The sequence below is a fragment of the Zingiber officinale genome, chromosome 1B (genome assembly GCF_018446385.1).
Source record: "Zingiber officinale cultivar Zhangliang chromosome 1B, Zo_v1.1, whole genome shotgun sequence".
Lineage (NCBI taxonomy): Eukaryota > Viridiplantae > Streptophyta > Magnoliopsida > Zingiberales > Zingiberaceae > Zingiber > Zingiber officinale.
Genome location: NC_055986.1, coordinates 153579022 through 153651110, shown reverse-complemented (window position 1 = coordinate 153651110; position 72089 = coordinate 153579022). Strand labels below are relative to the sequence as shown.

The window sequence follows — 72089 nt, the reverse complement described above, 5'->3', positions numbered from 1 at the left end:
ATAGAGATGGTCGCTTTACTTCATACTTCTGGGAGTGTGTTCAGAGAGCTCTTAGCACTAAGCTGTGGTTTAACACAGCATTTCATCCTCAAACCGATGGGCAAACAGAACGAGTAAATCAAGTTCTGGAGGATATGCTACGTGCTTGTGCCTTGGATTTCAAAGGGAGTTGGTGCTGATACCTATGCTTAGCAGAGTTCACATACAATAATAGCTATCAAGCTACTATCGGAATGACACCCTATGAGACTCTATATGGGAGGAGATGTAGGTCTCCTATCTATTGGTATGAAGGTGGCGAAAGGAAGGAAATAGGACTTTAGATAGACCTTATCGAGGACACCACCAAAGTCATTCAGAACATTCGCCAGAGAATAGAAACTACTCAGAGTCGGCAGAAGAGCTATGCGGATGTGCGCCAAAGACCGCTAGAATTTGACGTGGGAGATTTAGTATTCCTCAAAGTAGCTCCTATGAAAGGAGTAATGAGGTTTGGGAAGAAGGGAAAGTTGAGCCCACGTTATGTGGGGCTATACCGGATCACCAAAAAGGTCGACAAGGTAGCGTATGAGCTGGAACTACCTCAAGAAATGTCAGTCATTCATAATGTATTCCATGTCTCAATGCTGAAGAAGCATGTTCCCGATGCGAATCAAGTGATTGAGTCACAGACAGTACAAGTTCAAGAGAACCTCAGTTATGAAAGTCGACCTATTCAGATAATAGATCGAGAAGTTAAGAAGCTGAGGAACAAAAAGATACCGTTAGTGAAAGTGTTGTGGCAAGGTCAACATTATGAAGAAGCAACTTGGGAACGCGAGGATGATATGAGACGGAAGTATCCACACTTGTTCTAAGTTCGAGGATGAACTTTTTATAAGGTATGGGGAATTGTAACACCCGTAAATTTCTTTTATTTTTACAAAGCGCAAAAAAAAAGAAATAAAAGAAGAGAAAAGAAATAAAAATATATGCATAAATGGCTCGGGCTAGGATTTGAACTCGAGATCTCTTGCTTGAGAGTTGTTTAAGTAGCCATCAGGTGGTGGTAAAGCATCACATGAGCAATATGAAACAATTCCTTATATGTGGATTATGTGCGAAGAGATGCTCTAACTTCCACTTAGTATAAAAGGAGTTGGATGAGATCAAAACCTAATCTTCCGCCTCCTTTTTCCTCTCTAGACAAATCCTCGTCTCCCTCCTTTCAAGTTTTGGCCAAGGAAACCTAGGGCTCCAAGTCTTGAAGCTTTCCCAAGGAGGGAATCTAAGGGGAGGGTTCTCCCAAGGAGGTAGTACACAAAAGGAGGGCGACTCAGAGATTAAGGCATACGAGGGAGGATTTTGGGGTCTTCTTTGCACCTTATAATCGTAAGATCTAGCGAAAGGATGTAAGTATCTCTCACCTGCAGTATGAGTAGCTTCGTTAATACATGTTACGATATGCTTTAAACGTGTTGCATGATAAATGAGATAGATGCTATGATATGTAAGATGCCCGTAAAGTTTTGGGATTAAGAGCATGCTTAGATCATCTTGGTTTGCTTCCCATTAAGTTTTGGGACTAAGAAGTATAATCAAGTGCCTAAAGTGCTTCCCTATAAGTACAGGGTAATTAAGCGCATATAAGGTGTTTGGTTAAATGTCAAGCAAGTGCAAGTACAATAAAGTATTAGTTAAAAGGAAGTATTTTACTTTAGAAAGACATGTACTGGACACAAGGTCCTTGGGTGGGCTCCTAGATCGCCCCTAGACTCCTAGACCGCCTAGTAATACCTTAATGTGTTTGGGATTAGCTACCTCGGATCTTATTAAGGATGCACGCAAAATGGTACAATGCCAGGCCTAAGCAAGTGATTACTATTTTCACTAATATGTAATATAAAGTTTTAAACTTCATGGTTCGTCTTAGTGGAAGTTTCCTAAGTTGAGAATTGAGTTATGTAGTGCAGTAGTGATAAACTCAATAATATGCCAAGATGACTGTTTTAGTTCGTTACTTGCATGGTTTTCGTGTTGATGGTTTGCATGATAAACTGGTTTGAAAATACATGTCATGTGCATATTTCCGCAGTACGATTCTAGTGTGAACTACTGGCAAAAGCATGTTTACAATGTTGCATTTCTTTTCAAGCAGTTTAAAAAGTATGTTTTCTTTTAATGTATCGTTTTGTGAGTAGATGATACTTACTGAGCATCCGCTTATATATTGCATTTCCTTATACTGCAGATAAAGGTAAAGGAAAGCTCGAGTAGGAGGAGGCAGCAGGAGCAGTGCTTGGGGGTGTGTGTGTGGTGGAACAATGGAAAGAGATCAGAGAATTTGTTATTTTGGGGACCATGTAGAACTTTGGTTTTGTTTCTTCTCTCTACTTTACCTAAGGCACTGGCACTACAGATGTAGAATGAATTTGACGGCTTGATAGAATTTTGAAAGGCAAGTGAAGGTGAAAAAGAGGAAAACCAACTTTTCCGACGGAAAAAGGGGATCCCTCGCACGACCCGTGGCACGGTCATGCAGATTCACACGGCCTTGCGCTATCTCCCCTCGGCCAAGGTGACACGGTCGTGTGGAAGCACACGGCCGTGCCCTTCCTCCTCTCGGCCAAAGGTAACATGGTCGTGTAAAATCACACGGTCGTGCTTTTCTTCCTCTCGGCCGAGGTGACACGGCCATCTGGAATCACACGGCCTGGCACCTCCTCCTCTCGGCCAATGCTACATGGCAGTGTGATTCCACATGGTCGTGCCTCTCCTTCTCTCGGCTGAAGTGACACGGTCGTGTGGGTTCGCACGACCGTGCCCCTTCCACCCTCCACCAAGGGTCGTGGTCGTGCGACCCTCACACGGTTGTGCCCTGTGTCAATTGGGAGTACAATACCTGTCAGGGCCACACGACCCAGACTCACTAGAAGCTTCAGACTCCCTTCGGCCCTACGTGGTTGCAAGTCATGTCGTAACAGGTTAGAATAGATCTATGGACTATGCAGCATGTAACAGGTAAGAAGGCCGAAAATTTAAGATGTACGAGGAAAGAGTAACGTTTGTCCTGTAACTTAAGGGTATGAGTAAGGGCGGGCATTACAGATCTCGAGATCAATCTTTGACTCGACACTGATCGGTCAACCAATCCAGGTGTTCGGTCGACCAAACATGCTGAACCTACCTGGCTTTATGTTCAGATGCTTCTGCTCGGATAAGAGTCTTTGTTCGGTTTACCAACTCCACTTTCCTCATTGGTTTATCTAGTCCGATCAACCCGGTCCAACTAAGTCAGAGCTTATCCATCGCTCGGTCAGCTAAACCCAAGGTTCGATCGACCGATAACTTGGTCAAACCCAATCAACTTGCTGGAAATCTGATGCTTGTGTTTGAGGGTTCGGTTGACCGATTCGGACGTTCGGTTGACCGAACAAGGCACCATCTGACCTTGTAAAAATATTAGTCTTCCTGCAAAACAGAGTTAGACAAATAGCAAGCAATAAAGCAGTATAAACAGATAACTTTTGACAACCTTCGAATTGTCCGATTTTTACTGTCGAATTTCTCAAAAATTCTGAGTCGAACTGATGCCTACTGTTATCTCTTTGGGGAATGCGCCCTCACCTACTCCTTTCAGGAGAGTTTACCTTTTTTCAGGTCGGTCCTCCAGACCGTCTGGACTTTTCCTCAACATTCGAGACTTCAGGTCTTCATGCTAAACGTCCGCTCCACGACTTGTCTAAACTTCCACCTAGTCCGCGGCTACCAAGATTTCCACCTAGAGTCCCTGACTCTAGGATTTTGTCTAAAGTGCTTGACCCGACAAGACTTCACCTTCCCTAACCGCAGTTAGGACTTTCCATAATCTAGGGTTACCATCCCTTAGGACCTAAGGTTACCTCTCCTATGATTTTTCCACCTGCATAGAATCCACTAGGACTTTTTCCTAAGTACACTTAAGACCTTCCTGCAAGATTATTCACACTTGTTAGACAACAAGTAACCTTAACTTTGAACCCTTTGTCATTATCAAAACATAGGTTCAATCGTCTGAGGTAATATTGTTTCGTGGGCTTCTTTGAAGCAATAGGTTATGTCACATTCTAGTACTAAATCAAAGTATCATGTTGTTACTAATGGAGCTGCTGAAATTTCCTAGTTGGAATATTTGCATCTTGAGCTTCTTGTTCCTTTGGATTCTGTACCATACATTCTGTGCAATAATATGAGCACTATCTATCTTTCTTCCAATCCGATCTTGTATGTTAGAACCAAGCATGTTGAAATTGATTACTATTTTGTTAGAGAACATGTTGCAACTCACACTCTATTTGTTTTGTACACTCGCTGATCTGATCATCTTATGGATACGTTAACTAAAAGCTTGCCAGCTTTTAGATATCTCTCTTTATGTTTCAAACTCAATGTTCCTCATAGATCCTTGAGTTTGAGGGGGATGATAATGGAGTTTAGAATAAGTTACATTAGTTGTCATTCTTTTATTTTATTCACTCAAGTTGCCATGCGTATTAATATATATCTTTAGTATATATGTTAAGGGATGTACATAAAACCTAATTCAAAATAACACTCCTGATTTTTTTTACTTCGTCTTCTTACTCCACCACTTCCTTTTTGTCCCTTCTCACAAAAGTTCATCAAATATGATTTTGGGGTTGATGAAGAGGTGGATCCAAATTCATTAGGAGATGTGCATGTATCCATTAGAGACTGAAATTGGACTTTTGTGATTAGACTTGAGGAGTAGGCTTTTGGATCCGAGCTTGAACACTTCTCTTCTTGGATCCAGATTGGAATGACCTTGCTTGGATTTGGATCCGCATTGGAGATAGATCTAGTTCTTGGATGAACCTTGGATGACTTAGATCTCAATCAATGGATGAGATCACTCTCTTTTGCTTGAATGCTCTCTCAACCCTTGGATGGATTGATCATGATCAATGGCCTAGATGCTCCAGATCTAGATGGATGATTTAGATGACTCAAGATGTCCGTCAAAGACCTAGATCGCTTTCCTACAAAAAGAAGATGCACATATAATTCTAACAAATATAGAAAAAATTGTATCAAAGCTCTAAATAGATTCACTCTCGTAAAACATAATATAAATCAATAATCAACCATACAAGAGGATAAAAATGTCAAATATGAGAGTCAAAATAATGTGTCAAAAATACTAGTTATCACTTATCAAAATATGATCATGACCCTTTTGGGTTATCAGAAGGATCAGTTGAAAATTGACATGTATAAATCACATTTCATGTACTTTCATATTACACATTTACATTTTGATCTATATCATTAATGACATTAGTATTATGATTACTATTAGGGCTTGTTACAATCATATTATTATAACTATGACATCTTTTTTTCTGTACCAATGAAGGTAATAAACTAAATTATTTTACAGGGGTATTCTTGTAAAGTTTGACATTGTTGTTGACATCAACTAAGGATTGCTCGTGTTGTATAGATATCTCATTTAGCCTAAGTAGGAGATTGTTGGATTTTATCTCTATTTAGGACTTACATACTACTTGTAGACACGCGGATGTATGCCATTACCAAACTCATTATGTGATATAATTAATTGTTATAGCGAGTTTGAGCAATTAGATGTGGGGTTACATGTGTAGAACCCATTAACCCTCATGTTATCATTGATGGGTTAATAACGAAATGGGGCATTATAAATAAGAATGTCTCCTTTGGATTAGGTATTCTGACATATCTCCATGCTATCCATTGGTGAGGAGACTACGGTGTCGTCATCCTAATTATATTCCTTCGGAAGACCAGCCAGCCTCCTTGTTCTTCTTCTTTGGCAGAATTTCCAGATTCGTGGATGATAGCTTACAAATGATGGCTACTCTACTACATTCCGGTCATATTTATTTTTGGCCATTGTCATTTCAGCATATTAAAATTGTTGCTGTATATTTTTGATGAAACTAGATCTGCAAGTTTTCTATTGTTGATGAATTCATAAAGATGTAGAATTCTTATCTAGAAAACTTCCTTCAACAAGGACCACAAAAGCCTAGGAAGGTTTATAGGGAGCTAAAGAGACCTGGATCTCAAGGCTCTACACATCACGATATGCTCTTCTTGAAAGACAACAAAATTAGGGCCTATGAGGAAGTGATTATCACATGAGAGCAGGGATCAAATCCTTGAGGAATGATTCCTTGGGAAATAAAATATCATCCACCTAAAAAGGTCTCTTAGTCATCATAATTTACTCTCTTCATCTTGTTGTGGGGCATATAGTGAGGGGCCTTTAGGGTGAATGAGTCGCCTTTTACCACATAAGATAGACTCTATGTATATCCAAAATATGTACACTTTGATTGACCTACTTGAAGGGCTAAAATCCGTTGGGTGCAAATGAATCTTGAAGAAGAGTATCAAGATCAACATGAATGGAAATGCACAAATCAAACACATAAATTAAGTTAGGGCTATGGTGAAAAAGCATCATCAAAGACAAGGTGTATTGACTATGGTTCCTTTATACCGATAGCTATGATAAATTCCTATCAAAGCTTGCTTTCCATAGCTATATCATGATTATAAGATACACATAGATTTTAAGGTTAGTTTACTTAACAAAAACTTGATAGAGGATCTGCATATGAATTAACTTGAAGGTTTTGAAAATCCACCATATGTGAATCTCATAGTTGAAATCTTTATTTTGATAAAACAATCAGAGTTTGATTTTTAATACAATAAAAATGAATTTATACATGTGTATAAGAAGTTTAGTGACAACACAATCACTTTTAAAATCCTCTATATCAACACCATACTATATTGTTTATTGGAATGATCCCACTAATCTGTCCCTAGATTAATACGGAGAAAGTAAATCATAAATAGCCATTAGTGGTCAAGGAATAGGGGAAGTCATACTCAGAATGATATCACAATGATATATCAAAACTTTACTCTCAATGAAATTCTCATTCGGTTAACTAAATTCCCTTTAGATTTGCAATAATCAAGAATCTTATCTTTCTTGCAAAATCTGAACGTATTGAGATTTGACATCATTTTATTGAGGAATTGGTGAGCAAAACAAAAATGCTTATGAAGTTCATAAGCACATACATAATACAAATAACTAGTATATATGTAAAGCTTAAGCAACCAAAAGTAACAATTTTTACTTACAGACAATATTTATCATCTTTAATTCTTCTTCGAAGATTAATTTAATTTCGTTGTAGAATTCAGACAAAGTAAGCCAATTAAAGAAGAAATTAAAATCGTTCCTGTTCTAGTATAGTTAATTACTTTTAAATGACACAAAAATAACTAAATAAACAGATCGAGGGACTAAATCTTCTTTAGCTCGTTAATCTTGGACGGCCTCTTCAGGAATGCTCTGTAACACCGGCCGCCACCCTCCGCACCGCGGCTGAACTACCTCGGTCCTCTTCGGGTGCTGCCGCCGCTGCAAAACATCCAGCAGCAGCTCCACTTTGGCGGGCATCGATCCCACCGCCGCCGGCTCCTGATTCAACGCCGCCACGAGCTGCCGCAGTTGCTTTTTAGTCAGCATGATCTTGACGGGGACAGCAGCAGCAGCAGCAGCGGCGGCGCTCCCCGAGTTATCATTAGCTCGCCCGAGGGCTTCGGTGGCAGCCTTGAGGGACCTCGGCGACCGGCCAATTCTTGGGCACCGCGACAGGACTCTTCTGGGTGGAGACCTGCAACGATCTAACTTGAAATGTAGCTGATGCGCCTCGGCCATGAGCAGGCAGTACAATTCTGAGCGTGTCGTAGGAGATGGAATTTGGAATGTGGAGATGAATTAACGAGAGTGTGGTCGCTGTTTGGTAGAGTGGTTTAATTTCCGTGATTCATTATATAAAGGATTGAAGCCAGCTCAGTTACAGATGTTAATTCCATTAATATTTTATCGTCCATATAATTATTAAGCCCATGTTGACTTATCATCGTTAGTTAATTTAAAATTCATGTTTCTTTTTTTATTATCTTACTTCATTAACTTACCTTGACGTATATAAATAAATAATATCACGTTCAAACTCCTAAATAATACTAAAAAATGCGATCAGAATCGGAATATTTGGAATGGAGGCTTGATGAAGTTGGGTGGTTGCTCAATAGCGTACTTCTTTAGCGTGGGGAACAGTAAATATGGGCCAATGACGTATCGTTGACATGTTAAAAAAAAAGAAAAGTAAAAATAAATAAATCTTGCACGTATAATTTTATTACAGAATGAAGTCTTTCTCTAACTTCTGTTTTTTAACGATTATTGGTCCTATCAACTTAGAAGTATCTTCATTTAGAGAAGAAATTTCTATAAATATATCTTAACATAGAATTAAATCATGAGTATCTGAATAACAATCTAAATATTCTATCATGACACTGTAACCGAGAAACATTGATATTCAAATGTTGTAAATTGTTATTGTTATTGCTAAATCAACCATGCTCTTCTGGATTTTAGCTTCCCATCGATTGGCTGACCTAGATATCCAATCAATTAACTTAACTTTAGTCTATTATCCCCCAAATAAAAATATTTTATCTTTATTCAGTTTTCAATTGATCTAAAGCATCAATTGATGAATCTAAACAGAACAATTGATTAAATTATCAATCGACAACTAATCAAGTGACATCTGAATAATATTTTATATGTTCATGTTGGGTAAGTCGTCTGAATAGTCAACTTATATATCAATTATTGAAAATATAATAAAAATCTCATATTAAAAATATATGTATATGAAGAAAATTCATGTGTTTAAAAGATAAAAAATATCTCTATTAGAATAAAATCTTTTAAGTAGAGCTCAAAAATAAATTCATAAAAATTGAGTCTGGACCTCAGGTGAGATGATCTTAAATGAAATTAAGAGGAGTCCCATAAAGATTAAAAATATATAAAAAAAAATCATGTATTAAAAAATGAAAGATATCTCTATGGTATGAATTCTTTTAGGTAGGGAGCTCAAAAATAAATCTATAAGATTTAGACCTAAAATAGATAATATATACTATTGTAAAGTCATGCGAATTCTTTTAATCCTAACACTAATCACTAAAAGACTTTTTCAATTGACTATTTTTCTGCTCCTATGTCTAATCTCACCCATACCTTAAGTATAAGTGCACCCAATTCTCTTCTCAAGAGCTTACCTTAGTGCCAAAAAGCATTACATGCCAGTCTCCCTTGGATATTTTTCTCTAAGAAAAATATATGTATATTGATCTTCGATGATGAGATCCAATAATTAGGCTCGATTAGTCATCTCGACGATGAGTCGATGACTCTAATCGATGGAGCTCGGTATGACGATTTGTACCTTATCCCATTTATACTCTCGACATCCCCTTTTAGTTATCGAAATAACCCTTCAAGTAAGAGACATACCCTTCTTGGTATCGTCGGTACCGACCTAATCTAGTCAGTTGTCGAGTTATCCCTTCGGATATCGACACAACCCCTTTGGGTAAACTTATCCCTAAGGATAAGAGTATTAAGGTCGAGGTGAAGGCTAAGTCTTCTTTCTTTAAGATAATATTGTCCCACCCAAGTGCTTACGATTTATTGGCAATCGTCACCTCCCAAGATACAACAACTTGCGTCCCAAAATATGAGCACTCTAAATTTTGAGTTCTGTTGAACTTAGAAGCCTTGAAACTCTTAAAAGATGAGAGAGAGAGAGAAGAGAACCTAAGAAGAGAATTTACAACTTCAGAATTAAATGTGTTGAGTGGAAGAAATGAGGTTTGTTTTATAGGGATGAATGATTACTTCTAATAGGTGAAAGAATATGAGATGTGTCTTTTCCTTAAGCCTTTTCACTTAAACTTTTTCATTATGATTAATTAATTTAATTAATTAATACGATTAATATCATACTGATTAATATTTTAATTAATTATAATTTCATACCCTTCGATGGTTCCATATACTCGAGTTAGCATTCATCCATAAATCCAACTCGTATGCAACTCAAATTTCCGTCCGATTATATCGAACAAACCCTTCATTAGACATTAATTTCTCATTCACTCGAGAAATTAGTTTACTCGTGAAATAGCCGTCTTATCCATATTGGTCACCAAACTAATTTTCTAACAATCCCCCAGATGAATGAAAACTATGGATAAGTTTCAAGTCTCAAACAAGAGTTTCATCGGAAGACTATTGCATCAGGAGAGGTAGCTTATAGCTTTGAACCTTCCGTAGTAGAATACGATAGGATTTACTTGGTTGCCCAATGAACTATGTCTTGAATTGTTCAACCGTTGATGTAAACCAAGACAATCATATCCACACAATAGCCCTCTATCGTGCCCGTTTTGACCATGGACAAAGCTTGGGATTCATAAGTGTTTCATTGAAGCGACCCGTCTTCACATTTATATAGGTGATCTCCTTTTAAGAGTATTCTGTAATACCCTATTATACCCTTTATGGTATAATATAGGAATCATTAAGAACTTTTGTTCATACTTGACTCATTTCATAGGTTGCACCTTTTATCATTTCACAAGTTACTCCTAGGTGGATCGAATCTTGTAGCTTAGTTGTCCCTTTTGAACCATGATTTTGGGATCTCCAGTCAACATGGTTGGTTACCACTACTCGATTTAAATGTTGAATTTTAGACTCATTCCCCTAGATATGCAGTATAATTGATCTCTTGGTAGGCCTAGCGGATCCGCACAATTCTCCATATTTAAAGGAGATTTTACCACTAGAGATCTACTGCTTTAATGATATTAAGTCATTTCAAAACTTACCATTTTACACTAGTGTCCTTCTCATAATTTTTTTAAATACCATAATGTATCATATATATTGCCACAGTGGTTAACCCCCACATTAGAAGGTTCGTGACCTTTCAATGCCTTATAGAGATTTTCCATTTCTATCTCACTAGGGCTTGTGATTTACCGAGAGAACAATTTCCCCTATAATTTTCAGGATAAACGCAAAACTTATAAACATAGCTTTTATCATCTCCTCAATGTTTAAGCCACCATTGTTGAATTGAGGTGAATGTAATATAGTCAATTATTAGAATGTTGCTCTTCCTTGAGAAACATTCCTTGAGCAATATCCCGCATTCTCTCCCTCAATCACCATGGATGATTTTGCTTAGTTATTTTTCTAACCACATTTCTAGTGTTTTATAAAACATTCCAAGGGCCTCAATTTTGCTTAAAAGCAAGTCTCTATAACTCTAATTTTTTAATTTCGCATAGTTAAAACTGCGGTTGTTTGATCAGGATGATGATCACGACTACACTTGTTGTCAAAAAAGCGCTCAATCTAGAAAGTATGCATCACTTGGTCCTCCAATTTCATTCAGCTAGAGCTATGATCGTCTAATTAGAGTGTTGACCAAGATTGTATTACTCTTCAAGGCATGGTTCTCACATAGGAAAATTATATTCTTTCTTGCGAGTAACTCTCACATTATTTGAGGTTCACTTTTAGATGTGCTAGGACATCGTTTGATAGTAACCTTAAAAGATACATTTTTTTCAAGTACTATAGTGTCTTTTATGGTTATACTTGAAGATGATTATGAAAAATTTCTCCAATTTCTCTCCAGTAGGAGCGGATCTCACAGTCGCCATAACCGCGAATATCATTTTAAAATTGTTGGATATTTTTCTCTAAGAAAAATATGAGTATATTGATCTTCGATGTTCAGATCCAATAGTTGGGCTCAATTAGTCATCTCGACGATAAGTCGATGACTCTAACTGGTGGAGCTCAATATGGCGATGTGGACCTTGTCCCATTTATACTCTCGACATCCCCTTTCAGTTATCGAAGTACCTCTTCGGGTAAGAGATATACCCTTCTTGGTATCGTCGATCATCGAGTTATCCCTTCAGATATCGACACAACCCCTTTGGGTAAACTTATCTCTAAGGATAAGAGTATTAAGGTCAATGTGATGGTTAAGTCTTCTTTCTTTAAGACAATATTACCCCACCCAAGTACTTACGGTTTATTGGCAATCGTCACCCCCAAGACACAACGACTTACGTCTCGAAATAGAAGCACTCTAAATTTCGAGTTCTGTCGAACTTCGAAGCCTTGAAACTCTTAAGAGAGGAGAGAGAGAAGAGAACCTAAGAAGAGAATTCACAACTTGAGAATTGAGTGTGTTGAATGAAAGAAATGAGGTTTGTTTTATAGGGATGAAAAATTACTCCCAAGAGAGGAAAGATTTCTTTCAAGAGATGAAAGGATATGAGATGTGTATTTTCCCTTAAACCTTTTCACTTAAACTTTTTCATTATGATTAATTAATTTAATTAATTAATATGATTAATATTATAATGATTAAACTTTTAATCAATCAATAAATTAATCAATGAAATTAATTATAATTTCATACCCCTCAATAACTCCATATAGTCAAGTTAGCGTTCATCCATGAATCCAACTTATATGCAAATCAAATTTTAGTCCGATTATATTAGACCAACCCTTCATTAGGCATTAATTTCTCATTTACTCGAAAAATTAGTTTATGACGGTCTACTCGTGAAATAATCATCTTATCCCTATTGGTCACCAAACTAATTTTTCAACACTCCCTACCTTGGTGTCAAAAGGCATTACATGTCAGTCTCCCTAACCTATTGGAATTTCATGCTACTAAGCATTTGGTCTCTAACCTTCTTGGATTTCCATATGTCAAGTATCTAGTCCTTATCGGCCAACTTGGCCCTCCACTTACCAAGTATTGATCCTCGTTGGGCTATTTGGACTTGATCAATATGTCAAGTATCTTATCCTCGCTAGCCATTTGGATTTTCATTTTCCTATGTATCTAATCTTCATTAGCCTACTTAGACTTCTATTCGCCAAGAAGTATCTTGTCTCATCAATTTACTTGGATTTTCATTTTGTATTTACAATACATGTAAAGTTTTTCTAGAGAGTTGTCCTATGATCTAAATGTTTGCATACATATTAACCTAGAGTAGGGTCAGATAGATATTACCTCCGAGCTATCATAGGATTGGTATCTAAAAGTATTTTTTTTAAAAAAAATAATCTTGGAATTGATTAGGAAAATATGATAGTAAAAGATGAAATCTATCACTTGAGCGACTTCACACGGTCCTCACGACTATTTGTTAGAAGATAAATCGAGAAATTATAATTGATCAGTATAAAGAAAAAAAAAATTTCCTCAATTTTATTAAGATTCAAATCCTTATCCTAGGATAAGGATTCTACTTGCACCAATCAAGTCAATCTTATCCCGGGATTAAACTGCATCTTGAATTGATTAACAATCTTTAATTTATCAAACAAATGCACTAGTTGTAACCAATCATTGACTTGAAGCAACAAACCTTGTCCATTCCAAGTTCCAACTCTGGATTGAACTGTCGTAGTCCTTTCCTATGCGGCCAGTACATGCAAGTGCCCAATATTGACATGTGCTCAATGTGTGCCAACTAGCAATTGACACGGAGGATCTACGCCTTCAATTACGTACCAATGCTCTCTCAAGAGACATCGATCAATAAATTGCAATCAGCAGTGGAATATTTGCAGACAAATATAACTACGACACTACTGTGGCTGCTGAACTGTCGCGGTTATTAAAATGATAAAGGCACGCACCGCACCGACTGCATGACGATCGCCCACATGGCCTCTGCCATCTGAACATGATTGGGTTGAACGTTGATCGTTGAAATCTATTAAGATGCTGATTTTAATTGTTTTATATATATATATATATACACCAAATAATCTGAAGCTTCATAGATGTTAGGATTGTAGCCGCGTTCCTGCTGGCATTAGGTTAGGTTTAATTCGTCGCCGTGGCGATTGGCAAAAGGGTTTGGTCAACCTTTCGACTTTCATTATTTTTGACGCACTCTTTAATTTGTACTCTCTGAGGAAAATAAAGTCAAAGAGAATTGGGACTCTCTGGCTAGCACCGGCTAATTCGCTGTGATAGGTCAAGTTTGGATCCGAGTCCATGGTGATATGCTAGAAGTTATATTGGATTTAAGTTTTGACCATGTCATTCTAACTCGTGTTCGATATGACCAAGTAGAAGTAGGGCACTATCATTTTTTTATAGTTCATACTTGATATTTTAATTCTAAGATGATCTATCCTGTCTTATGAAAATTTTCTATTGATTATTCGGATAAATAAGAAAGTACTCATATAACGATCCATCAATCCAATATTTTTAGATCAACCACTTATTAAAGAAAACTTATCCATATTTATTGAAATCATGATTTAATCCTTAGATATTTGAAAAATTGATAAAATATTCTGTCGCTCACCAACTAGTCTTGATTTTTTACAAAATATTTAGTTTTTAAATTATTAAATAAATAATAAAAATCTTTAAAATTAAATAAATTATCAAAATTAACATTTTTAAATATTACTAAAAACTTAATATTTATATTCAATGTTGTTATTTATATAAAAATGATGGATCAAACTTGCCAGTAGATAATGCTAGGCCGCCGAGCCACGACTCCATGCTTAGAGGCCATGGGCCACGATCCCCTGCACCTGGCATAGACTCCTACTATCACATTAGGTCAGGATGAACATCACCTAAAATACGTCATTCTATGTTAACATAGGTGGCTTGACCTAGATGAAAACTGTAATCAAAGCCTTTAACATTCCCATATATGTGACCAAGAATAAATGGAGTGCAAGTGACAAGAAAATCCTGTGTGAAGAAGCAACATTAAAGGAATATTTGATTGATGGGTTTAAAAATAAGGAAATTGAATGATAATAAAAGATAATATTTAAATTGTGAGTTTGGGAATGATAATTTAAAAATAATTTTTAGATTTATGGGAATCAATCAAACTCATATAACTAGGTAGATTTTATTTTCATTTATATTCCTATTCCACTTGAAGCCCGGCACCATGTGATAATTTGAGATAGAATGACAGATTTTTAGATTTTTAGATAATTTGAGATAGAATGACAGATTTTTAGATTTTTATACAATGAGAGTTCAAATCTTTCAAAACATATTATATGTCAACCACTCCTGATGTTGGATAGTCTACCAAGACTCATCTATACTTTTTAAATTTACTTTAATAATCGATAGAAACTTTTCATAAACTAAATCAATCACCTCTAAAATTAATCAATTTAAAAATCTCAATACTTGAATTATAAAAATTATATATATATATTCAATGTATCTTTTCCCAAAGGCGAGCATTCAATTCAAATTGAATCAACCAAATTAAATTTATAAAAAATCAAACTATTTAAATATTTTTTTACCAACTAAACTGATAAAAAAATTAACTAATTCAATGAATAATCAAATTAACTTTTTTTAAAAAAAATAATCAATTTAATAAAAAAATCTTAATATTTTTTTATTATTTAATAAACAAATTAATTTAATAGATTTCCAAAATTAAAACCAAACCAATTTAAACAAAATAATCTATATTTTTTTATTAAAAATAAAAAAAATAAACTTTTAAATAAACAAAAATGAAATAGTTCTATTTAGTCAATTGAATAGAAATTTTACTCACCCCTATCTTTCCCTATTGCCTATAAATAAGTTGCACAAGTGGTAAGAATTACTTATTCTGTGGCTTAATTTTGGGGTGCAACTAACATGTAGCATTCTTTGCTAGAATAGTTCTATTTGTGTTTACATTAAATAGGACAAGGAAAGTCGATCCCCTTTAAGCTAAGCATCTCAACTCCACAATAAGCAAACCCCAAGCATCTCACTAGGCCTCGTTCACCTTTAGCAATGCATGAGCACCTCAACAAGGTCTCATTCATACTGGGTCAATCCTATGCACCTTAACATAGGGTACCTACCTAGACTTTTCACATGACCCTCAAGGAAGGTTCTAAAATTCGCTAGGCGCTAGTCGGGCTACAGACCAATGCCTAACGCCTAGGCCGCCTAGACGGGGACTAGGTGCCGCTAGACGGATTTCTCGATATCCCTTGTTTTATGTGGACTGTGGAGAATGTCATATGCAAATCTAAATGTTGTCTTAAACAGTTTCATAGCAATGAAGATCTAACTATGTATGCTAAAATAAATGCATACTTTCCAATATCAAAAAATGAAAAACTATAAAAGAAAACTAACATTTTTGTGCAAAGGAAATATAATAGACTCAGTAATTACGAGCAAAAGAAATAGTTGAACAGTAGAACATGCAGTAAGTTATCATAATCATGTAATAAACAGTAGAACATATATCCAACTCGAATTTTAAAACCTTGTTATAAGATAAAACGACTTTAGTGGTGGAAAATATTAGGAAATAATAGCAAGTGTTCAATTCAAGATTATATCATTGTGAACCACTAAGTAAAATAATGAAATATAATTGTTGAATAACATAAGTCACGCCTTAACAAAATGAGTTCAAAATTACGCAACTAATAATATCTAATAGACTCATATTTATTCTACTTCTTCTTCGTAATTTTCAATAACTTGTTCTTCATCGGACACAAACTTAATATCATTATTGTGATCCTCCTCTTCTTCTTCAGATGCAAAATCATCTTCATGAAATTTTCTCACTCTAGAGCTTATTCTGGGTTGTAGATTTTCATCTGCTCCACTTGCTTCATCAACCATTTGCCAAGTGAGCCCAGAACCTAGTTCAACTTCATCATATTCACCACCATCCACAATCCAACCTTGTGCATTTGAAGTATCTTTTGCAAGAAGGACATCACCATTCCTTTCTTTTTCTCTTTTTTGTTTGTTCAACAATCTAGCATCAAATTGGACAAATACTAGATTGTTCAATCTGTTGGCATCCGACCTATTTCTTTTCTTTGTATGAATCTATAAAAAAAATAGAGAGAAAGTAAATATTATAGTTAGTACATGAATATAAACATTAACAATTATAACTACTTTAATTAAAGACTGAAAGATTAAAATTACTCCTTCAAATGTACTCCAATTTCTTTCACACTCAGATGAATTTGTAGTTAATGAAAGTATCCTCAATGTCACCCTTAGTAAGTTGGGTGTGTGTGCACCGTATGTACTCCACCATGCATATGGATCAAATGTATCATCATTTTTTCACATGTTTTTGCAGCCAATGTTTTTCCAAATAACCCAGTCTTATCTCTGTATTTTGTAAATTCTTTGTTAATAATTATATCTTGTAGATCTAACTCATTGCCATGCAAAATTTCCATGCATTCAAAAATCCTCATCGCGATCTCCTCATAAAGAACAATAGAACTATCTTTGTAAAATACCGAAAATAGGCGAATATTAATAAGGGAATTTTCCGAAATTTTTGGAAATTTTTCGGGAATTTTTCGGAGTATGTATGGACGAGTTCACGTGCATAAAAACGGGGCCCGGGAAAGCCTGTTTAGGCTACCCTGTTTAATGAGGAAAAGATTTATTTTCTTTTCCTTTTTCTTTTCTTCTTCTCTTATTCTTTCCCTGCGAGCCATGTGTGCCCTATTTCCCCGACCCCGAGCGATTTCCCTTTCTTCCTCTCTTCTCACTCGGTGCCGATCTCTTCTCATCTGTGCCCTAGTCAGCCCTGGCCTTCTTCTCCTCTGCCGTAGCCCTTGCCGTGGAGTTCCTAGCACCGGCCACAGCCGACGCCGCCTGGAGAAGCGCCGAGCTGATCCTCTTCCCCTGCTGCCGATCCTCTGCCGCCGTCGAACGAAGAGTGTCGGCCACCCTTCCTCTACCCTCAAGCCCGAGCCACATTGCCGAGTTCTCTTTTCCCTCCGTGCCGTCTGCTCTAGTCGCCTTGCACCGTCACCACAGCCTCTCTGGCCGACCCACCTTCACCGACCACCAGGATTTTGTGCTGTGGAGTACCTGATTTCCAGGCGCTAATCCTCTCCGGCAGTAAATTGCCTTGGCTGTGATTGAAGGTGAGGTGCACAGATTGATCTAGAATTATGTTATCATTAGTGTGATGATTTCTTAAGCTCTATTTTGGTATAGACAGTGAACCCAAGGTTATTGCTTGGGCTCCAGCAACTACCTCTGTTCCGGCAGCAACGTTACCGGTTGAGGCTTCAGAATTAGGTAAGTGGAGGAGGTAATTTTGAATACGAACTAGATTTAATTCTAGCTATGAAAAGGATAGGGTTATTGGGGCGATAAGAAATGATTAGGGTTAAGGAACTAACCCTAGTTGACCAATTGATTTTATTTAATTAAGGTTCGTTAATTGTGTTGGGTGGATTAGTTGGATCCAATTTATAACTTCTTAAATTGGATTAGAATTTAATTTGGCTAATTTTGGTATGATAGAATTAGCTAAACTAGACATTATGTTTGATGTCACAGGACTTTGACGCGAGACGAGCATCTCGACGTCGTATTTGGACCAGATTGGACTATTTGATTGGAGACGGGTACTTTTGACTTATTGTCTTTGATATGCATAGTAGTGAAATTAACAAGTTGCATTAATTATGTTCCACATTTGTTTCGGTTAATCACTACCTGATTACCTGTTACCTGCTTGATTGATTGTTTGTTTTGCATTTCGTGTTGTTATGTACCTGATTACACATGCTCATAGGGGTAGTGATATAACCATGTTTCACCATGTTCAGGACCTAGGTTTGGTATCGTATTTGATCAGTGTACTTTGATATGATTTGTTCATTATGGTGCACATCATTATATGTCCATAGATTGGTTTAGTATATTCTCATGCTTAGTGTCATGCACCATTCGCATGATTGCATGCTGTGTGATAGATTGCTCCATTATTGTCGAGCACATCGCCAGTTTCATCACTGTTCGGTGCTCTGTTGTTGACGCTCATGGGTAGCGTGACGCAGCGTGGTAGCACGTCAGTTTGCTCTTCCGGTGCTCCGTTGATCCGCTCAAGGGTAGTGTAACGCAGCGTGTAGCACGTTAGGGAGATGAGAGCATTGCGCTCCCCCATTTATGATTTGGGGTAGGAGTATGTGTGTACTCCGACAGCATCCCGTTCTCTCGGTCACTCATCAGGAGTAGTGATGCAGAGTGCACGGTCGTCACAGCCCTACCCACTCGGTCCCACTTTTGTTGTGAGTTGACTGACTGCGTCAGGGGTGACCATGGCATTGGCATCATATGCATGATGCATTTATTGCTTGTGTTTGTGTTTGTGTTTGCTGCATTTATATGCTGCATATTGTTTGGATACCTATGTTTGACATGCATACAAGTCTTCTATACCTTTCGGACTGTTTGTCCTTATACCCAGGTCCTGGTTAGTACAGTTTCTCTCCTATTTACTTCGATTTGCATTTACCTTTATTTTTATCAGGAGACTGTATGCATGATTAGTACCAGGTGTTATTTCCTTACTTTGCATATCAGTTGTACTTGCTGAGTGTTGAACTCACCCCGCCTCCATTGTTGTTATACTTTCAGGTTGAGGCTGTCCGGAGCAGTTCCAGTCGCTAGTCCCCATCTGCACGTAGTGCTAGTCCTCTGCTGGTCTTGAGCTGTTATTTTATCTTAGTTTCTCTATCAGACTTTGTTTTTAGTCTTGTATTATTTTACTTATGGATATTGTATGGATTCTTATCGTTTGATGGATTTTTGGTATGATTTGGATTTATTCTACTACATGCCTGCCTAGACGGCAGAAGAGGTGAGTTCATCGGATTTGAGCTTTACGAGTGTAGTTGAGTAGGGTTGATTTTGAGTCATGGTATTACTGCTTTGGTTTGCTTACATTTATATAAACTGCGTGGTGATGGTTTATTTACATGTTATTATTCCAGCCGCATGTGGCTGAGGTATATGAGGATGTAGAAAAGTTTCAGATTGTCCGTCGTACAGGGGAGATGCTGCCGAAATTTTCTCGGGCAGGGACTCCTCCGGGGCGTGACAATCTTTATAGTAAAAATAGGGATTCAACAAAAAGGCAGCGGTATGCAATAGTGCATCAAGTCTATCTTTCATTTTTGACTCAATAATGACTATGATAAGTTGATAATTTGATTCCACGTTGTTCAGAGCCACCTTGATATCTTCTTTAGCTTGAAGAAGCACCCCATATAAAAACTCCATCGATGACTCTCTATCTCCATCTACCAATCGAAGAACACTTACCAAAGGAGCAAATATTTTCAAACAAAGTGTCACACCATTCCAAAAACTCATGTTCATCACTATAGAGTAAGCCAATTTTTCTTTGTTTGTTTTTGACCATTTACATTTCTCTCACATATCACTTATAAACATAGCCCTTAAACTAGTTTTTTTTTCAATCAAACTTTGCAATGTGAGGAAATTTGATGTAAACCTGGTAACTCCTGATCGGACTATATCTCTCTTCTTCGTGAAACTTCTCATCAATGGCAAAGTCTTATGGTGAGTATAGATGAAAATGGTAAAAGACTTGGCTTGCTCAATAACCTTTTTATATCGTGAAAGTTTATCAATACTTTCAAGCAAGAGATTAACCATGTGAATTGCACATGAACTCCAAAAAATCCTAGGTCGCTTTTCTCTCATCAATTTAGCTGCAGTCATATTGTTAGTGACATTGTCTATTACAATTTGAACAATATTCTGAGCTCCTACTTGTTCAATACACTTGTCAACATACTCAAAAATAAATTCAGCTGTATACGCCTCGTCTGAAGACTCCTTAGACCCTAAAAATATAGTACCCTCCTTGCAATTAACACACAAATTTAAGATGCTTCTTCTTTTTCTATCACTCCATGTATCTATCATGATCGAGCGCTCATTCTTTGCCCATTCTTCTTCATGTTTCTTCAGTAATTGTTTTGTTCTTTCAACTTTGGCTTTCAACAGTGGCTCCCTAATTTGATATTCAGTTGGAAGCTTGAATCCTGGTCCAAATTGACCCACTACCTCCATTAGTTGCTTGAAGTTATCATTATCAACGACATTGAATGAAATTTCATTTTCATAAATCCATCTCCCAACATATTGTTGAACTTGTTGAGTTCTCTCTTTGAAAAGAGCTTCATTTATATTTTTTTGGCGAAGCACTTTATTCCCACTTGAAGTTACATTTTCTGGAACAATTACTGATGCATATCTATCCATGGGATCAAGTGGAAGAGGTTTTTTAATTCCATCCATCCTTTCAATTTCAAAACTTTCTTCTTCGTCTAGAGAAATAGCCACCTCTGCTCTACAACTTTGTTCTTTTATTATTTTGTTCTTCTTTCTGTTTTTTTCTTCTAAAATAGTCTGTTTGCACTTATTTGTCTTCTTGAGATGCTTTTCGACAACTAGATATATTTCCAAGTATATTTCCAACGTGCTCCTTGATCCTATACACTCTCCCGACATTGCTTTTCCACATAACTTGCATTTAATTTTGTCGAGGTTCTTACGATCAATCAATATCCCAAACTCTCATCCAATGTCATTTGACTTTCTTCTAAAAATCCCGGATTCGGGTTGAGTGACAGACGTTGTCGAAAATGGATTGTTTGTCATTATATTAACAAATAACCTGAAAAAATTATATATAACAACATAATATGATAATAAAATAAAATTACATCATACGATACAAAATATAACATTAACAAATCTGAGAATTTTTTTTATATATCTTAATCTAATTAATAAAATTTATTAGATATTTATTTTAAAAATCTATTTTAAATATACTTTTTATATTTTTAAATCTATTTTATATAAATTAATAATATTTATTGGAATTTTTAAATTTAAATTTAATTTTTATATTTTTAAAACTGATTTATGTAAATTAATGATATTTATTAGAATTTTTAAATTTTAATTTAATTTTTATATTTTTAAAACTGATTTATGTAAATTAAGGATATTTATTGTAAATTAATAATATTTATTAAAAAAATTTAAATTTTAATATAATTTTAATATTTATAAATCTGATTAATATAAATTAATAATATATAAAATTTAAAAATCTGATTTATATAAATTAATAATATTAATATGTATTAGAATTTTTTAAGTTTTAAATATAATTTTTATATTTTTAAATCTGATAAATGATTATATTTATTAGAAATTTTTAAATTTTAAATATAATTTTTAAATCTGTTATCTAAATTAATAATATTTATTAAAAAATTTAATTTTAAATATATTATTTATATATTCAAATCTGATTATATAAATTAATTATGTTTATTAGAATTTTGTATATAATTTTTATATATTTAAATTTGTTTTATATAAATTAATAATATTTATTATAAAAATTTAAAATTTTAAATATACATAATTGGGATAATTTAATTAGGCTTTATGAATCTATTATTAAAATTATCCCAGTTAGGAATTATTTTATTTTATTAAATCCTAAAAAAATTATGTATAGTAAAAACGGGAAAAGCGACGGTACGGACGCCACCAAACGTCTCACGGGAGGCACCTGACACCATCGGAAGTGTCTCTGGCGCGTCCGGCAAAGTCCGATGTTGCTTCCAGCAGCGTCGGTAGCATCGTGGAAAGCTTCCGGCGCCGCCGGAAGCATCACGACGCTCCCAGCACCCTGAAAGCAACGCCGGATTTCGCCGGATGCGTCCGGCAGTGGACACCTCGCGACACGTTTGGCGCCGCCGGAGAGTTGCCGCGTTGACGAATCATGAGGAGAAACCAAAAAAATAACAGAAACTTAAAAGAAACAAAAATAAAAACTTAACGAAAGCGATGAAGCCGAAGCCGAAGCCGCAATGAGAGAAGACGAAGAGCCTGTGATGAGAGAAGTCGAAGAGCCGGCGATGAGAGAAGTCAAAAAGCCTTGTGCAAATTAGGATTTAGTATTAAAAACCTAAAAATATACCAAAAATATCGAGGCCCGCCGAACTTGCCTAAACCTGCGAGGGCTGCCGAAGCCCAATGAGGGCCGCCGAGGACCGCCTAGGCGGCCCAGCCGCCTAAGTCACAAACCTGGCTAGTTTCCGACGCAGTTTGCCGCCGCACAACGCCTAGGCGGCCACCTAGGGCGATATTTCGAACACTGTCCCCTCAAGGAGATCGATCACACATTAGTGGTTCCTTTAGGTTGCTCTCGGGTGGTTCACATTACTTTGTCGGTAGTCATTGGGTGGTTCGCAATACAAATAACTATTTTTAACCTTAAGGCAAAAGATAATGAACTACTATTTGAGTTTATTGCAAGATTCTTCGATATCGGATAGCAAGTAGACAATTTTATCTCTAACTTCCTCATAACTGTTTTCAATTTTTCCATGAAGACCCCCAAGATTCCCACATTTCCTGTCTGAAAATTTCTTGAGGAACTATGCAGTGATTATTGGTAGGGCACATTGTTTTGCCATAGCCAATGACATTATGATAGCAACTAAGTTGGTTGTGATATAGCCCCCTTTAGTCAATGACTTCTCAAAATAAAGTGCATAAACTTAGGATGCAAGATATTAATCCTATTAGTCCAATCATATTCCAAGTGATTGAGTCCGACTATATCATTTTGATGGGCTTGAAAAAGGTTTAAAGTTAGATTTTTACTGTGTTACTCATGATGTGCATCAAATGTGTAGATGTAAGCTTATTGACATTGCAATGGAAGTTCAAATACATCAAGGATGATTAAACATTGATAGATAAGTTCAATAATCAAGGGCAGAAGTCCAAGTGGATTGAGACCGATTGGACATTTGATAAATGATATGTGGAAAGTTCAAAAATGAGTTGACAAAATGAAGCTCCCCAATAGGATCATTTGAAAGTGGAAGTTGTTGGTTCAGCGAAGGCCGACAAGAGGGGGGTGAATTGTCTGAAAAAAAAAATTATACTCTCCTCGTACTTTCAACTCAAAAATACAATAGCAATAATAAAATAATTGAAATAAAGAAACAGAAGTAAAACAGAGACTCAACGGTTAACCTGGTTACAACCAAGAAGGTTGTTAATTTAGGGCGAAGAAAAGCACTAGAAAAAGTCTCCTTTACTGAAGGCGGAGAAACCTTTTACACTCTAACAACTCAGAACTATTGCTAAGAATGAATACAGAGTTGATTGAACAATTAATGATTAATTTCTACCTCCAGGGGCCTTTATATAGCCTCTGGAAATTCTATCTCGGATGTTCAAGGCGCCTCCAATAGAGGTCCAAGGCGCCTCCATCGAGTGGGCGGATAAAACTTCATCCGAAAGCTCAACGACCACTTTGGCCAGGTCCGAAGCGCCTCCAACAAGCATTGAAGGCGCCTTCAAGATGAAGGCGTCTTCAAGCTGTGATGAAGGCGCCTTGAGCTTGAATTCCAGCTCACTTTTTCCTTCCCTTTGACTTCCGAAGCTCCGTTCTTTTGGGTGATTACGACCAACCGAAATAGGGCTCACCCGAACCCAATTTCCGGCCTTCTCCTCGAGCAGCCTTCCTCCCCGTCTTAACGTCCCTCGAACGTTGTGCACGTTCTTCTCGTCCACCGGTGTACTCTTCCGCAGCTCTCTCGTCCTTCAGACGCACCAAGTCCGTCGGCTCCCTTCCCGTGTCGTCCTTCTCGCTAGCTGCGTCTTCCACTCGACTTCCTACACTCCTAAGCTCCTGCACACTCAGACACAAGGATCAAACATAAAACAGGATCCAACCAACTTGGTTGATCATATCAAAATAATCACGGGGACCAACAGAAGTTAGGCATGTCAAAAATAACTGAATGTTTGACATTGAAAGTCCACCAAAGATAATCAAATTGAATGTTTAGTAGTGAGTGACTGAATGTTTAGTAGTAATGATATCTTAATAGGTTGAGGTTGGATACCTGACAGATTTGGAAGATCTACAACAAGGCTTCTTGACAGATGGGAAGTTTTGATAGATTGAGCACAACCAGATATCTAATAGACATAAAAGACCTAGAGGTAAAACTTCTTGGTACATGTGAAATCTCGATAGATTGAGATCGATTCAATAGTGACAAATGAAGAAGACCCGGAGGTGAGACCTTTTGGCAAACAAGAAGTCCTAAAGATAAATCTCTTGGTATGTGAGCTATGAGAGGGGGCGAACCGTGTTTTTGAAATGGGTAGATCTCTTTTTTAAGCAAAGATTTTATCAAAAACTGGTATTTCAAGGTTAAAATCTAGAATCCAAATAGTTGACTGAAGGCAAAATAAAAAAAAAATAAAAAAAACTTACAAATCTAGAGTGATTGATTCCTCTTTAGTCAACTAAGTAATCAACTAGAGTTTGAATTCTTGCGATTAGAAGGTTTTTATTCCAAAAATAATCAACTAGACCTTGGATCAGTAAATTGATAGTAGGTTAAGCAATTGGATAGTCGACTAAATTAATATATATTCGAAATATTTATACTATTGACAGGATCTTATCAACTAAAATCAGCTAGAATGACATCAATTGATGGTTGGACAATTAATAATGACTTACGGCCAAGGCAACAAGTGGCAAAAAAGTAATATCGCTCGCCCTCAGCGTCTCCACCGTACCCTGCCCAAGGTCTTCACGAGAGGTAAATCACGGTAGTTGAAGAAGCTAGTGCGCAGTGGGAAGAGGTACACAGGGACCAGAGAATTACGTCCTGACTACCCCGTAGTTCGAACCCACACTCTCAAGTGGCAAGCTTCTACACACTAACCACTCCAGATAATTCCGTGGGGCAACGGCCAAGGCAACAAGCTAAGTGACTTGATATCGAAGAAGTTCCATGAGGCAGCTGAGGGACAATGGGATGAGAAGCACTGAGGTAGTGTTAAAGCAACTCATGGAGCATGACATTGCGCACGACCAAGTTTGTAGCTCAATGGCTCAAAATACTCCATAGAGATTGAAGAAGGGATAGTATATAAAATCAAGTGGTAAGCATGACAAGGAGCATTGAGGCACACTATAGAGAAGGTGAACTATAGAGATGGAATGTTGAGGATAACAAACGGAGCAAGCCGAGAGTTCGAGTGCATCCAAAAGATGAGACATGGTAACAAAGTCAAGCTGCATTAAGTTATGATGGTGAGCTATGAGAGTTGGGAGATCAGTACCCTTGGGCAAAAATAGATCTCAATTTAAGAGACTCAATGATTAGATAATCGTAGTGAGGTTTTAGTGGTTGGGAATTGAGTCCCATTAGCATATTCGAATCCTAGAAACAGCCTCTTGCAAAAAGCAGGATAAGTCTGCATATAATGAATCCTTCCCCGGGACCCCATATAGCAGGAGCTTCGTGCACCGGTTGTCCTTTTTTTTGAAATGTTATGTATAGTTTTATTCCACTACTATTTTTTTTTTTTTTTTGTAACCTTACTAGACATTAGCCAGAGTAATTTAAGAATTCATTTGCAGGTGTAATACATCTGTTCCCTAACAATGTCGAAGGAAGAAATATAGCCTGAAGAAGCAACAACTACCCATGAGAATCTAGTGCAACCAACTTGACAGTCTAAAACTAGAGATAACATAGGAAAAAATAACAACCAAGAATTTAACTAAGTCTAGCCAAAGTGATATCTAATAGGATTAATATTCTAAAAAAAAATTAACGAACCAGAATACTCTGTCAAAGTCAATGATCTAGTGACTAGATGAGATCCTACAACACCTCAAAATTGCCTTGATAGTCGCCATCAGTTGGTACTACAACTACATTAATAACTTTACACTTGGTCCCCTTCATAGGCCTTAAGGAAAGTGTTCAGTTTACAGTCTCTTAAAAGAAACTCCAACAATTCACTTAGCACTTAGACGTGTTTGGGCTCTGATCTTACAATTCACTTTGCCACAAATTGAATAGCAAACTCCATATGACAAACTAGCAGAGGTTATTCTAACAGACCAATTAAGTTCTCATCACTTGTTTATTTCGTTCTTTCCCACTATGGTTCATAGATCAAATGATTGGTAAATTAAGGTATTATAACTACATAAGCACGTCCATGTGACAATCTAGTGTAGATCTCCAAACACACCAATTAAGCTACCTCAATTGCCTATTTTGTTCTTATTGCATGTCATGATCAAACAATTGATAAATTAATATGTAATTATACTCACAACGCAATTGATGCAACCGATACATGAAAACACCATGAATCAAAAATTGAAATTGCATTGGCACCTGAATGGTCTCCAACAGCCCCACTATGTTGAGCAGCTCAGTATGAACGACCCAAGATTGACGAATCTTGTAGAGTCGAATAGAGGAGTCCTTTCTAAAATGATATTGGTGATAATTAAACATGAGGAGTTCATAGGCGTTGCATATGTTCTACTCATCTTGTAATTTGTTCTTTTTCTTCTTCTTCTTTCCTTCTGTCCCATTCTTAGCTAGCTCGTCATGTCTTTTTTTTCTTTTTCTTAGTGTTTCCATTCTGTTCTATGTCCTGACCATTCAACTCATCCGGGACAGCATTCTCTAGTTGTGCCTCCAACTTCTGCTTTTTCTTCTTCTTATCAGTTTTTGCCTCTCCGCCCACAGCAACTTGGATTGGTTCGTCAACCGCCACGGGTTCTCCATCCTCGTTCTCACCTTTAGATTCCATCTTACTTTTCTTTACAGAAGCTTCATTCTGCTCTCCATCTGCATACATATGTATTATTAACAATTAAATCGACAACAAACCTTGTGCCACAAGCAAAAGTAAAATGGAACACCAAAAAGCAAACGACGTCTAAAGTATATACTAAAAATGGAATGGTTCTAAAACCTTCAAAGTCAAGATTGAAATTATCAGATGCATACAAAAATAAAAATAAAAACTATGCCTCATTTTTTTTCAATGTATAAAAACAATTATTTTACAGAGTAAATACTCCTTTTACAAAATTGAGCAAATGGTTGATAGGGTGCAGAAAATTGCAATGAATTAATGAAGGTTACTACTGACCAGCATCCTTCTCGGCGACATTCAGTACACTCTCTATGGCATCTTTCATCACATCAACATTCTTCCGAGGTGCAACACCTTCGTCATAGAAATCAAGTCTCTCCTCAACCTGCTCACGAAGCTTCTGTCCAAATACAGAAGTATTCACCTCTAGAAGGGAATGCTTACGATAAGCCTAATGTATACCCAAATCTAACTGAAGGAGGCAATAATTTGCACTCTGAAAAAAGACTTACCAGAGAAGCAGTCAATACGGGATGCGATAGAGCACCTGTTTGCAAGATAACGTGCTATACGACCTTTGTTCCGAGCAGATGCTCGGCCAATAAAGGAAGAATGAAAGATAAGTCCATATTTTGGAGTATTCCCTTGAGTTTTAAGGGCCCTGTGGTAAGAAAGGAGAAATAAATAAATAAATAAAGCATTCACATCGAGGGTAATAGAAGACAATGTGAACCTGAAAAGGGTTTTCTCTGCCCAAGTATTTGGAGTGTAGATGAAGGGCACTTGGCCAGATTGGAAAGACTCCCTGCATGAGATATCAAACGAGCCCCAACTACTTCACCGATAAGAGAAGCCAGATTAGGAGCAATATCATTCATTTTGTAACAAGATACTCATAGAGTTTCTTCCGATATTCAGAAAGATTAATAAGCCTCTGAGCAAATTGTTGAACATTAATCAAGTCAATTGGAGACAGATCTTGTCCTGAAAAAGTAAAATTAAAAAGATAAGCCATAAAAATATCATGTGAGTAAATAAAAAGACTATTACCCATGGATGCTTTAGCTGCTTCTACAATTTCTTTGGCTTTCTCCTCATCTCCAACTAATTCTGACAATTCAGGAATATGATTCTCAGACAGGTCAGATTTATTCTCTGCAAACTTTGCAATTTTGGCATACAGATAATTGTCATTGACGATCTTAGCTAGCTCTGGAAAATGCCACGAGTACCACTCTCTGCAACAATGTGGAATTAAAAGCAAATTAGTAAACTCACGTAGATAGGAACATAAGGCAGCCAACTGCTGAAAAGTTCCTTGAAGGTTTGTGCCTCTATGTTTAAACTCAAAGAATGACCAAGGAGAGAAATGGGATAAAGAAGTTTTGATAATTAAAGTAACAAAATAATACAGCTATACAGATGGAGAAAAGTACATCTATAATTTATAAACACATACCAAAAACATCAGCAAAATAACTAATCAATTAGAAAAAAAAACAATTTCGACTAAACAATATATATCAGCATTCCCTCTCAAAAAGAGCGGGGAAGATCACACTGGAGGTCTTGCCAAGAAGATACATACCAAATGAGTGTAGTGGGTTGGGAAGAGGCATCTTTATCAGCGAGAGAGTTCATGAGGTAGCATCCAGTTGATTATAAGAATAAAGGTTTTGAGACACGTGAAAAAATTATGGGAAAATTGTGAACTTAGGGTATAACAAGGTCACACTTGCAAGAGGTTCATTGTAGCAGTTAGGAAGTAGGAACTTTGTGAAGGCTACATGGAGATCACTTGAAGTGGATGTCACAACAACATGAAAGATCTGCAAGATAAGGTGTTGCTGCATGAAGTATATTGAAAATATATCTATATCAGTGTTATAAAAAGTGGGTCGGTTAGTTCACCATAGGAGTTTCGCAAATGAGAGATTGCCTTTTATATATATGATTCTCTAAATGTGATTTTGTAGCTTATGTAATGTGAAAACTCAAAATTGGATTGCATATTTTAAAATGTAGCTCAAATATATGATTTTAACTCCAAATCAAAGCAAGTCAACCACATGGATTAGTCTGAATAGATCATATTATAAGAATGTTTGTTTGTTATCAGCTTTTAGAAATCATGAATTAGCATGTGACATGTTAAGTGATTCATCCTTTGTCTTTGTTTATAATGTGGTCTGTTTAGTTTTAAATCAATCAGATATATAATATGTCTGTAAATTTTGTTATACTTATCATCAATATAAACAAATTTTTACTATATTTTAATACAGCTCACATATATAGATGCATATTGTATACAGCATGTTGGCGATGTAGAGTGTTGCCTAAACCATTTGCATACACTTTAGAATGTTATACCACATCAAATCCAATGCCTCCCCCTTAAATGGTAGATCCAAGAAAAGAAACCCAATTATTCAGTCACTTTGTTACCAAATTAGAAAGTAATAAAATAATTTAATTGAATAGAATGAAAAATAAAGATGATGAAAGTCCATCCATATATATGGGATTTTAAAATAATAAATAATACTAGGTCAAATCATGCCACGAGAGCAAATACCAAGTTTATATTTTTTATTACACAACCATTAGAATCATTAATAATGATAGAAACCAAGTAACCTCAATTTTGGAATCAAAAAAGCAATATTTGAAGTTTAGGATGAAATACATATACCCTTAAAGATCATATGTATGAAAAACCAGGCATGGAGAAACAACAAATACTTTTTGTTAAAAAACGAAAAAAAAAACAATCAGTAATACTGACAAAGATGCAGTTCACTGAAGAGAAAAATTGCAAAAGTGAGACAATATTCAACAATAATAAGGATGGAAACAAACACATTTTGTTCAAAAATAAGTTGTAAAGATTTATTTCTGAAGATAAAACAAAATCTGTATGGTTCAAACATGCTCAATTCCCACACTGATCACGCCTGGCTTTCATCTTCAGAAAGTTCACATGGTTAAGTTAAGTGATTAAACAAATGGCAATATATACTAAGGCCTGCCAGGAGTAGCATTTTGGGTTACCCTAGTCCCTAGACTAGGCAAATCAAAATTACACAAGCATTTGCCTTAAAATCTCAACATGAGATAATAAAACTGAAATTGCTGACTGTTCTTCCTAGTTGATTACCATTCTAGTAATCCAACTTTAATTGGAATCATGGCCTAACTTAGGGTTACTAGGAGTAAAAAAAAGAATATGTCCTTCATCACCAAAAGAAACAAGCACATTTATAATGTTTCATATTTAGATCCTAGCATACGCACCACCCCAACCTCATAAAAACATTGTTACTAAAATGTATTGATGTAAATCTACGACTACTAAAGATTCAATGTCACCAAGATCAAAAAGGATAAATAAACAAACCTGACTCTCATTGAGAATGAGTTAATATCCTTATCCAAGGTATCAAGGAGGAAAATGGCCTGGATGAACATGTTATCCACCCGATTAACATTGAATTTTACCTTGGCTCTGCTATAACTATGTCCCAGGCCAAGCTGAGCCTTTTCTAAGTCGGAAGGCTAGAACAAGTAAAAATAAATATCAGATCAGATTCAACCACTCATCCAACTGCAACAGGAACACATGTCAAAATCATAGTCAACTTTTGACCTTTAAGTCTTTGATAAACCTATCAAAGTGCAACCGTACACCGCGAAGGAGCTCGAGCACAAATTCGTTGCTCTGGCAAGGAATCTTAGTCACCTCGAATACTTGCGGCCCAACCTTGGGCTCCGCGACACCAAGGCTGAACTTTGCCTTCTAGCGGTCTTTCACTTTGGGAAGATTCATCTCCAAGAAATTCCTCAACTCCTCGGTCATAATCCCTATATTCACACGAAACCCACGAAAAATCACTAGCACACATCATAAGAATCAAAAGTCGAAGAGGACAGTGTTTGAATACGAGTCCAGGCCTTCAGATATGGCGTTGCACTGGTTGAGGGCGTCGAGCGCGGAGGAGAAAGGATGAAAAGAGGTGAGCTTGACGACCTTGCCGAAGCGAGTGAGATCGAGGATGGAGTTGCGAACGGCCTCGGTGTTCTGGCCGATCTCGTCGAGACCGTAAGCGTAGAATAGCGAGTGCCGGAGGCTGACTCGAAGAGGAGTTGGAGCGCGCCATGCAGGAACGAGCGGATAAGGGCTCAAGGAGCGGCGAGGAGAAGGCGTCAGCGAGTGGAAAGTGGAGACTTCAGCAGGGGTTCGGGTTTTTAGGAGACGACGGGATTAGGGTTTTTGAAGATGATGGGTCGAGTCAGTTGATTTGAACTTGTATTTGAGTGAAAAGGGTGGCAAAGGCTATTCGTTCGCCCCAACGTTTCAAGATCAATACGAAGTAGGTAAATCATGATAATTGAAGAAGCTAATGCGCAGTGGGAAAAAATACACAGGGACCAAAGAATTACGCTCTGACTATCCCAAAATTCAAACTCATGCTTTCAAGTAACAAGTTTCTACGCACTAATCACTCCAGCTAAATTTGTGGAGACATGAAAAGACATATTTAGGATCCATTAGAGAGTGAGTAAATTTTTTAAAGTACAACTTCACATAATTTATTATTGTTTTTTTAAATAACTTAGTATTTATTTGTTGGCTATATATTATTTAGTCTTTTAAAAAATTTCCATCGGTTATTAGAATAAGGTTATTAGAATAAATTTAAAAAGTGTCACAATCATTCCAATATTAAACCGAGTGTTCTACATGTGAAGATAAATTCGTGGACTTTCCTCACACGGATACTTCAACCCATGCATGTCTTAATAGAAAATTGAAGCACAATTTTAGAGTAATTCCTCTCATACTGCCTGATAAAAGTTAATTTATTTTGTGACCTTTGGATGGCTAGTTATCTAGTACTTTTAGGACTAATATCCTATTAATTTAAAATGATGAATAAATGAGAGATGAAAGAATCATTATATAAGAATGAGTCACTTGTTCCTATTATTTGACCTTATTTATAAAAAAAAATGGATTTTAAATTCATTTATGGGTTTTTTTTTAAAATCCATTCAAATGGAGAAGAATTTTTTTCCTTTTATCTTATCAATTTTGAAAGTCTTATGTTCCATCCCAATCTTCTTTTTCCATGTGCCCAAACCCAATAACTCATAGCCACCAACTAACTCGCCTTGAGTGAACCCACAATCCACTCACATTGTGTTCAAATAAGGTTGTCGACTCACAACAACCAAGCCAAGTTGCAAGCATGCAACGAGTCTAGTTGTGGCCACAACCCATAATCCACTCAGATTTATTTGACACACATTCGAAACCTCTAGCATTATCAAGCATTTTTGGCCAAAAGATTTAACAAAATAGCAAGAAATTGGATATGATTTAGCCAACTAGTTGTTATTTCGATTAATTGTCAAGTTTTTTTGGCCAAAAGTGTTTGATGACCTTCAGGATTAATTTCAAATAGATGTTAGTATAATCATGCCCTAAGTAGTCGTGTATAATCATATCATTTTGACGTTTGGTTTGTTTGTGTTTTTAGTGTGTTAAGTAATGCAATGTTGGTGCAATCACGTCCTAACATATGTGCATGTGATTTTGATGTTTGATCAATGTTAAAATTAAACATTGTTGTGTATCTCATATAGATGTCAAGTATTAGGTATAAGTAAATTGGACATGAGTTGTGGGTACAACAAAGAAAGTTCAAAAAGTTCTTAGCAAAGAAAAGTCTAAGTGGTTATAGGCATAAAAAGTCCTAATAGATTAAGGATTGGACGCTAGGTAAAGAAAGTTCTAACAAGTAAAGGATTAGAAGTTAGATAAAGGAAGTTCCAATAGGTCGAAGATCAGGCGTAAAAGAAATTCCAATAGGTCAACAAGAAAAGTGACTTGGACCTTGTATCAAAAAGAAGTCCCAGAAGTAATGAGCTTCTTAACACCTGCCACCAAGGGAAGTTGAGACTTGGACCTTCAAGAATGAAGAAAAAATGTCAACTCAAAGTGAAACAATTGGAATGATTATGTCAATTGACTAAATAAAAATAGTCAATTGGAGATAAATCAACTAAAGAAATCAACTGAAGACACTTCTATTCACTCAAAATTAGAGATAGTCAAGGAAGTTGACTATCGTACATCAATCGACTAGTATATCCAAAACAATTATATGATGATCTATAATTATCCAAATTACAACTAGCATGGAAAAAGCTACATGCAAACATCAAAGTGTCACCATTAGGTGACTTATTATTCAAGAAATCCAAAGGCTAGTAGCCACCTGTGATTTACCTCCTCTGTATTGATCTTGGGACGGATTGACGGGCGTAGTCACCTTTTCTGCCACCATTATACAAGAAGTCCAAGAAAATAAGTGTGAAAGTATTGATAAATCGAGGTCAATTAATATTAGACAAATGAAGAAGTACCAATGACATGCTTTATACGCATAGAAAATTCTAGAGACAAGGTCTCTTGGTAATGTGAGGACATTCAAGAGGCACATAGCCCTCTCGATTGGAAGATAAGAATTAATATTAGACAAATGAAGAAGTACCAATGACATGCTTTATACGCATAGAAAATTCTAGAGACAAGGTCTCTTGGTAATGTGAGGACATTCAAGAGGCACATAGCCCTCTCGATTGGAAGATAAGAGTTTATAAGTGATCTAAAGTTTGGATTGAAGTAAACTTGACTTAGGGGAGTGATCTAAAGTTCTGAGTAATCAACTCATTCTAGATTATTAATGAATAAAATATTTTTATTCCCAATAAATCAACTAGGCAAATGATTCTAAATAGTTGGGGAAGTAAACTTCAATAATCCTTAATTTTGTTCCTCATATCAAAGCCATAAAAATATTTCCAAATCTTAGATGACATTTTAATTAGTTGTGTAAATCAATTATACTACCCCTAAACAATGGTACACTGACAAAGCGTTTAACAGATTAACCAAGCATTCATGATTTGATTCTCAACTACAACGCACTATAAGATATTTTCCTTTGATGAGATGAAAAATCTGAGATCTTGATTGTTGGGCAAGGAGCTCCTCGCACTTCTAAATTTACTATCAATGGCCTATATATATATAGTCGTGCCTGAATTCTCTATTCTTTAACTGAGTATTCTAAATCGTCAGCATTGGATTATATGGTTTAGTTTCTGCAGCCAAATAAAAAATATCAACAGAGAAAATCTGGTATCAAGCATTTGCGTTAACATAATTTCATGTTCTATCGACGACAGGCATTTGAAGATAAGCAACCATCATGACATAATTGTGATGGAAATAACAATTTCCACGCAGTATGGTAATAATTATGGCGAAGTTAGTCCTAATTTGCTGGTTGCTGGTGTAGCCAGAACTTCACTTTCATCACAGTCATGCTCATCATCCAAGCAACCAAAATCTAGACACATTCCATTGATAGCTTGTTCATATGATGCTGATAGATCATATGTTAATTGGTGATACTCCACAAGCTCATGAAGGCACTGGTTCTCTCTCATTAGACAGGCATTTTCGTTTGCTAATCTGGACTTCTCAGCCAACAGAGCTTCCAGTTGAAGTCTCACCTACAGAATAATTTGCAATGCAGAATTAATCAGTTTTTTTTCCCCATTCTGGAATGGACAAAAAAAGATGAGTAAAACTACCACATCAAAGTTAGATCTTAAAGCAAATTATAGACAATTTTAAAAAAAGAGCAGTGTGATCAAGGAGGAAATCGTAATGGAAACTTATGGATCATGTATTATCAGAGAAAATATTTTCTTTTCACAAATGGAGTAGATTTTTACTTATGCTTTCTAGTAGCTAAATCCTATCCGTAAACATAGGAACAAGAGGTACAACAAATGGGCATGGTTATTGTTGCTAAATAATACAAACTCTAACTTGGTTTTGTCTTAGTGCAACAATGTCCAAGCCAATATGAAAGAATTTAAGGAAACTATATCCAAAAACATTACAATAGAGATCAATTAACCTTAACCTGAACTTAGGATCCTAAGCATTGGCACTATAAAAATTGCAACACGAGATGATCTAGTGTGGAAGTAAGCAAAGGATTTAGGCATCTAAAAAGGTTATACAGAAAAAGTACCAAGTCATCTTCTTCTGCTCTATCACCTTTATCAATAACATCATGAAGCCTCCTATTCTCTTCTTCAAGTAGATTGCATCTTTCCTGCATGAAACCGAACTCTGATTTTATGCCTTTGAGTTCCCTTGACAGGTATGATGCTTTGGTAGCCATCATAACGGCAAGCTGCAAATTTGCACAATCAAAAAGCATTTGAACCTTTGTGGAAAAAAAAACATGGCCACATGAAGACAAGCTAAACGAAAATAATTTTCCACTGACAGTTTTATTTTTTTTCAGCACTTCACTTGGTGATGCAGCAACAGCAATCTTTTCATCTCCCTTACTCGAATCTGCCACCTTGTCACTTTCTGTAGAAGTTTTAGTTACAGGTGAATCATGTTCATCACAGGAACCAACTTCATCCTTGTTTCGGGTCTCCTCAGAAACACAATGTCTCTTGGGTTTTGGCACTTCTTCATCTGCATTATTACTTTCTTCGTGTAGGACATCTGGTGCTGAATACTTAGTTAGATCAATCACTCTCTGTCAAGCAGAAAAATTAAGCAGTCAGCAATTGCAAGAGTTTATGTTTGAGTGGAAGTGTGTTGATAGATCTACAATTAAGTGCAAGTGATAAAATTGGGGGAAACCGGACAATAGCAATATAAGATTATGATGTTTAGTTATAAATGGTCGGAAAGGAAACTTCACTAAATCGTTGGGAATTTAAGGTGAAAGTTAGCAATATTTGAAATCTAATGTCTAACATCGATGTGTGCATCTGACAGAAAAATTTCACGAACCCTTATTACTGCTAAATGACTCATCGGCAAAAGCAATTAATTAAATAACTTACCTGCCGGGTGGAGTTCAGGGTGCTGGAAAGATGCGTCAAACTGGAAGACACCGAATCGAATCCTCTCATCAGAAGCTCGGATCCTTCCCTTAACCTCTTGCCGCACTCCGATTCCATCTTACACTGCCCAAGAAGGAAAAAAAAACACTTTAATCGCCTCTCAGCTCCAAAGATTCGATCGAAAGGAAATGAATCGAGCGTGAGAAAGATGAAATGGCATACGCAAGACGAAATCGAAAGCTGGATCTTGGGATCCCGATTCTGGAGGATGGAGTCGACGCGATCCCGGAGGCCTGCCCACAGGCGCTCGTCGGACGAAGGGCTGGTCGCCGGAGCTGCGGAGGCCTCCATCAGGAGCCAGACGACGATAGGAGAAGAGATGGAGATGGAGAGAGCGGCGTGATGCGAGTGCAACGGCTAGTGGAAGAGGTCCAGCGTCCAGGGAATTTAAGGAGGGCTTGGAATCGTTTGGAAGTTCCCGTTATAACGTTCAGATCTTTTGGAACTCGCTTTGAGATGTCGGCAACGACCGAACCGTGGCATCGAAGAGTTCGGTCGGTCGGGTTGGGCTTGTAGAAGGTTTTAAGGTTGGGCTTCAGTTTTCTTGGACCATCAAATGTTTAACCATCAAAATGGGGATCCGCCATCTCAGGCCGACCTCGTAGAAATGAGGTATATGATAGGATGAATTTTAGGTAATAAGTTCCTGTGAGATTTGATCCATAGTTGTTAAATCAAAAATATCATGTGTCTATTATTTGCCCTATATCCTATGGACAAATGTCTAACCATCAAATTTCAAATTTATTGACTAAGTAATCATGATGATTGAATTTTTTTATTTATACAAAAGGCATATGTTGATTTGACTGCTCATACGATTGATCCCACAATTATTTATAGAAAGATAAATTAAAAAATCTAATAGGTCATTATATGAGAGGATATTTTTGTCGACTTCATCGAAAATCGACTTTTGTCCATTTCTACAAATCTATCCTATGGTGACCGGCTCGATTATACCCTATAGGTATAAAAATGATTCAAGGGTGTAAAAATAAATATGATCCGCCAATATAATCTAAGTTGATATCAAAAATATTGGATTAAGATTGTGAATTTTAGGATTTGGGTCCGATCAAGTTAGATCTAAAATCTAATTCGAACTCTAACCGGATTTTTTTTTTTTAATTAGAATGAGTTTGAATTGACCTAAATTTAGGAACATCAAGTAATGCTTGAAAGTTATTTTGTGATGCATGACGACTTGAAAACTTTTAACTTTATGTTAATATTTGATACGATGAGGAAGAAGGGTTTCATTAAAGATAGGTCAAAGTAAAGAAGATTGATTGATATAGAGGTCAAAGTCAAGCGAGACCAAATGGGCAAGTTATGATCGAACGAGCTAGTTATTGCTGAACGAGTCAGTTATGGCCGAACGGGTCAATTATGGCCGAGCATATAGCATAAAGCTAATAGACAAACGGACCCTACATCCTCTCGCCATCGTCCCTGGCCGAGCGGGGTGACGTGCCCGTTCGAGAGAGATGCAACCCTCCGACTACGGAAAAGATGAGTGAAGGAGGATTATGCTGTTCAGCACAACCGAGCGGAGGTCTTCTAGCCGAACGGATGTCAGTCGGCCTATAGCGGGACTCACTCATGTATCTCATCGTACTCTCTTAGAAGTTTGTGTCACTGACAATAGAACATATTCTGCAGGCAAATCGTACTTTAAAAGATTTCAACTGTCACATCAGAGATATACATACTTACTAAAGAAATGTGTCATGGATATTTTTTGACTTGTCTTTTTATAAAACACTTGGAAAAATATGCGCACGCTTTGAGATGCATGCACAGACACTACAATGACACTATAAAGGGGAGTTCCTATCTACAGACGGACGTATGCGCAACATCGTTATTTTACATGATTTTGCTACAGTTTTCCATTATTATCCACATCGTCAGAAATTGACTTGAGCGTCGAAGGGTCAATGCCAGGAACTCCTTCCCGGTCCGACACTGACGCTTTTCTATTACAGGACTATACAAAGTCGTCGCCTTATCAAACTTCCAGCTATATTCCCATCTTGTCATCTTCTCTGCTTTTGACCATTAATAATATCATAAAAATATTTATTTTATGAAAAAATTAAAATTACTAAATATTTTTTTTAAAAAAAATTAATAGTACAATTAAATTCTTAAATTTAAATCTATAAAATATAATTATACCAGATTGGTTAGTATGTGTTTAAATTAAAATATTATTATTATTATTATTATTATTACTATTATTATTATTATGTGTTTTAAATTTTTATTTCGTTATTTTATTAAAAATAAAAAAATATAGTATAGTAGAAAATTAGATCAGGTTGGTCGAATTATTTGAGTTAGTCTGAATTCGAATTTATAGTTTTTAGATGGATTTGAATTCAAATCATGCTAGTGTTAGTAATTTTTTATAATACTCTTGATTTAACCTAATCTGAATTCATCTTACCATCGAAATTGACACTCGGGTAAATAATCAATTGACTTTTAAAGGTAAACACATGAAAATTTGAGCACAAAATATGTTGGCGAATTATTTATATTATCCATTTTAGATCTAAATTTTTATGATTTTATCCTAAAAATCTTATATTAATAAAGATATTTTTTTAAAAAAAATCATAGTCTTTTCATGTATTTTTAATATAGATATATGTTTACACCATGCAATCCTAACAAAAATGACTAGTAATAATTTCAACTAAAATTATTACATAAATTATTTTTTTGAATGATTTTACCATTTTAAAAAACAAGTAAACTCCGCGTACTACAATAAATACATCGATAGTTTCACGTTCAATATATTTTAAAAAGTAACCATGCAACAATTCTCGACTTAAATTATACGATTGTTTTTGATAATTTTTTTTATAAAAAATATAATAAAAATTTACCTTTTATAATAATTTTTAATATACAATTTATATAATTGTTTTTAAAAATTTTATGGGAAAGTTATTTCACTTACGTTACTATTATTTTTTAATAAAATTTATAACTCATATAACATTTTTATAAGAAAATTACTATACAATGAGATGATTCCGCTCATCCAGATATTTCTTATGATTTATCTCTAGATTATTTGGGAAAAAATGAATTATAGGATTAATTTATAGTGAATTGTTAAATACCTTCCAATTCCGTTCATCCAGATATTTCTTATGATATATCTCTAGAATATTTGGAAAAAAATAAATTATAAGATTAATTTATAGTTCGATCGTCAAATTTAAATTTAAGGATTGAGATAATTTTTTTTTGAATGTATTTATCCATCGAAAATTAATGTGTTATCTTATTATAATATGTCTACTGTCCTTAGTCAATTGAACACTTGCTATGATAAGAATACTTTATAAATGTTCTTAGGCATATACATTGATTGGACTGATTAAGCAACCAATTTACTTTTTAAATTGGCAAAATGAGAATCTTGTTGGATCAAGATAAAGAAAATTTCCATTTTTTTTTTTTTTTGAAGAAGGGCTGGAGAAATTGAAAGATAAAAATAAAAATGTTGTTTTTAGAAAACTTGAGCACTATGAATATTTGAATGAATGACACAAGTAATTAAAAAAAATTAAGTGCAACCCTCAATTTCTACTCCATGATTATGAGTGCAAATAAACTCAATCAAATTAAACACTATCAAATAATTGATATTCGAGTTCGAGTTTGATAAATACATGATATTTTAAAATTTTGATTTGATATTGAAAAATATAATAATTTTAGTTAAGTTTGGTTTGAAATGAAATTCGAGTTTGAGTTAAAGTTTGAATTGTTCCAAGCTCAATTTAAACATGATTAAATTATAGCTTGAAATGATTAAAACTTGAGTTAAATTGGAGTTATTTGAATCTTAATTTTAACACATCTGAACGAACATTATGACAATAAAACAAAAGGCGGAGAAAATATTTTGAATTTATAAAATTAAATTTAGATTTATCTATTAAATGACTTGAACTAATAATTGTTGGTGCAACCTTAGGTCAAGGTTGACCTGGTTGACCCGACTCGAGTTGACGTGACTCGAGTTGTATTTTGATGTTTGACTTGGGAAGATTGTCGGTGCAACCTTAGGTCAAGGTTGACCTAGTTGTGTTGCATGTTGATGTTTGACACTCGTGAGAGAGTTCTATTCTTGATGTGGGACAAGAATAGATGTTTGGGAGATTATTGATGCAACCGTAGGTCAAGGTTGACCTGGTTGACCTGATTCGGGAAAAGTCCAAGTATGAAGACTTGGCACGGAAAAGTCCAAGCAGGGAGCTTGGCACGCGAAAAGTCCAAGTATGGAGACTTGGCACTGGAAAAGTCCAAGTATGGAGACTTGGCACGGGGAAAGTCCAAACAGGGAGTTTGGCACGAGGGGAAAAATCCTAGTGAGTGAAGTTAGGTGAAGGTGGAAGTCCTGGTGAGTGAAGCCAGGCATTCGGGAAAATCCTGGTGAGTGAAGCCAGGTGAAAATCCTAGTGAGTGAAGCTAGGTGAATGAGAAAGTCCTAGCGGGATGTTAGGCGGTGTGGAAAGTCTCGTGAGTGAAGCAGGCGGTGGGAAAGTCTGGTGAGTGAAGCGAGGCGGTGAGAAAGTCCTAACTGGGATGTTAGGCGGTGTGGAAATCTGGTGAGTGAAGCCGGTGAAAGTCCCAGTGAGTGAAGCCAGGAGGGAAAATCCAGATGGATCGGGGATGATCGGACTTGGTGTTGGAAAGTCAAGTAGGTCAAAGGGATTGACCGGACACTTGGCGGGGAGTTCTAGCGAGTTAAGGGAGTGACCAGATGCTTGGGATGAAGTACCAATAGGTCGAGGTTGACGGATATTGGTTTGGAAGTCTTGGAACTTGGTTTGGGCAAAACCAAGCTCGGATCGGTCACCGGACCGATCGATGATACTTGTTTGCTCGATCGGTGCGGTGACCGATCGGATCTCGAAACTCTGTTGATTCTTGTCGATGCGGTGACCGATCGCCAGCAACGGCGAAAGAAGCGGTGATCGGTCCGCAGGCCGATCAGATCTTCCCTGGATCGATGCGGGGACCGATCGAGCCACGAAATCGGGTGACCGATCAGTAACCGATCGGTATGCTACGATCGGTATCTGATCGGTCCGCAGACCGATCATGGTTCTAGCCGTTGCGTTGCAACAGCTAGCTTCTTCGATGTCTTCGTCGGACCGATCAGGGTTCTAGCCGTTGCGACGCAGCGGCTAGTTTCTTCGCTGTCTTCTTCGCGGTATAAAGGGGTCGAGGGCTGCTGCGCGAAAACTTCTTCCTCTTCTCTTCTGCTAAGTGCTGCTGGTGCTTGAGCTTTGTTGAGCTCTTCTTGCAAGCTTCGCGTGAGCTTCTCGGCTGGGATATCCTGCTGTTGTAGGTGTTCCGAGGAGCTGCTGCTTCAACGAATCCAATCGGCAAGGAGGCAAGAAAACTGTGTTTTTACATTCATTGTTCTTGTCTTCTTGTATCTCTTGTTGTATTCCTTTCTTCTGTTGCGAATATTGTGGCGAGGAATCTCCACCCACAAGGAGTATATTGTATTAGCCGTTTTTCCGGGGACTCACCCACCGACGGATTGAGAGGCTTCGTCCACCTTACGGACACGCCGAGGAGTAGGAGTATCATCTCCGAACCTCGTTACATCGACGCGTTGAGGTTTGATCTTCTTGTTTTCGTTTCCTTGTTTGTTTTTCCGCTGCGCTGACGAATTGTAGGAAGAAACGCGAGAATTTGGGGTCGGCTATTCACACCCCCCCTCTCTAGCCGTACGAAGGATCCTAACAAGTGGTATCAGAGCTTGCTCTTCGACGGATCAACACCCGTGGGAGCAAAGCTAGAGAATGGATCTCTATGGAGAAGATGTCACCATTCCACCCTTCTACGAATGCGGCGACTTCGCGTATTGGAAGGTAAGGATGAAGTATTTTCTTATGACTAACATAATGAATTGGTTTTGTGTACAAGAAGGTTTTACTCCTCCGGTGGATGAAGAAGGAAAATCACTTGAGAAGAAGGAGTGGACAAGAGAACAAATTCACAAATCCGAAATCAACGAAGAGGTAACGAGAATAATTGAATTTTCATTGCCTACTAACATTTTGTGTAAGATAGGATACAACAATGCCAAGGAGTTGTGGAACAACTTGGCCAAGTACCATGAGGAGAGCTCCACCTCAAGACATGAAGAGGAGGCTAGTGAGCCAAGTAGCTCACATCATGGAGGGAGCGAATTGGAAGTTGAGGGCTACTCAATATCCAAGGAAGAAGAGGAGGAGAGTTCCTCTTGTTCAAGTTCGGAGCAAGAAGAAGAAGTTTCCACCTCCGGAAGGGTTGAAGAAGAAAGCTCACACCCATCCCCAAACCTAGGTAACTCAAGCATCTCAATTTCAAATAAGTTACATATAATATGCTTTGAGTGTAGGGAGTGTGGACATTACAAGAGCAAATGTCCAAAGAGAGTTAGGAAGACTCCACCGGCACCAAAGGTCAAGGAAGCCGGAGTCCCAACACGCAAAGGCAAGAAGCACATGGTGTGCTTTCAATGCAAGCAACGGGGACACTATAGGAGCCAATGTCCGAAGAGGAGGAAACCTCACAAGGACAAGGGATGCACATCGATAGGGGAGCTAAGGCAAACCCTAAGGTAACCTCTAAGGTTCATTATTGCAATTCTAATAAAACTCATGCTAGTAGTTTTGTTGCAATTGTTAATAATGATAAGCATGTTAACTTTAGGAACCAATACATGTGCTTAGGAGCTAAACATGTTAGCCTAGATAGGGATACTACTAGGAATGCTAACCCTAGGATTAACACTTTTAAGGTTAAGGAAAACCTAGGTAGAAACCCTAAATCAACTAGACATATGCCTAGGAATACCTCAAGGAAGAGTGATAAATCAAAAATTGAGGTATTAGAAAAGGAGAATCAAGTCTTGAGGTCAAGGCTTGATACCCTAGAAAAGGCCCTTAAAAATTTAGAGAAGTCAACTCTAGGGCCTAAGGGTCAAAAGTCCAAGGACAAGAAAGGTTTGAGTCACAAACCTAAGTCCCAAATGGTCAAGCCCACATATCATGATGTTCCATTCGATTATGGAACAAAACCTAGGGCTAGGAAGACCAACACCAAGGTCACAAGGGGAGTCACCCCTAGAGTTGATCTTGATGAGTCCCAAATGGCCAAGGCTTTAAAGCCTAAGAGGGTCATTAGGAGGGTTGCTAGGGAAGTTATCCCTAGTGAATATTTAGTGAACCCAATGAGCTCAAGTAGGTATTGGGTTCCTAGGAGCATTTTCTCTACCCCATAGATGGGTTAGAGAGTGTCAACTCCAATAAGAAGGGTAGTTAACCCAACTTTGAGGAGACTCAAGGAGCATTTTCAATGTTTTGATAACCTTTGAAAATGAAAAAGAATTATTATTTACTCCTTAAAGAGTAAATTGTGCCATATTTGAAAAATATCGATTTCAATCTTATTTGGCACAATTTAAGAAAACTTAGAGAAATACCATAATTGGGATTTTGGTTTTCTCTTAGGGATATATGGGCAATCTAGGGTTAGATTCTAAGGCTAAGGATACTTAGATAGGGAATTTAGGTATTTTACTTGTGCTAACTTACCATGATTGGTTGCCATATGTCATGCCATGACATCATATTTATTTTATTATCATTTGAAATGTCATGATAATGCTTAGGCTAGTTTTATGTCATGTTTATTTAAGTTTCAAACTTTATGCCATGACATCATGACATTGGCACATGTTTTCATTTATGATACCATTTTATGCCATGTCATCATCTCTTGCATTAGTAATCAATTGAATTGATTTAAGGATGAAAAACACACTTTGATATTGAGATCAAATTTGTGTTTAGAAAATGCATGAGACCTTAGTCTAAGATATCTAAACCCATATCTCACATCAAAATTGACTTGGATGTGTTTGATGCACTTTAGATGTGTGTGAGATATTAGGATCATGAGTTAGGATCAAGGTGCATAGTTTTTGTACCTAGATGAGCCTAATTCAAGAAAATGGGGATCATAGGGAAAGCTTGTGTACAAGTCATGTGCATATAGCCCTAAGATTGTGGTCCCAAATTAAAGAGTTTGAAATCATTTCAAAATTATTTTGAAAAACCTTGATGAAGCTTTCCTAGTGATAGCATTCATCATTGACCAAAGTGATACAAAGTTGGACTTAACTTTGAACTATTTCAAAGTTTTTGAATTTTGTATCAAGATTTGAAAATGGAAGTTATTTTCATAGAAAACTATTTTTCCATGATAGTGTATGATATGAGGAATGTATCCTCAAAGTTTCGTAATTTTTGGAATTTTCTTGAATTTATTAGGAGTTTCTGAATTTCCGGAAGGAGAAATCAGAAATTCTGATTTCAGTGTCTGGATCGGTCCGGGGACCGATCCAGGGAAGCTCTGATCGGTCTGCGGACCGATCCAGAGAGTTGTGGATCGGTCTGCAGACCGATCCAGTGAGTTCCAGTAGCACGAGTGCGATCTGGTGAAGGGCTGATTGGTCTGGGGACCGATCAAGGCGTGCCGAATTTCTGATTTTTCAGCTGTTGTCTGAAATTTCAGTTATGGAAGTGGTGTTTTTGGATTTCTAAAGGTTTGGAACTCTCAAAGACATTGTTGGTGCAATGGTCAAGGGGGAGTTGACCTCTAGGGGGAGTTTTACCTAATTGTCAAGAGGAGTTGACTTTTAGGGCGAGTTTGTACTCCTTAAGACTCTTGAGGATTAGTGATATGGGATTATCACTAAGTTGATTGTTGAGTTTAGTATCAAGGGGGGAAATTAAGAGTTTCAAATGAAAGGTATGTGACTTTCATTAGGAAGAAACTCTTGACCTTGATACCCTCCTTGTTCTTTTTGATGTGTGTCAAAAAGGGGAGAGTGTTCATTGGAGAATTATTGGAGAACCCAAGTTAGGTTATCGGGTTAACCTAAGCTAGGGAAAGAATGTCAAGGAATGTTCAAGGAAGAACATTGGAATTCTTTTTGATGTATGTCAAAAAGGGGGAGAATTATTGGAGAACCCAAGTTAGGTTATCGGGTTAACCTAAGGGGAGAATGTCCAGAGAATGTTCAAGGAAAGAACATTGGACATTGGAAGATGATTGAAAACCTAAGTTAGGTTATCGGGTTAACCTAACTTGATTATGGTTTTGTCAAACATCAAAAAGGGGGAGATTGTTGGTGCAACCTTAGGTCAAGGTTGACCTGGTTGACCCGACTCGAGTTGACGTGACTCGAGTTGTATTTTGATGTTTGACTTGGGAAGATTGTCGGTGCAACCTTAGGTCAAGGTTGACCTAGTTGTGTTGCATGTTGATGTTTGACACTCGTGAGAGAGTTCTATTCTTGATGTGGGACAAGAATAGATGTTTGGGAGATTATTGATGCAACCGTAGGTCAAGGTTGACCTGGTTGACCTGATTCGGGAAAAGTCCAAGTATGAAGACTTGGCACGGAAAAGTCCAAGCAGGGAGCTTGGCACGCGAAAAGTCCAAGTATGGAGACTTGGCACTGGAAAAGTCCAAGTATGGAGACTTGGCACGGGGAAGTCCAAACAGGGAGTTTGGCACGGGGAAAAATCCTAGTGAGTGAAGCTAGGTGAAGGTGGAAGTCCTGGTGAGTGAAGCCAGGCATTCGGGAAAATCCTGGTGAGTGAAGCCAGGTGAAAATCCTAGTGAGTGAAGCTAGGTGAATGAGAAAGTCCTAACTGGGATGTTAGGCAGTGTGGAAAGTCCTGGTGAGTGAAGCCAGGCAGTGGGAAAGTCCTGGTGAGTGAAGCCAGGCAGTGAGAAAGTCCTAACTGGGATGTTAGGCAGTGTGGAAATCCTGGTGAGTGAAGCCAGGTGAAAGTCCTGGTGAGTGAAGCCAGGCAAGGGAAAATCCAGATGGATCAGGGATGATCGGACTTACGGTGTTGGAAAGTCCAAGTAGGTCAAAGGATTGACCGGACACTTGGCGAGGAGTTCTAGCAGGTCGAGGGTGACCGATGCTTGGGATGAAGTACCAATAGGTCAAGGTTGACCGATATTGGTTTGGAAGTCTTGGAACTTGGTTTGGGCAAAACCAAGCTCGGATCGGTCACCGGACCGATCGGGATCCCTCTGGATCGGTCCGGTGACCGATCAGATCCAGAAACTCTCTGTTCGATTCTTGTCGATACGGTGGCCGTCGCAACAAGGCGAAAAAGGCGGTGATCGGTCCACGGCCGATCAGGCCATATCTGATCGATGCAGGGGACGATCAGGAGACGATGTCGCGGAAGCACGGCCGAGTTGGGATCGATGCGTGGACCGATCGGTATGCTGATCGGTCCCGAGGCCGATCGAATGCCTGAAGGTTACGTGCACTAGCGTCGATGCGGGACCGATCGGCCTTTGATCGGTCCGTAGACCGATCGGGGTTCTAGCTTGACGCGGCTAGTTTCTTCATTGTCTTCTTCGCAGGTATAAAGGGGTCGAGGGCTGCTGCGCGAAAACTTCTTCCTCTTCTCTTCTGCTACAGAGCTGCTGTTCTGGTGCTTGAGCTTTGTTGAGCTCTTCTTCGCAAGCTTCGCGTGAGCTTCTCGACTGGGATATCCTGCTGTTGTAGGTGTTCTGAGGAGCTGCTGCTTCAACGAATCCAGTCGGCAAGGAGGCAAGAAAACCTGTGTTTTTACATTCATTGTTCTTGTCTTCTTGTATCTCTTGTTGTATTCCTTTCTTGCTGTTGCAAGAATATTGTGGCGAGGTTTCTCCACCCACAAGGAGTATATTGTATTAGCCGGTTTTCCGGGGACTCATCCACCGACGGATTGAGAGGCTTCGTCCACCTTACGGACACGCCGAGGAGTAGGAGTATCATCTCCGAACCTCGTTACATCGACGCGTTGAGGTTTGATCTTCTTGTTTTCGTTTCCTTGTTTGTTTTTCCGCTGCGCTGACAAATTGTAGGAAGAAACGCGAGAATTTGGGGTCGGCTATTCACACCCCCCCTCTCTAGCCGTACGAAGGATCCTAACAGGTGGTATCAGAGCCAGGTTGCTCTTCGACGGATCAACACCCGTGGGAGCAAAGCTAGAGAATGGATCTCTATGGAGAAGATGTCACCATTCCACCTTTCTACGAATGCGGCGACTTCGCGTATTGGAAGGTAAGGATGAAGTATTTTCTTATGACTAACATAATGAATTGGTTTTGTGTACAAGAAGGTTTTACTCCTCCGGTGGATGAAGAAGGAAAACCACTTGAGAAGAAGGAGTGGACAAGAGAACAAATTCACAAATCCGAAATCAACGAAGAGGTAACGAGAATAATTGAATTTTCATTGCCTACTAACATTTTGTGTAAGATAGGATACAACAATGCCAAGGAGTTGTGGAACAACTTGGCCAAGTACCATGAGGAGAGCTCCACCTCAAGACATGAAGAGGAGCCTAGTGAGCCAAGTAGCTCACATCATGGAGGGAGCGAATTGGAAGTTGAGGGCTACTCAATATCCAAGGAAGAAGAGGAGGAGAGTTCCTCTTGTTCAAGTTCGGAGCAAGAAGAAGAAGTTTCCACCTCCGGAAGGGTTGAAGAAGAAAGCTCACACCCATCCCCAAACCTAGGTAACTCAAGCATCTCAATTTCAAATAAGTTACATATAATATGCTTTGAGTGTAGGGAGTGTGGACATTACAAGAGCAAATGTCCAAAGAGAGTTAGGAAGACTCCACCAGCACCAAAGGTCAAGGAAGCCAAAGTCCCAACACGCAAAGGCAAGAAGCACATGGTGTGCTTTCAATGCAAGCAACGGGGACACTATAGGAGCCAATGTCCGAAGAGGAGGAAACCTCACAAGGACAAGGGATGCACATCGATAGGGGGAGCTAAGGCAAACCCTAAGGTAACCTCTAAGGTTCATTATTGCAATTCTAATAAAACTCATGCTAGTAGTTTTGTTGCAATTGTTAATAATGATAAGCATGTTAACTTTAGGAACCAATACATGTGCTTAGGAGCTAAACATGTTAGCCTAGATAGGGATACTACTAGGAATGCTAACCCTAGGATTAACACTTTTAAGGTTAAGGAAAACCTAGGTAGAAACCCTAAATCAACTAGACATATGCCTAGGAATACCTCAAGGAAGAGTGATAAATCAAAAATTGAGGTATTAGAAAAGGAGAATCAAGTCTTGAGGTCAAGGCTTGATACCCTAGAAAAGGCCCTTAAAAATTTAGAGAAGTCAACTCTAGGGCCTAAGGGTCAAAAGTCCAAGGACAAGAAAGGTTTGAGTCACAAACCTAAGTCCCAAATGGTCAAGCCCACATATCATGATGTTCCATTCGATTATGGAACAAAACCTAGGGCTAGGAAGACCAACACCAAGGTCACAAGGGGAGTCACCCCTAGAGTTGATCTTGATGAGTCCCAAATGGCCAAGGCTTTAAAGCCTAAGAGGGTCATTAGGAGGGTTGCTAGGGAAGTTATCCCTAGTGAATATTTAGTGAACCCAATGAGCTCAAGTAGGTATTGGGTTCCTAGGAGCATTTTCTCTACCCCATAGATGGGTTAGAGAGTGTCAACTCCAATAAGAAGGGTAGTTAACCCAACTTTGAGGAGACTCATCGGTCGTACAGTATCCGATCGAGTGGACGAAGGAGGGTCGAGCAGACCCCAGCTCGGCCGAATGGGGAACGCAACCCCGGCCCGACGGGCATGGTTTCTTCGCTCAGCGAGACGGAGCCAGGACAGTTGGATGATTGGCCGAGCTGTAACGACCCAATTTTCCTCATTAGGAGTTTTAAAAGTTCTTAAAAATATTTAGAAATATTTTAGAAATATTCTAGAAATTTTTAGAGTATTTTTATGCAATTTTTGGAGGTCGTTTGGTATTTTTACTAAACGAAGGAAGTTTCGACAAAAAAATATCCAAGCCGAAAATTGAACCCACGACCTTTGACTTGGTCAAAACCCGGCTAACCAGGTGGGCAACGGATTTTTCTGTTTAGAATTGATAGCAAATTTATTCAAAGAAATTAACTGAATATTGAAGTTATAAAAGAGGAGAACTTAGGGCTTGATTGATGAACCGCGACCTAAATTCCTTCCTCCTCTTTCTCTCGCGGCGCGGCGGCGATTCCTTCTCGAGCGGAAATGAAGCCGAGCTTAGGGCTCAACTCCAGCGGCCGGCCAAGGCAAGGTTCTGTGGATTCTTCACGCCGTTGAGCTCCTCTCGACGAAGAGAAGTCTGGAGCACGAGGAGGAGCCGCGATTTCGAGTCTTCCGATCAGAGCTCCAAGACCTAGAAGTCCTCCTTGCATTCGGTTATGAGTTCAAGAAGCAAGGTAAGTCGCTACTCACCTGCAGTAGGATAGTTCCGGGTTCTTTTCCTTTTGTTTTGAATTTTTTTGTGAAGTTTGTGGCTTAGGGCTTACTGCCGTGAGTTGTTAAGGAAGAGGGAAAGGGTTTTTGATTGGATTAGATTCTGAACTCTGCTTATTCTTGTGTTCCGAATTTGTTCTATTTTGTTCCGAAGTTTGCTGCCATGTTGTTCCCTTTTTGGTTAGGGTTCTGTTTTATTAAAGTTTAGTAGCATGTGTTCTTGGTTTCCTTCCTTTTAAGTTCTGTAGTAGCAAGAATTAGTATCCTGTTGCTAGATATGGGATTTGATTTTGAAATGAAACAATCTTTATATAGGTTCTAAGTTTCCAACAGGTTTAGTTTGGTTTGCGTTAGGAAAGGGGCACCAACAGTCCCATTTCCCTGTGGTATTTGCAGTAGATAAGGAATAGCTCCAATTGTAGCAGAGAACAACCTCCTTCTTTGTGCATGTCTACAGACAAGAACATCTCCATTTGGAGCTTAGAACATCCCCCTTTGGAGCTTATTCCAGTCCAAGTTTTCTTTGTGTTCACTGCAGAAACGTACAACTCTATTAGAGCATAGGACAGCCTTTCTTTTTGATAATTCAGCAAGTTTAATTTTTAAAGTTTCAATTCAGCAAGTTGATTTCTTAAGGTTCAATTCAGCAAAATTGATTCCTTTTCTTACAAATTCAGCAGGTTAGTTAATCTAGTCTTGTTCCAACAAGTTTGCATAGATTTTAAGCTTCAGCAGGTTTTAGTTTGGTTGTGCTATGTTTTTGACATGAACAACCTAGTCTTAAGAGAATTCGGCAAATTTTTCTAAGCTAGTATACAGATTTTAGATAAACTTAGTATGCAGATTTTAGATAAGCTTAATATGCAGATTTTAGTTAAGCTTAATATGCAGATTTCTGTTTAAACTTGTATGTAGATTTTGTTTAAGCATTGCAGTGTTAGAATTTGTTTAAACATTTCAGTTTTGTAAGAAGCATTCCTTTATTGGAAATATTAATAAGAACAAGTATTTTACTTGAACAAGTATAAGAAAGATAAAGAGAAGAAAGAAAAGGCCAAGACCTTAAGTAAATCCCAAAGTCAAGACTTTAGGGATTTTGGCACACAATGTGCTATTAAAATGCCAAGGCATTTAAAGAAGAAATAATTAAGATTATAAGTATTTTACTTTTAAGAAGAGGCTAGTACCCGACTTCCAAGGTTGTCGTTAAACAAATCCAGGTGTCCAATTCCGAGGTCTTGGCCCTGGTAGACCGAGGTCTGCTCTTTTAGGATTGGTGGCTCGCTACCCCAACCTATTAGGGAACGCGCATAAGATGGTACTAAGTCTGGGCCCAAGAAGAAGTTGATTATTATTTTGAAGTATTATAAGTATAAGTTTTTTTTTAACAGGTAAAACGAGTTTTACATAAACATAAAGTATTAAAGATTAAGTTTAGAACAAATGAAATAAGGTTTATATAGTTCTAAGAATTAGTAAGTTTAGTTCTTTATTCTACCATGTTTATCTAGTAGATGAGTAGTTTTTCATGTTTACCTATTAGATGAGCAGCATGATTAGCTATTAGAATTACATGAGTAGATTCCTTAGCTTTTCTTTGCTATTAGTTTGACATGAGCAGTTATATTTATGCTTTATTTCTTTTTAGAGCATATAGTTTCTAGTTTTTTCTGTATACATGCATATTCGTGTTTTTGTGAGTTAGACAGCGCTTACTAAGCAAATTTTGCTTATAGATTGCACTTCCTCTTACTGCAGATACAGGAAAAGAAAAGTGTTAGCAAAGGAAGGCGATAAGGAGGTGTGGATGGATGTGTGATGCCAGGACTATGGAGAGACCTGGGAAGTTTTGAGTTTCATGTTTAGTGGATAGAAATAGTTGAGTTGTACCTTATGATTTATGTCTTTTTAGATTGTATTTCCATTCCGCATTGTTAGTTTGGTTATTTTCCACTGTTAGAGTTTCATTCATTTGTTATTGCTAGAATAGTTTATTTTAGTTGTTATGTCTTATAAACTGCGTGGTTGTTTGATAAATGTTCCAGCCGCCTGTGGCTGTGTATATTATGTTATGTATTAATGATTATGGTCACCGGTACAGGGGAGACTTTGTCGAAATTTTTCGGTAGAGACTCTTCGTGGTTTTAATTATACCGGTTAAGTAGAGTTAGTAGTTAAGTAACGGTCACTCTTAGAGAGTAGTAGAGTATTAAGAAGGGTGGTCGTTACACGAGCGGCTACCCCGCTCGGGCCGACCATGATAGCAGTTGACAGTTGACTGGCCGAGCGGCTACCCCTCTCGACCCTATAGCAGACAAAAGGAACAGCTGGGAATATCTTTCTAGTGATTAATGTCGCCGGTAGGCTGCGTAGCGGGCGGTATGGTCAGGTAGAGAATTGTACGATGGACGTTTCCACTGTCACGTCAGGGATATGCCCGGGCTATTGAGGTATGGCGTCAGACACGCTTTTCTGACAGGGTTATTACATGTATGCGTTGAGGAGCGTGCGCACCTCAGGAAATGTGCACGCGCCTCTAGGGAGCCTATATAAGGACCCCTGGACTTCGACGGAGGTACGCTCACTTCTTCACTGTAGCTACAGTTCCCGTTTCCCCTTTGCCCTACTTCTTTTCGCCGGAGATCTTACTTGAGCGTCGGAGGGCCATCACCGGGGAACCCCTCCCCGGCTCGGTGTTGTGCTTGCAGGTCCACGTCGGCGGGAGATCTACGCCTGCAGAGTATTCGACCAGTCAACGGGAGCGCCACATCCCTAGCGTCTATCGACTCAGCTTTCGGACAGAAACAATTTTGTTTTAAGATTGTTACACAATCTTGATGAATATAGAGGGAAAATATTCTGAATTTACAAATCTAAATTCAGACTTATCTATTGAATGATCTAAATTGATAATTTTAGACTGCTAAGTTAGGAAGGATTAACTGTTTGAGATGACGAAGTTATCTAGAAGATGGCTAACTTGAATTATAGAGTCCAAGTCCCAACTAAGTCTGAGTACTGAACACCGGGCCTACCAAATGCTCTGAGTGCCAAGTTAGGAGAGTTGTCGTCGAACTGTCGAGTAAATTGTCAAACAATTAGTCAGGACACAAGTTGCCTGAGTAGATACAGAGTACAACCGAGTCGAGAAGAGTTCTCTTGAGTGGATTCTGAGTGTCATCGAGTCAAAAAGAAGCCGCTCGAGCATATGTCGAGTGTAGTTGAGTCAAGAAGAATTGTCTGTGACTAGTGAGTCATCTATACTAAATTGGAAAGTGATGTTGAGACCTACATTTGGCACAATGCCCTTAAAATAGATTCATCCCACCTCTAACGGTGCTCAGAGGTTGTTATGGGTTATCTATTTTCCAGGATCCAACAGTGAACCATAATCACCACCAAGCACTAGTGGTCACGGTGAACTGCATACATATTCGAATGTTCACATAATGACTCTGCCGAGTGGAATTGCTCGGTAAAGAAGAAAGGTTGGGGAATGAAAGGTGGAGGAATTTCTATTGCTTTGTATCTTCTTTATTTGCATTTGGCCTCCTCTTTATAAAGGAGCTCAACCATAGGCAATGATAAATGGCTGAATAAAGGTCATTCAATGGTTATTACTTGTTAGCCGCTCGTTGGTTATTTCAGTCGATGATTAGGGATTCTCATTAATAATATTAATGCATCTGTTACATATGATCAAAAATAATAATTTATTCAGATGGCAAAATATTGTTGGTGCAGTGACAACATTTCATAGAGCTAGAGGGGAGGGATGAATAGTGAACTTGCAAATATAATAATTCTATTTCTCTTGCTATCAAACTTGCGAGGACACATACACATTAATTAAAGAGTAATGAAAACATAAGAAGAAGAGGCCGAATTTACTTGTTTTGCAACTAGAATGTTGCTAGTCCAAGACTATTAAGAGCACTTCAAAGATCTCCTTCTTCAAATATGAGTTAGAGGTAGAGAAATCTCTTACAATGATTAAGCATGAAAGCAATGAAAATAGGAATGAATATAAATGAATACAAATATGTTGTAAACTTCAAGCATCAGTCCTCCTTTTATAGCCTTCATATTCGATCTGACCATTTGCTGATGTGGCACATTTAGGGTGCCTATATTCGATAAAATTGATCCACTCGATAATAGCCTTCTCAACGACTTTAGATGACTTCGATCATACCAGATGCTTGGAAGCGATACGAGCACTTCGAGTATGCTGATGTGGACACCATCTTAATTCGTTTCGATAATGCCTCTTGCCGATGTGGCCACAAAACTCGAGCGCTTGAAATGGATCTAGGCGCCTGGAGGTCAAGTGCATGGAATCATTCTAGGTGCCTGGGATGGTCAACTTGCAAAGTATTGAAATCGTTCTAGGTCACTTGGGATGGTCAACTTGTAGACCATTTTCTTCTCTAGCCATATGGGTGATTGCGTCTCAGAATTTAACTCACCTCTAACTCAATCCCGTTCTTCTCGAGCAGTCTTTCTCCCAACTTCTCGTCGATCGAATGCATCCCTTGCATCCTTCATGTTCCATTAGAGTATTCTTTCATAGCTCCTCATACCTCAGATGCACCAAACTCATCTGTCCTTTCCTATGTAATTCTTCTTGCTCACCTACGTCTTCTGCCATCTCGGGTATCTATATATTCTTCTAAGTCCCTACGCACTTAAACATACATATTAGATCTTCAAGGTCTAACTTAATCTCTGTTAAACTCACATCAGAACTATGGCTCAACCACTTGAAGTACTTATAATTTTTTCTTTTTTGATATGAATCAACACAGACTAAGTTAAAGATAAAATAAAAAGAATGCATGAAATATTTCAAAGCAACAAAGTAATAAATATTAAAAACTCTGCCAAGAGTTATGCATTTTTTCTTCTAACTTTGTATTCTTCCTATTTAATCACAATACAAATAATTTTAACAAAAAATCTAAAATATTTAGCAGATGTAGCTCACAATATTTTCTATCACCGAAAATTAATTTTCAATGAAAATTTATTTTAATTAATTTTCATATTTTCAATGGAAGAATTTTCTTTGATTAATTTTTAAAAAATATTAACACAATCAAATTTTTTGAAAATTTAGATAATGCTAGAAAACATGTCATATTTTCATAAAAAATAATTCTTATAAAAAATTTATTACAAAATATAAAAAAAATTTAAAGTTGATCAAGCATAGAAAAAAAATCCTTTTCCTTAGTTCATATATTTTTTAAATGATTAAAATAGATTTTGTCATCCAAAATAAATTCATGCCTACTTAATTTTTCAAATACTTTTGAGGGATAAAATATTTTGATACTTTTCTAATTGAGCCCCTAGAATTCTAAAAATTATATTTTAGTCCTTCCCTTGCAAATTTTCTTCTTTATTTCTTTTGTAAATCTACTTTAAGGGTTTCTACTTGTTCCTTAATTTTGCATTTTCATTTTTAAGATTTTCAAAATCTTCATGTTGGTGCGGGAAACATCCGACAATCGAACCTATGTTTTGATTATGTCAAAGGATTTAAAGTTAAGTTGTCTTGTTATCTAACAAGATTTGTTGAGTTTGCAGGAAAGTCCTAAGTTGTCTTAGGTAAAAGTCCTAGTGGATTCTAGGAAGGTGGAAACCCCTAGGGGATGGTAACCCTAGGTCTTAGGGGTCCTAGGGGCGATAACCCTAGGTCTTAGGGGGCGGTAACCCTAGGTGGTGGAAAGTCCTAGCTACGGTTCGATAGGTGGAAAATCCTAGGGGGTGGTAACCCTAGGTTGAGGAAAACCCTAGGAGGTGGTAACCCTAGGCTAAGGAAAACCCTTGGGGGTGGTAACCCTAGGTCCTAGGGGATGGTAACCCTAGGCAGAAAGTCCAATCGGTCTGGAGGACCGAGCTGACAACAGGTAAATGCTCCTGAGTGGAGTAGGTGAGGACGCGTTCCCCAGTGAGGGAACAGTAGGCGTCGGTTCGACCTAAGGTTTCTGGAGGTGAAATCCGAAGTTAGAATCGGACAGTCCGAAGACTGTCAAAATAACTTTCTATTTATCTTATTTTATTGTATTAAGCTTGTTTTACAGGGTATATTTTTTTTTGTAGACTAACATGCCTTACAGGACGGAACTTGAACAAGAAAAGTCTCGGTTGAACAGTCCCGAGGCACCCTCCATGGAGCTTGGAGGCGCCTTATAACACCCCAAATTTCATGAGTTGGAGTCTCAAAAGACCTTATTAAAATCTAGAAATGCTTTAAAAAAATTCTAGAGGTTTTTAGGAATTTTTAGAGTATTTTTACGTAATTTTTGGAGTTCGTTTGGTATTTTTACCAAGAGGAAGAAGTTAAAAAAAAAAAGGAAAGAAAAATGTTAAAGCAGGGTTTTGAACCCAAGACATCGGATTCGAATCCGATTCTTAACAAATTCAGCCCAACCATCTGGTCCATGGATGTTTTATTAATTATATGTGGAATAAAATATATATAAGGTAGAAGTTAGTAATAGAGAATAATAGAAAGGAAATAAGTTGCAGCTGAGGATTCGAAACCCAGACCTTTGATTTGGTCAAAACATGGCTGACCAGCTGTTCCGCGGTTATTTCGTGAACAAATAAGAACATGTAATATTGTTAAGTTATAAAAGGACAAGTTAAGAGGGGGTTAAGTTATTTCTTTTCTCTCCCGTGACCTAATTCCTTCGCCCTTTCCTCTCTCGCGCGCGCGACGGCGTCGGCGATCTTCGTGAGCGAAAACGAAGCCGAGGAAGCTAGGGCTTCTCCGACGAGCACCCCTCTCCGTGGAGTCTTCGTACCATCGGGCTCCTCTCGTCAAGAAGGAAGCCGTGAGCGAGGAAGAGGCCCCGATTTCAAGTTCACCCGAACCCTAGAAGCACTAGAAGGTTCCTCCTTCGGCTGTGAATCAAGGAAACGAAGGTAAGTTGCTCACTCACCTGCGGTAAGATAACTTCGAGCCTTTTGATTAGAGTTTTCTTGTTTTGTGAATGTGCCGTGAGGTTCTTGTTTTCGATTGAGGGATTCTGTGATAATCTTGATTCGTTTCGTGTTCCTATGAGGTTTTGGATCTTGTTTCCTTCATGAGGTCCTTCCGAAGCATACTGTAAGAAGTATGTTCTTGAGGCTAACTAGTGTGAATTCAATTCGGATTGTTTGGGGTTTGTTGGGAAGGTAGGTTTGTTTTGTAGCTCACGGCAGAATAGTATGCTTTGTTAAGTTAACCCTGCATTACTTGAATTGCAGTCCTATCTTTATGAAATTGTGAAGAACAGCCCATTCCTTTTGTGCTATAAGTTGAACAAGAACAGCCCATTAAACCTATCCTAGCTTTAGAGCTTGCATTGCAGATATTTGATTGTCTAGCATAGCAGATTTTAAATGGTTAGCATTGTAGATTAGCATTGCAGAGTTTTTTTTGGTTTATTCTAGCATGCTGTTTGGGCTTTCCCATTTGCTATTGAATATGCATGATTAGATTTCATTTTCTATTTCGTGGCTATAGGTTTGAGCATGAGTAGATTTAGAGTTCTAGTTCCTTATGTAATTAAATGTGCATGAGTGACATTCCTTTAAAGCAATCAGTTTCTTTCTTTTGTATTGGTTATGTATGCAGAATTTGTCATTGTAGGTTAGTTTTTCCTTGCTAATTCTATGCACATGTTCAGTTTAAGGTTGGTTTCTCCTTGTTAATTCCTTAATTGAAGCATGTGAACTCAAATTACGAGCATGAACAGTTTATGTTAAGTTCAGCAAGTCTAGTTTTGTGTTACACTTCAATTTCAGTAAGTTTAAATTCCAGTTAGTAGATCTTGTTGTTTCATTACTACCTCATTTAGCATGGACAGATTTATTTCGGCTTTAGTTGTGGTTTCCTACTAAAGTACCAAAAGATAAGAGTAAAAAGAGATAAAGAAAAGAAAAGAAAAGGCCGAGGCCTTAAGTAGATCCCAAAGTCGAGACTTTAGGGATTTTTGGCACACAAGGTGCCTATTAAAATGCCAAAGCATTTAAAGAAGAAGTAAATAAGATTATAAATATTTTACTTTTAAGAAGAGGCTAGTACCCGACATCCAAGAGCTTGTCGTTAAACAAATCCAGGTGACCATTTCCGAGGTCTTGGCCCTGGTAGACCGAGGTCTGCTCTTTTAGGATTGGTGGCTCGCTACCCCAACCTATTAGGGAACGCGCATAAGATGGTACTATGCCTGGGCCCAAGAAGAAGTTGATTATTATTTTGAAGTATTATAAGTATAAGTTTCTGAACAAGTAAAAGAAGTTTCACATAAGTATTAAATAATAAGTCTAAAAGCAAGTGAAATAAGATTCAGAAGATGTTTAGAATTCAGTAAGTTTAGCTTTCTTTATGCTAGCATGATGGTATAGCTTTGCTTTACATGTTTAGTCTTTTAGTATGTTTCTTTTACTAGTAGATGAGCATGAGTAGATTTCCTTTTGAGCATTCAGTTTTAGATTTCAGTATATCCTCATGCATATCGAGATTTTGTGAGTTAGATAGCGCTTACTAAGCAAATTTTGCTTATAGACTACACTTCCTCTTACTGCAGATACAGGAAAGGAAAAGATATAGAAAGGAAGGCGACAAGGTGGCGCGGATGGTGTGTGATGCCAGGACTATGGAAGCCTTGGGACTTAGTTTAAGAATTTATTAAGATTGTCATTTATTAAGAATGTATTAGATGAGTCATTTAGTCTTCCGCTGTTAGTTAATTGTATGTTTTTATTTTATTCATTACTTGCATGATTTGATTTCATTAAACTGCGTGGTGATGTTATTTCTTTGTGTGATTGATATGTGTTCCAGCCGCATGTGGCTGAGTATATATATTGCATGTATTGTTGAATAAGGTCACCGGTACAGGGGAGATTCTGCCGAAATTTTCGGTAGGGTTTCCATGTGGTTTTTTATCACACCGGTTAAGTAGAGTTAGTAGTTAAGTAACGATCATCCTTAGAGAATAGTAGTAGTAAGAAGGGTGGTCGTTACACGCCTCGGGTGACTTGATCGACAGCCTTGCAGCAAGGTGCGAGGGCGCCCTCCATGGAGCTTGGAGGCGCCCTAGACGTTGGATGGAGGGTGCCCTCCATGGAGCTTGGAGGCGCCCTCAAGCGGATAAGCAGCGAGCGTTGTGGAGCTTATCAACGCGGCTGACTCGGGGGGCTAGAGGCACCCTCAACAGGCTATTTAAGCTTGGTTTGAGCAACAACTTGGACAACACTTGAAATCGCGATCCTTCTTCCGTGAGCTGCTCAAAGAATGATCCGACAAAGCTGTAACTCGACTCCGACGACCAAAAGCTTCAAGTTTACTGATTTTAGTTGTTGTTATATTTTACTGCATTTAATTAACTGTACTTAAAGTTGTAATATTTTTGAATTGATAGTGATTTCTCAAAGAAAACACTCAACGAGTGTGGGCCTTGGAGTAGGAGTCGCCACAGACTCTGAACCAAGTAAAACTCTTGGTGTTCGAGTATTATTTTTATTTTTTCGTGTGTGTTTTACTCTAACGAATGAATTAGCCATGAGCGCTATTCACCCCCCTCTAGCGCTTTCGATTCTACACTTCATTTGCGCAAGAATTGCCCAACTTATTTTCTAAGTCTAATTTGACCTTTTTCAATTCTATGCACTTATTTCTAACTTTGCATAAGGAACTACAAAGATTTTTTAATGCATCGTAAAGTTGATCTAAGGGTAGATTACGTATCTCACTTACCATTCCAGATTTGTCAGTTGAGACTCCCCCTACACTATTGCTTTCTTCAGATAAGCTATACCCTTCATCCCGATGAGTCATCATCATTGCAAGATCCGCTATTTGTTCTAACTCTAAATCTTCTGAGGAGTCATCCAATGCTGCTTGTAGATTTTTATATTTGTCTTATGTAGGCTTCTTGTCCTTGTCTTTTATTCTCTTGAGTTTGGGCAATTATCCTTGATGTGACATTCCTTGTCATAATTGAAGTACCTTACTTTCCTTTTCTCCTTTCTTCTTAGCAACCTTGAAGCCTGGTTCTTATCAAACTTGTTAGAATTAGATTTTTTTCATTTTTCTTACCAAATATGTTTCTTCATCTTTGTCCAAAGATGTGTCTTATTCTAATTCGTTCTTCTTTGCTTTTAGAGTGATGTTGTGGTTTTTCATTCCTGTTTCTTCCATACCAGCACATCTAGATTTGTGTAATTCACTAGTAGAAAAGAATTCTTCTTGTATGATCGAAAAAAACGAGAAGGGGGGGTGAATTTAGTTTTTAAAATTTTTATTTTTGGCTTTAAAAACTCATCAGAAAACTAAGTACGCAACAGATAAATTTAAGTAAAAATAGTACAAAGAAAAATAAGTATGCCTTTGATTTTACTTGATTCGAAGCCTTCGATGACATCTATTCCAAAACGCACGATCCCTTGGACTATATCGATTGGACAATCCATTAAATTCTCCTTTGAAGAACCTTTCGGAAGAAAGGTCGAGTATAAAGATAAAGAAAGTGTAACACCCTACACTTCTATATACAACAATAATAATAATTAAAAATAAACTTTTACAGACAATAATTATGATTGAAAATTGAGGCTTGAAGTCGATGTCATTCTTGTTGCAGCAATTGAGAGTAGTAGAGTCACAACAAGCAGTTGTTGAGAGATGACATAGCTGAATCAACTTGGAACGAATAGTAGAACTTCTGTATTGGGTGCTGGTCGAATAGTCCTTTTATAGTGCATTGGGGGTGCTTTAGTTTTGTTAGGACCAAAAGAATTAAGATATCTCCATAATAGTATGATATTGTCTACTTTATGCCTAAACTCTCATGGTTTTATTTTTTGACTCTACCCAAAAAGTCTCATACCAATAGAGATATCTTTCTCTTATAAGTTCATGATTCTTTCCACGTGTTTTCAATGAGAGACTTTGTTTACAACAATTACAAACTAACAATTCCCCCTCTAATGAAGGACCGCCCCCTCAAGCCTATCTTATCATCTGATCCTTGACCCACCAAGAATTTCATGTCCCTCGATCAACCGACTTACTAGGACTTCCTTGCCTCTTGATCCAATCGATCTACTGGGTTTTCCTTGCCCAGCCGTAATTAGGATTTCTCTGCATGGTATCTGGTCATCTTGATTCATACATGGGAGCCCCCACTTCCTTCATTAGAGGTCAATATTCCACTCATATGACTCGATTGAACCATGACTCTTATGTACAATTGGTAATTAGTCATTTTAGCAGTCCAAGCTTTGATACCAATTATTATGACCAAAAGAATTAAGATATCTTTACAATAATATGACATTGCCCACTTTGGACCTAAGCCCTCATGATTTTATTTTTAGACTTTACCCAAAAGGCTTCATACTAATGGAGATATTTTTTCTTTATAAGTCCATGATCTTTTCCATGTATTTTTAATGTGAGACTTTGTTTGCAATCATTGCAACCCAATAAATTCATCCGGGGTGCATTCATCAACTCTAATCCAATTCTAAGTCTTTGGACTTTATCCTTCTGGAGGCACCTCCAGTTATTTGAGAGTGCCTCCAATGCCATCTAAGGCGCCTCCAATCAACCTAGGGCGCCTTCACCAGCTAAAATTTCATCTATGAAGTTTATTTACGCGGAGGTGCCTCCATCACTATTCATCCAAGGCACCCTCCATTTAACTAAGACACCTTGAGAATTGTTCATCCAAGGCTTATTTTTTACTCTGACTCATGCAAAACATATTAGTCTAAAATAACAATGAATATCTACAAAACAGAGTTAGCACACATAATAAAATTATGAATTAGATCATGTCTGACACGACTAGGATCTAATCTTGGTCTCAACTTAGATTTTTAAAATGGATCTTAGTTAGATCAACGCCTATAGTCCCACTGGGACTCGTCCTCACTGAATCTTTCTCCTCTAGTTGTTTACCTGACCTTACCTATCAAATATCTAATCCTCCAGACTTATTTGGACTTTCTCTAGTCCTGATTAGTGTCTGATCAACCTGATCAACTAAGACTTATCTACAACACTGAGTTAGCGCAATAAATATAAAATAGAAAGGTACAACATGTAGGATCGAGATATGCTAGAGGGGGTGAATAACACTCGTAGCTTTTTCACTCATTTCGGAAAACACAAAGTAAACAAGTAGCAGAAATAAAGAAAGAACCAAAAGCAATCACTAATACAATTTCTTTTACTTGGTTCGAAGCCTGTGACAACTCTTACTCCAAGGCCCGTAATCATTGATCACTTACGTTGGACAATCACTATAGATCCGGAAATAGGTACAGATATTAAGTACAATTGCAATATAATAAAGTTACTGACAACAATAGAAATAAAAGTCTTTAGTCGATTGTCAAAGTAGCGTCGGAGAGAGCAACAGTTGTTCATTCTTAATCTTGGAATTGTTGTTCTACAAAGCTGCTAATCAACCCTCCTTTTATAGTCGAGCTAGACCTGATCCAGATCGATTGATCTCGGGATCAGTCTTTAACTCGAAGCTAATCGGTCGACTGATCCAGGTGTTTGGTCGACCGAGCCCTCTGAACCTGCCCAACTTCGCGTCTAGGTGCTTATGCTCGGATAGAAGTCTTCGTTCGGTTGACCGATCCCGCTGTTCGATCGACTGATCCCCAGCTCATCTGATCTGATAAACTCATCTTGACCACACCGATGCTTATCCATTGTTCGGTCGACTGAACCCCAGGTTCGGTCGATTGATCCCTTGGTCGAACCCGATCAGCTTGCTAGAAATATGATCCTTCTATTTGAGTATTTGGTCGATCGATCAGGACATTCGGTCGATCGATCAAGACTGAATCTAACCTTGTAAAAAGTGTTAGTCTCTTATAAAATAGAGTTAGACAAATAGCAACTAAAGCAATATGAAAGAATAACTTCTGGCAATCTTCGGACTATCCGGTCCTGACTTCGAATTTCCACCGGAAACTGACATCTACTGTTCCCTCAATAGGGAATGCGTCCTCACCTACTCCTCTCAAGAGAAGTTACCTGTTGTCAAACCGGCCCTCTAGACCGACTGGACTTTTGCTCAGCGCCTGAGACTTCAGGTCTTCATGCTGGACGTCCGCTCCACGACCCGTCCAGACTTTTACCTGGTCTGCGACCACCAGGATTTTCACCTAGAGTCCTCGACTCTAGGATTTAGCCCAAAGTGCTCGATCCACCAAGACTTTCCACCTAGGGTTACCACCCCCTAGGACTTAAGGTTACCTCCCCTTGGGTTTTTCCATATCCTAGTGTTACCATCCCCTAGAACCTAGGGTTACCTCCCCCTAAGGGTTTCCACTTGCCTATAATCCACTAGGACTTTCTTGCAAGCTCAATCATACTTGTTAGATAACAAAACATCTTAACTTTTTAATCCTTTACCATTATCAAAATACAAGTTTGATCGTCTGGTGCTTCCTGCACCAATAATCTCCCCCTTTTTTTATTATGACAACCAGATTCAAAAGTTAAGTAATTATATAACAGTTTAAAGAAAAACAACATTTAAAGAAAAATATAGCATTTTCTTACTAAGTATTAGCTCCCCCTTGATTGAAACAACATTTAAATAAAAACATACATTTTCTCACTAAGTATTAGCTCCCCCTTAATTTATCATTCCCCTTAACTTTTGATCATTCTCTCCACCTTTGTCATATAACAAAAATAATTTAGAGAGGAAAGGTACATTTAGTTTTTCAAATACTTTAAAATATACTTTTCCTTAAAAAAAAATAAATTCCAAGTAGGGAGTTTAACATTACTAAAAACTATGAAAAACCTTTTGAAAAATACATAAGTTTTAGAAGGATAACAACATAGTTTTTGAAACTTAGTTTTTCAAACATTTATAGTTTTACCTTAGTCTTTTTCTTTTAATCTAGACTTTAGCTTTTTTCTTTTAATCAAAACTTTATCAAATTCTTAATTTTATCAAAAGTACTTAGTTTTTTTTTAAAAGAGTTAAAAGAAAACTTAGTTAAGTACATAAAAACTTAAAAAATATTTGAACTTGCTTTTCAAAAATTATTTTTCAAAAAAATATTTAAGGTTGTTTTTCCAAAAAATAGTTAAACATTATTTTCAAAAAACTTTAACTTCCTTTTTAAAAATACTTTAAAAGTGTTTTGAACTTTTTAAAAAACTATACTTTGAAATTTTGAAAAAAAAAAGTATATTTTAAATTTTGAGAAAATATTTAATATTTAGAAAAATATTTAACTTAACTTCTTTTACTCCCTAGATTAATGTTAAAAAAAATAAATTGGTCATTTTAAGGGGTCCTAAACTCCAAGCATGAAAATAAGTAAGATAAAAATAATTATCTATTTTTTTATTTTTTCATCTCACCGTTTCTAAGTTATTAGATATGTGAATCTTATGAGTTTATGTGAGATGGATTTAAGTTTATTTTAAATTTTAAAAATTATTAAGTTTGAATTTGAAGATTTCAAAATATTGAAGTTAAAAGTATTTTAAATTTGAGTTTCAGAATAATTAAGTTTGAATTTTAAGATTTTGAATTTCAAAACGTTGAAGTTTGAAAACGTATTTTAAATTTGAAAAATGATTAAGTTTGAATTTCAAAATATTTACATTTGAATAATTAAATTTTGAATTTTGAAATTTTTAAACAATATTTAAAAATAATATGATTCAAAAATTAATTAAACATTTTAAAAATTATGATTTGAAACTTAATTATAATTAAGATTTTAAAAATTAAATCATTTGAAAATAATTAACTTTGAAATTTAAATTTAAAAATTGATCTGGTTTAAACTTGATAAGATCTGATTTAAGTTTGATCAGATTCAATTTTGGTCTTGATCAAATTTGATTTTAAAATTAATTAATAATTTACAATTGATTAAATATTTTAGAATTAATTAAAGTTAAGAATTTAAAACTAATTATACTTTTGAAATTAATTAAGATTTGAAAATGATTAATATTATGATTTGAAAATAATTAAAATTTTGAAATTAATTATGATTTGAAAATATTTATAATTTTGAAATTAATTATGATTTGAAAATAATTAAGATTTTAGAAATAATTATGATTTAAAATTAATTATAATTTCAAAATTAATTAAGATTTTAAAATTAATTAAGATTTAAGATTAATTAAAATTTTGAAATTAATTAGGATTTTAAAATTATTTAATATTTTGAAATTAATTAGGATTTAAAATTAATTAGGATTTTGAAATTAATTAATATTATGAAATTAATTAGAATTTTGAAATTAATTAGGATTTAAAATTAATTAATTAAAATAACTTTGATTAATTAATTTAAATTAATTTTAATTGAATTGAACTTAATTAATTTGAATTTGATTAACTATTTTTTATTTTAAACCTACGTCCATCTCACCCTTTTCTAGATTTTCAATCAGGGAACCTTATAAGTTATGTGAGATTGTTAATTTAATTTTTAATTTTAATTTTAATTTTAATTTAAATCTTAGGATTGATTTACAATTGAGTTAGACCAAGGTTTAACAGTTAGTCAATTAAATATTCATTTCAATAATTAGCCTCCAGACTGTAGTGAGGCACTGGACCTTCTTGGGTATGAGATCATCCACTACTTCTAGACAAAACCTTTTAAAGAAATTAATATTTAATTTCCTTTCTAAAAATCCTAGGTCTAACTAGTTAAGTGTGAATCAAGCCTAAGTCCTTATCCACCCTAATCTAAGCATGAATAATAAAGAGCAGTAAAAACATACATCAAGCAAGTTTATCTAATGAATATGATCTTTCTATTGGCTCCCCCTGGATCATAGCCTTGATAGGGCTTATCAAGGTAATGAATTTGATCCTTGGGGATCCAATATTAACTAAGTCCAACTTAATTAATCAAGTTAGATTTAGAGACCCATGCTTGGACTGTTCTTCCATGCGTTCAATTAACAAGCGATAGATAAGATCTAAACTTACGGTTAGCCTTATATCAAAGTCCAGATCGATTGTATACGACTCTTTATTTTTCAAGAATCATATCAAGATTCTTGGAATCCAAGGCGAACCATTCCAATGTATCTTTCAGTTCCTTGATTTGACTTTTCAGGCTGGAATTTTCTTCCTCAAGCTTTTTAGACTTGAGTTGAAGTTCCAATCTGACTCGATTCAGTCAAGGAGCTTTGGTTAGTTACTTCCTTAAGGGCTTTGATCTCCTCTTGGAGTGACTTGACCCGGAGATTGGACTTAGCTAGCTTTCTCAACAAATAAGAAATTAAGTTGTGCGATCTAATTAATGAGATACTTACATTGGTTTAGGAGCCTTCTGATTCAGATGCAGATCCGTGGCTTCCATTAGACTCAGTTTCAGATTCAGCTCCAGTTTCAGACTCGGACTTGGTTTCGGCAATGTAACTTGTACTGGTAGGGCAAGGTAGCTTGCTTGTTCGTGTCCTTCTTCATCTGACTCTTCTGATGACTCACACCATGTTCCTTCAACGTCTTCCTTCTTCCTTGCTTCTGGTTAAGACATTCAGACTTGAAGTGTCCCTTCTGGTTGCAGCCATAGCAGGTAACTACAGACTTGACCTTCATGTTTAACTGAGTCACTTTCTTCTTCTTAAGTGCTTTCCGAACAAGTTTGATTAGTTCGGCGGTGATTTCATCTTCTTCTGAATCCGATTCATATTCAGATTTGGTCCGGCACTTGGCTTTTTGTTCCCTCGTTCTGCTTGTTCTTGTAATCAGGCAATACCTTTCTCGGCTGGGCATGCATTAATCTATTCGTGTAACTCAAAATCGAAAAATAATTCATCTAATATAATAATTGAAAGATCCTTGGATACTTTATAAACATCTACCATGGATACCCACAAAATTTTCCTTGGAAATGCATTTAGTGCATACCTTATGACATCGTGATATTCCGTCAACACTGAGCAATGGTGAAAAAATAAAAATGGCTTTTTTGAAAAAAATAATTGGAGGGAAAACGAAAGCCGTAAAAATATTTTTTACACAAAAATGATATATATTTTATTTTCAAAAGGATCCCCCTGCTTGATTGGTGGTTTCACCAATTCAGAGCGGCCTAACTCTGATACCAATTGTAAGATCGAGACGTGCTAGAAGGGGGGTGGGTGGATAGCACTTGTGACTTTTGCACTCGTTCAGAAAACACAAAGTAAACATGCAGCGGAAATAAAGAAAGAACTAAAAGTAATCGCTAACACAATTTCTTTTACTTGGTTCGGAGCCTGTGGAGAATCCTACTCCAAGGCCTGTGATCGTTGATCACTTATGTTAAGCAATCACTATAGATCCGAAAATAGGTACATATATTAAGTACAATTGTAATATAATAAAGTTATTGACAACAATAGAAATAAAAGTCTTTCGTCGATTGTCGGAGTAACATCGGAGAAAGCAGCAGTTGTTCATTCTTGATCTTGGAATTGTTGGTCTACGAAGCTGCTGGTTGACCCTCCTTTTATAGTTGAGCCAAACCTGATCCAGATCCACTGATCTCGGGATCAGTATTTGACTCTAAGTTGATTAGTTGATCGATCCAGGTGTTCGGTCGACCGAACCCTCTGAACCTGCCCATCTTCGCGTCTAGGTGTTTCTGCTCGAACAGAAGTCTTCGTTCGATCGATCGATCCCGCCGTTCGATCGATCGATCCCCAGCTCATCTGGTTCGATCAACTTGGCTTGACCACGCCAATGCTTATCCATTGTTCGATCGACTGAATCCCAGGTTCGGTCGACCGATCCCTTGGTCGAATTCAATCAGCTTGCTGGAAATCTAATCCTTCTGTTTGAGTGTTCGGTCGACCGATCAAGGACGAATCTAACCCTAAAAAAAGTGTTAGTTTCTTGTAAAATAGAGTTAGATAAATAGTAGCTAAAGTAATATGAAATAATAACTTATGACAGTCTTTAGACTCTCTAGTTCTGACTTTCAGATTTCCTCCGAAAACCCTAGGTCGAACTGACACCTACTGTTCCCTCAACGGGGAACACATCCTCACCTACTCTTCTCAAGAGAAGTTACCTGTTGCCAGACCGGCCCTCCAGACCGACTGAACTTTTGCTCAGCTCCCGAGACTTCAGGTCTTCATGCTGAACATCCGCTCCACGACCCTTCCAGACTTCACCTGGTCCGCGACCACCAGAATTTTCACCTAGAGTCCCCAACTCTAGGATTTCACCCAAAGTGTTCAATCCACCAAGACTTTTCACCTAGAGTTACCATCCCCTAGGACACAGGGTTACCACCCCCTAGGATTTTCCATAACTTAGGGTTACCACTCCCTATGACCTAGGGTTATCTCCCCCTAGGACCTAGGGTTACTTCCCCTTATGGTTTTCTACTTACCTAGAATCCACTAGGACTTTACTGTGAACTCAATCACACTTGTTAGATAACAAGACATCTTAACTTTTGAATCCTTTGCCATTATCAAAATGCATGTTTGATCGTCTGGTGCTCCATGCACCAACACAACAGTGATAGCAACTTTCAAGATTCGCTGGTCCGGTCGACCGTGCGCGATCGACTTGTAACCATTTGATCACACATGCTTGGAGTTCACCCTTACAAGACTTCTCATTACTTAGGGTTACCTTTTTCTAGGATTTCCATCATCCAGCTTCACTCACTAGGACTTCCAACTGCCAAGCTTATCTCACTAGGGTTTTCACTACCTAACTCACTCACTATGTCCTAACTTCACTCACTATGACTTTCATTGTCTGACTTCACTCACCAGGACTTCCACCACCTAACTTCACTCATTTGGGTCTAGTTTCACTCAATATAACCTTTACTACCTAACTTCACTCACCAAGACTTCACCTTGCCTAACCTCCCATTAGGACTAGTCACTTAGTAGACTTTTCACCTGCTTAACTTTTAGTTAGGACTTATCCTTACCTAATCTCCTGTTATGACTAGTAACTTAGTAGACTTCTCACATACCTAACCTCCGGTTAGAACTTATCCTTGCTAGTTATCTAGTTTTGACTATACTTCTCTCTTCCAAATTTCAAATTTTGTTTGGATCAACTCTTTGTTAAACTGACCAGACTTAGGTATATTGCCAAACATCAAAACTTAGAGGTTGATTGCACCAACACTTCTAAGTTGCTTACCTCAAGATATTTTAAAATATAGTAGAAATCTACTATTGATACCCATTCTTAAGTTTTTAGAAATGCATTAAGCATGTATTAGTTTGTGATTACTTCTCAGAGGTTGCTGAGGATGGTGAGGATCTCTTTCAACTTCAGATGTAATTGCCCTATCTTCTCACCCTTTTCTAACCGGAGGTTGTTGAGTTAATTTCTAAGCAGATCTCACCTTGCCAATTTTACTTTCGAGGTTTCTTCATGGAGTTTCAGAAACTTCTCCCAAAGATCTTTGGTAAAACCATAGGTGTCAATTCGGTTGAGTTCTTATGCTGGTAGTATGCTTAGCAAGTGAAACTTAACCTTACCATTAACCTTGAACTTGTTTCATTGTTTTTTGGTGCACAATTGTTCCTCCATTTCTTCACCATCCTTGTTCATTAGCACTTCAAAATCATATTTTATACAAAGCATAATATCAAATTCAGTTTTAAAGAATAACTTTATTTTCTTTTCTATATGGTAAACTCGCCCTTGAACTTAAGTAGATGGATGTTAGATCCGACCATTTCTTAATCCCCTTTTTGTTAATGCATAGTCGATGATTAGTCATCTGGTGGTCTGATCTCTAATACTAATTGTTGGTGTAGCAAAAGTGTTTCATAGAGCTAGAGGTGAGGGGTGAATAGAGAACTTGTAAATAAAATAATTATATTTCTCTTGCTACCAAACTAGCAAGGACATTAATTAGAGAGTGATGAAAACATAAAAAAGAAAAGACAGAATTTATTTGGTTTACAACTAGAATATTGTCGGTCCAAGATTATAAAGAGCATAATGAAGATCTCCTTCTTTGAACAATGGTTAAGCATGAAAGCGATGAAAACATGACTGAGCAAAAATGAATATGAGTGTGTTGTAAACTTCGAGTATCAATCCTTCTTTTATAGCCTTCATCTTTGATCTGACCGTTTGTTGATGTGGCACATTCCGATGCTTAGAAACAATCAACCTGCTTGTATTCGACAAACTCAATCCACTTAACAATGGTCCACTCAACAATTCTAGATGACTTTAGGCATATTGAGCGCTTGGAGTCTGCTGACGTGGGCACCATCTTGATCTATTTGTTGGTACAGTTAGCACTGACGATCTAACTCAAATTTTGATAAATGACAAAATAGGTTAAGTTAGTTTCATAGTGATCTAACACTTTGACAAAGTATGTAGGAGAAGTCCAGATAGGTCGACGAGTTGACCTGATATCTGGCATAAAGTCTAGCTAGGTCGACGGGCTGACCTGATAGTTGGCACGAAGCCCAGCTAGGTCGACTGGCTGACTTGATAGCTGGCACGAAGTCCAGATACGTCGACGGGCTGACCTGATATCTGCACGAAGCTCAGCTAGATTGACGGGCTGACCTGATAGTTGGCACGATGTCCAACTAGGTCAACGGGCTGACCTGATAGCTGGCACGAAGTCTAGACAGGTTAATGGGCTAACCTGATATCTGGCAAGTAAGTCAAGGTAAGTCACCAGATGAGAGTGACTTGGTGAGAATGTGTTCCCCGTACGAGGGAACAGTAGACGTCGATCCAACTTAGAACCATTTCGGGGATATAAGTTGAGATCGTGACTAGATTCCGGTCTCGATGAGACGGAATCTAATTACTGTTCTTTTACTATAATTATACTAACTTATGTTTTACAGGGTAGTTTAACTTTTATTTTGCCTCGGACTAACACTTTCTTGTAGGAGAATGACTGTAAAATAGCGAAAAAAATAGCGAATAACCATAAGGGAATTTTCTATAATTTTTAGAAATTTTCTGAGAATTTTTCGGAGCTCGTATGACGAGTTTACGAGGATAAAAACTGGATCCCGGGAAAGCCTGTTTTAACTACTCCATTTTAACGAGAAAAAGTTTATTTATTTTATTTCTCTTTTCCTCTCTTCCTTCCCCATTTCTTTTCCCCGACCCATGCCCGCGCCTCACCCATCGTCACTGCCGTTTCTTTCCTTTCCCAAACCGTCATCGCCGCCGTGTCGATTCCTCTCCTCCCCTCGCGTACAAAACGGCCAACCAAAGGAAGCTTCAAGGTCTTTCCTCCTTCCGATCCCTCTCCCTCACCCTCTGCCCTCACGGCGAATTTGCCCTAGCCGACGCCGCCACCACCGCCTCCTCTGTGCTAGCCACCAAGCACCACTTGACCTCTCCCTCTCTTGGTCGCGGTCAACAGGAGTTCGCCGGGAGACCAGGCATCAAGACGTGCCCTAGGCTCCGCCCTCCTCTCCTTTTTCTTACCTGTGCCCTAGTCTCCAGCCGACACCTCCTCACCGGCAGCCGAGTCCCTTCCACCTCCGACCGCTACAAGAGCTAGCTCACTGGTGTCGAGCTTCCTCTCGCATCTTTGCCCAAGATTCCACCAGTCGACCTCATCGTGCCCTAGTGTTGTCGCCGGATCCTTGATCACCTCCGACCAGTGGAGAGGAAGAGGTAAGATGAAATCGATTGTTTTTTGAATGATTGGTTGAACTCGTGATCATTTCTTCTTGATCTGGTTGATGGACAACAACTAGTTGAGGGTTGTGGAGCAATAAACACGGCTGTGAGGTATAGGTATTGTGTCCTGTCGATTTGAAATTTTGTGTGTTGTGGATTTCTCTTTGATCCAGCAGCTCACCTTGGTTTCGGCAGGACCTCCCTCCGGCAGCAACCTTTTCAGCTGTGAATTGAGGTAAGGAGTAGGTAATTGATCTTAGTGGTAGATCATGGTATAATTTGGATTACATGATTAGTTGTTCATGTGACGTTGGATTTAGGTTTGAATTTTTAGTCTAATGAATGATTAGAGATTAGGTAACTAACCCTAATTAACTATTAGATTTAAATAGGTAAATTGAGGTTATGTGATTAGGGT

General features: G+C 37.5%; 2 protein-coding genes and 1 pseudogene across 3 annotated transcripts; all 3 read right to left on the bottom strand.

The window, feature by feature from the left end:
• Positions 1–7349: 7349 nt before the first annotated feature.
• On the bottom strand, positions 7350–7837 carry LOC122010363. Its single transcript, XM_042566908.1, has one exon. The coding sequence runs from the start codon at positions 7766–7768 to the stop codon at positions 7370–7372; it is 399 nt and encodes a 132-aa protein (XP_042422842.1). The 5' UTR covers positions 7769–7837; the 3' UTR covers positions 7350–7369.
• Positions 7838–26282: 18445 nt separating this feature from the next.
• Positions 26283–32402, bottom strand: LOC122043500 (annotated as a pseudogene).
• A 2411-nt stretch (positions 32403–34813) lies between these two features.
• Positions 34814–37029, bottom strand: LOC121985465. Of its 2 annotated transcripts, none has more exons than XM_042538946.1 (5): positions 36783–37029; positions 36561–36683; positions 35984–36247; positions 35723–35887; positions 34814–35192 (listed from the first exon to the last, which is right to left on the bottom strand). In XM_042538946.1, exons 1-5 carry the CDS (start codon positions 36909–36911, stop codon positions 34935–34937), a joined length of 939 nt encoding a protein of 312 aa, XP_042394880.1. In that variant the 5' UTR covers positions 36912–37029; the 3' UTR covers positions 34814–34934. The 2 variants fall into 2 exon arrangements, with proteins under 2 accessions (XP_042394880.1, XP_042394888.1); XM_042538954.1 differs by having other exon boundaries at positions 35020–35192; positions 35749–35887; positions 36783–37026.
• Between the last annotated feature and the right edge of the window lie 35060 nt (positions 37030–72089).

Bases quoted from the DNA above. Each gene is read 5' to 3' on its own strand.
- LOC122010363 (XM_042566908.1), bottom strand. From the start codon at position 7,768: ATGGCCGAGGCGCATCAGCTACATTTCAAGTTAGATCGTTGCAGGTCT.
- LOC121985465 (XM_042538946.1), bottom strand. From the start codon at position 36,911: ATGGAGGCCTCCGCAGCTCCGGCGACCAGCCCTTCGTCCGACGAGCGC. The intron at 36,684-36,782 runs GTATGCCATTTC...CTTCTTGGGCAG, and splicing joins AGCTTTCGATTTCGTCTTGC to TGTAAGATGGAATCGGAGTG. The intron at 35,888-35,983 runs GTCAGTGGAAAA...GCAAATTTGCAG, and splicing joins TGCTGAAAAAAAATAAAACT to CTTGCCGTTATGATGGCTAC.